The sequence below is a fragment of the Paramormyrops kingsleyae genome, chromosome 15 (assembly GCF_048594095.1).
Source record: "Paramormyrops kingsleyae isolate MSU_618 chromosome 15, PKINGS_0.4, whole genome shotgun sequence".
Lineage (NCBI taxonomy): Eukaryota > Metazoa > Chordata > Actinopteri > Osteoglossiformes > Mormyridae > Paramormyrops > Paramormyrops kingsleyae.
Genome location: NC_132811.1, coordinates 5,669,407 through 5,730,354, shown reverse-complemented (window position 1 = coordinate 5,730,354; position 60,948 = coordinate 5,669,407). Strand labels below are relative to the sequence as shown.

Genomic DNA, 60,948 nt, shown 5'->3' with positions numbered 1-60,948 from the left:
CCTTGGGGGCCAGTCCACGTTTTTGCTCCCTCCTACCTTCTTACATTGTAACCAAGACCTCTAGAACTCAGTTACCATTACCAAGAGCTAGGACAGAGCAAAAACGTGGACTGTCTGGGGGCCGCTGAGGACTGAGTTGAGAAACAATTCTTTAGAGAAAGTACAAGGTGGCTTTCACTCCTTTGGTGATGGTACTGAACGCAAGGAAGGAACGCCTGCGGGGGGTGGGGGGGGGGTGCCGGCCTGCTGTGTGGTCCAGCATCTCTCTCAGCATCCGTTGTCAACTGTCATCTCCGCCTTTTTCCCTGGGATTTTATTAGCCCTGTCAGATTGTAATTTGCCCAATGGTAAACAGACAAAACAGGCTTATTTAAGAATTTTTGAGCAGGGATACAGTTAAGTCCGGAAACATTAGGCGATGCGACCGGGTGTCGTAAAGATTGATTGAGAGAGAGAGTATGGAAGGATTGGGGGGAGGATAGAGTGGAGGAAGGGGGGCTGGGGTGGGGTGTGATACCACAGAGACGTATTCTTCTGTTGCTCCGGGCACTGCATGGAGATGGCTTTGGAAAGATAGGGACAAACGATTTTTAATGCATTAACAACCTTGATGTGTAGTGCAATAACCAGGGTAAGATCCGGACTAAAGTGTTTGACATCCTGCATGAAAATCAATGGTTCCCCAGCTCTCTACATTAACACAAAATATAAACCTGAGGCCCAAATATCCGCTGCTGTTATCGCCTCACATAATGGTCCCATGCACCCTATCTGAGAGGAAGCGCATCTACACGTGAGAGATGCATGCATGCATCTACACAGATGCATGCATGCAAACACAACATTTAGATGTTACCAGAAAGTGTCTGCACCTTTGTCGGTGATCTTGGTACCCTAATGCGGATTCTACTTCTACTTCTGCTGGGTCAACTGTACGTCACTCTACGTTCACACCCGCCTCACCAGAATGGATTATGACAACTAAAAAATTCACAAAAATACAAACAAAAATCATATTAAACTTGCCGAGCTTTGCGAATTTCACCTTTTGGTTAAAGGCAAAGACCAATACTTTTTAACCGGGGATTTTGACAAGTTGGTGTACATTTCAGGCCTGCTTGGACAAGCACGCCTATAAAATCCTGAGTCAAGTGTCCTTCTCAGAGTATAGCAAGAGTTCCTCAACTAGTCTTTGAACCAATAATCCTTGAGGTGGTTAAAGGCCTTGTCGATACACACAAATGTCCTTCCGATGTTTACGTTTCATTAGCAGGCCACTTAGTCACTGTAATCAAACTTTAAGCAAAGGGGCTGTGAATTGCTCGAAATGTTATGGTTTCTCTGGAGACACTGGTTTAAGTGTCATGCAGGATGACAGGTGTTTCCCAATTCGGTCCTTGGAGACCCACAGACAATCCATGTTTTTGCTCCCTTTCCGCTTACCTACCTGGAGAAGCAAAAATGTGAACTGTCTGGCAGGAAGCTCGGTGGGAGCAAAAACATGGACTGAAGGTGGGTCCCTGAGGACCGGATTGGAAAACACTGCTGTAGAACATTCAGTAGTACCTCGCCAGTGCAGCAAGATGGTCACAGCATGAGCTACTGCCAGGTTGTTTAGACCCAACTGATGTCCACAATAAAAACAAGGTGACAAAAACAGCAAATTTCTGAGGCAATTCCTGACATCTTTGTGTTTTGAGGGATGCGTCACAGCACAACTACACACTCTGTTATGAATTTTCATTAGACATCCATCCACCTGTCTTCTAGCCTCTAAACCAGTGTGGAGTCACAGAGAGGTTGGAGCTTATCCCAGACCGAACAGGGGACTTGGCAGGGGCACGGGGTGCTGGTCCAAACCAGGGAAACACAGTTCTCTCCTGCAACTACCTCTGTTCTAATGCAAATAATAGTTCAGAAGTGCAATTTGGGTGATGTAATGCAGGCACAATTTCATGCTGTCCTTAGTTTAAGAAGAGCATCCGTCGCCTTCAGGATAAAGGATTTTTAGAAGTCAACTGACAGCCCTTCTCCACCACCAACCCGCCCACTCCTTCTCACTCTCGATTCCCCAACTCTGACCCCAGCTGCGATCAATAAGCTATCGATCAGCCCTCTCTATTGCTAGCCTGGCGGACTAATCACCTTCACACAAGCCCAACATTCTTCTTTATACTGTAAAACAACAACAACGATATTCCGAAGCTGGGAGCTTTCAACACATTTCGGCCGAAGATATGAAAGCGGAACACCTTACGCAGCCAAACCCATCAACTAAATATTCGATAATGAAATAACAGAGCTTAACTGCGACAGCGGTAAGTAGGCTTATTGCTGGGGAACGCAAAACAGATTTTGTATTCGACAAAGCAGATTTACAAATGTTTGCCACGAGTCCAGGGAGGGAAATATTAACGCCTTGGTAGAACTACACAAAGAGGGACAGTGTGATCAAGGTTGTTTCGAGGTTTAAAAGTACAGAAATGCTGGAACAGACTAGAAGACAGACAAAGAAGACGCCGAGGCATAAATAAAACCACAATCCCATCCCCTTCATCCACTTCCCCGTAACCCCTCTACCACCCCTCCGTCTTTAACCCCCCCGCGCCATCCCCCTTTGTCCAAAGACAATGCTAAAGGCAAAATCAATATCTCCAAGAAAAAAAAAGACAGGCATATTTTTAGCTTTTTTTTTATGATATGACTGCTGAGAACAAACCAGTTTGTGAGAAAGAGAGATTCAAGATGCATGTGTTTGCGGGTGGTGGGGGGTGGGGGGGTTTTAGGCTGAATTCGGGGGTGGGGGGGGGGGGGGGAGATGATGGGAATGACTGAAGGGGTGTTGTGGGACAGGAGGAAGCCTGGAGCAGAACAGAGTGACAAAGCAAGCAGCAAAATAATGTAAATAAATAGCATAAATACATAAAATGAGCCAATACACTCAGCGGATCCCCTTTATATTCACAGGCATATAAGAGGGAGTATGAGGCAGGTGTTCCTATATTTAGGCAAAGCAGACTTATGGGAAACTAAAATATTACAGTGTTACATTTCATTATACATCATGTCCATAAATACTGCAATTTGATCATTGTCTGTGATATGACAGGCTTATAATAAGAAGAGTGTGTGCACTGCACACACGCACTGCACACGCGCACTGCACATTCACAGAACAGTTCATTTTATGTACACCATAGTGAAGGTCACTGGATAATAGTGTGTATGACTCTATGCTATACTGCTTTGTAACAATTCTCTGGCAAATGGGAATCTGATTGACTCTGCACGCTGCCTCCAGCGTGGCCCATCTCCATGCCACCGCCAGTCGGCTGCTTTCAGTGCTCCAATTGGCCAGGGGGACCTCTGTTGACCAAGCAATTTGGCCTCCGGTTGGGCAGAAAGGCTCATGGGGCAGGTCAGGATTGATTTATCCGTTGGTACGTATTAGAGGATCAATTTATCCCCATTGTTTGTGCCAGCGCAGATTGTATGCAGCGTCCGATTAGAGACAGCTTGTTTCTGTGCAGCTAAGATAAGACCACACCATCCTTTCCCATCATCAACGGATCAAATCAAGAAGAACGACATGCTAGCGCTCGAGTCGAGCCTGGCAATCCTGTAGGTAAAAGCCCCTTAAAATGTTGGGCTATTCTTGCTTAAGAAAGCATCGCTCATTCGAGCAGCCTAGGACACCTTTGACAGAAGTGTTCTGTTCTGGACAAAGAAATCAGGTCATTATATGATCTCATATGTGTTTATTAACACAAAATCAGAAGACATCAGCTTCTTAAGGAGAGGCAGGGGGAATTTAAGCCCTGTACTGTCCTGTTGCTATAGAGATTTGAAATATACTTTCCTTTCATAAGAAATCGATGGTTTCTCCAGCTCCCCCCTTCCCGTCTGGCAGGACGCCAAAGATGGGGGAACGATTTTTTTTTTTTTTTTCGCGGCCATGCTGAGAGAGGGAGACACAGAAAGACAGAGAGGGATGGAGACTGGAGTGTGTGTGTGTGGGGGGGGGGGGTTGTTGTGTACGCAGTGTGTTCACACTACCTGGAAATCAGGGTGAGAAAGGCTGGAGGAGGGAAGAGAGGTGGGGGTGAGAGCTAATTCCTACTTTTCAGTTTAAATAAAGATCGGGGCCAGATAAAAGCCATTAAGACAGATATCAGACTGGGCATGCTATGTAGGACAAGAGCTGACTGCAGGGAGGTGAGTGAGGAGATCAATACTCAGTCGATGCACTCAACACAGAGCTCTGCAGGAGGAGATGCTGGCGTGCACGTTTGTGCGAATCCATGCGAGCGTGCACGTTTGTGCGAATCCATGTGAGCGTGCACGGAGCTAGGAGTGGGGAGGACCTGGACCTCCATACTAAACACCCAAACGACATACTGTAAATGAGGGTGTCTTGCTGAGAATCTGTAGAACTGCTCCAGTGTGACTTGAGTTAGAAAGAGCCGCGTACTTTTGCAGTCGTAACAAACCACGTTCGCAAATAGGAATTGCGAGAGCGATTAGAAGAAATGAACAGTTGGAAAACATGCAAGATCACTCTTTAAATCTTGCGCCCCACTCTCCCTTCCCGCTCTGGGTCACTCTCTCTCCTTCTCTCTGTAGAATTGATTGACTATGCTTTCTCAATCCATCTCTCCCTTTGTCGCTTAGCAACCAGTGCTCCATTGAATGTGGAGGTTAGTTGGGTTTTTTTTTTTTTTGGGGGGGGGGGGGGAGGTTAAAAAGTATGCTTCATGTGTCATGTTGCAGACAGATGTTTTAGGGAAATCATATCATTCTGGAGCTAAATGTACACTATATATGTATATATACACACACAAACGATGACGTATTTATGTACAGTTTAAATGACTTTACAGCAAATTACTTTAGTAACAGCGCACTCATATTTACAGTGGCGATTAAGTCACATTTCCAATAGTGCTTAATCTGAAAACCTCAGTCCAGATTTTGTTACACTGCGCACATATCAAATCCATAATGCATATTGAGTTTAATTTTTTAAAGAAGAAAAAAACAATCCATTTCTGGTTAAGGAAACATACGACAGCATGAGAATATATAACATACTGTATATAAATCCATGTTTTGGGCTAATATACCATATGTACCCAAACCTGTAGGTAGCATAAATGTATATTCGTAAGACCCTCGTACCTATGAAGATTGACACATAATATGGATAACATATTAACCAAGCAGAATTATTGTCTATTGTATTTAATGCTGTCATTTGTGGTCTGTGACTGAAAAAAAGTGCTCCTGTTCTATTCTGTACTTAAATTGTATAAATTACTTTCAGTTATGTTGCTTTTTAATATAAACCGATCATTCACGTTTTGTAGCTAATTAAAGATATAAAATTAAAAACAGTTCCAAACTTTTACATTTGGTGTTAAAGGCAGGATTAATCCTCTGGCCCTTTTGGGGGAATTTAGATAGTGTGTGTGTATAGAAGGCCAGAACTTTGCACATCCGCTCACAATCTCCTGGAATGAAACGGACTGGGACAGCATAGCATAAAAGTCTGGTGGCCTGGAGACCTGACTGGAACTGGAAACAGTCTCTTGTCAGTACAGAGAGCGGATGGAAGTGTCTGCTGTGAAGGGCGGCTAAGGAATTACACCCAGGCCTCGGGGATATATACAGATGTGAGGCCCAGCAACTGAGGCTGGATTTGTGCTTGTTTTGTCTATTGTGTGTTGTTCTTTTCAAAACAAGATACAGTGTGTGTGTGTGTGTGTGTATATATATATATATAAACTGATATATATATATATATATATATATATATATATATATATATATATATATATATATATATATATATATATATATAGTGATAGTCTTTGGCAAGATCCTCAATGATCCGTTAATTTCGCAGAATTGGGCAGTTGTTCTGATTGCAGTAATGGGCCGCTCTCACTTTGATAGCTCAAAATGTCTCAGAGGTTCGTTCGTGGCAGTGGCTCCACGGACAATCCGCCATGGCTGAAATCATGCGCAAAGGACTCGCCATCTGCCTTGTTAGATTACCCCCACCTTAAATTCATCCTTAAAATTCAACCGTAATATTCAAAAAAACGAATTCAAGAATGTCTGACGTAACTCGTCAAACAGAGGCATTTATTAGGATCTAAAATTTCCATTGCAAACTGATATAAAGTATTATTCTTTAATAATAATACAGAGTGGGTCATTTTCATTTCAGGCCAGCTAAATTAGTAAATGATGTGCAATATGGATTTTTTTTTGTGCTGTGCCTAGTAAAATTAATTATATCCGCGTTTCCTTTCATTCGGTCTATACAATAAATGCCCACCTATAGTATACCGAGTTTGTCTTCATAGTGGTTATTTTTATTTTAGATGTTCAAGAAATGTTGAGTATTATTGAAATTCCACTGTAGGGCTGAAGTAAACAACGGGTGTAATAAAGAACAAAATATAATAATAATAAATAATAATAATAATAATAATAAAGAGCACTATCACGTGACAGACGGTAAGAATGTTTAGGCCTATACTATTTAGATGTAATTGTACAGGGCTGGGCGGCATCCTATAATTTACAAGTCTTCAACGACGACGCTAACTTCCTGTCCAATAGTGTTACGGTACCTAATTGCTAGTAAAACAAAACACCGGCAAGTTATCGAGTGGAATCTGTAAGAAAATGCAACGCAGGGCCTACATTACTTATGCGGCTATTCTCACAGACGTCCCAGAATGAAAGAACGTAAGGAAAAGCAAATTATTAATAAATATTTACGACCTTCGCGATCCCTGCTCATCCACTCACTGACACGTTATTTCAGTACCGCTGCTCAGCTCTTACCGTCCGATTAATTTTAGCGGTGACGTTCATAACAGCGCTGGCATACTGTCTACAAAACAGAGTACAGTATGTACCTGAACTTAATATAAACAGACAACCGCAATCCGATCAGTTATCGTCAGCCAATATCGTCAATTAATCTATACCAATTATAACCAGACAATGACTGAAAATAAATGAGCCACATAAAGATACAGTGCTTATTTCTAAACAATTGCAGGCTATGAGTTAAGTGTCCCATTAAAAAGGACAATTATTTACAAGCATATTCCTTACAGTGAGCTCGGTTCAGCCGCAATTAAATTCCACTAACAGTTTACGGCGACTTAACGTGTTACAATATAGCAGTATAATACAGAGCATAGAGGTGTACAAGGGCGAATCGCAAGTAATATGCTGTACTTGCAGGGCTGCAAGCGCCCACTTCATAATTCATTTTAGAAAATCGTGATTGTGGTTAACAATAAGGCAACTGAGTCAATGAGCTGCAATTAATACCAATACCGATATATGGTTTATATTACGCAGCTAGATTCCACCAATTGCATTTTTTCATGTGCTGTAATAATCTAAATTTCTACATTTTACCGATAAATGCAACCTTTAAACTGTTTTTAATGAAACTGTGAGTTATTTATACATTTCATTTTTATCTTTTAATAATTATCTTCTGCTATAAATAAGATACAGATGTATGATGTATTCATTTATGGTGGTTCCGTAAAACGATGTTTGTCTATTTAAAATATCAATATCAGGGAAATATTGGAAACGTTTCGTATTTGTCCAAGTACACTTTTGGAGTCCGACAGTTTTTCAGTATCTCCAGAATCCCAGCTCTGTGTCAAAAGGAGGCACTTGATGTCGTTATTTGTCATGTAGCAGCTGGTTTTATAATCACATAAAGTATGCCTATAATTAATTAATTCACGAATTCAAAAAGAAAACAGCAACAATTCGAACTAAACTACTGTATAAAACATACCGTGAATATAGTGTCTAAATAATCTGTCATATATTCCATGTCCTTAAAAAAATCAAGAAACTACATTAAACAGTTTCACCGAACTTACATAGGCCTACTGAGAAACTGATATTATGCATATTCTATAGTAGCACATTGAAAGGGCATTTACTACAATTTGAATTCGTAACTTGATTCCACGTCCACGCGCTTGGAACGCAAATATGACGTGTTCAAATTTATGTTCAAGTATTTACACATGAAATAGTGGTGAAAATAAATACAACAAAGCAAAAATATACAAAACTGACCATGTGCAGAAGAGGGAAAATACTAATCGGTTGAACATATTGATTGATATGATATTGATATTGATATGTTTTATTGATATCATGAAAGTAGACTTGATTAAAAAATAAATTTCTTTGCCTGAAACATAGTACTCGACTCAATTTACTGCCTTATCAATCTGATATCGGGTGTAATAATGACCATTCACTAAATTTACAATTTAATTTCGATCACATACTTGAAAATATGACATTTTGAACAAAAGCAGAGACGGCAATATTTTAATTTCATAATAAATTACACTGTTAATGTAAAATACACATCAGCCATTAGGCTACATTACATTGCACGGAATGAACCTTTAAACTTAAATTACTTACCTAACACCCCGTCATATCGTTTTTTAACTTATCTGCAAATTTAAAAATACGAGATAAATTCATTTCTGGCACTATTAATGAAGTTGGCATTTCAGATGTGATACTATAGTATAGTTTAAACTTACACCTCAACTGTTTAATTGATTTGTTTGTGGAATTGTGTGAAGCTGGACGTGGTGCGTAAGCACAGAAAATATAGTAACGAATTAAAAAACAAAAGAATTCCAAGTTTCTTAAGGGCCTGGTCACTTTAACAATCGATCAGATTTGGAATAGATCAATCAAGGAACAGCGCCATAGATCACAGAAAATCGTCGATTGGTAAACTATAAGGAAGCAATTTATAGCGGAACGGGAAAATGAAATACCCCCCACAAACACCGGCAGCTTGATTGCAAATTTAAATGAGTAAATGCTTACCAACGTGGCGGACTTAAATTGTTCAACAGATGCGTGCAGTAGAACGAAAGAGCCGAAACACAGAGACAGACGGAGGAAGAGTTCAACTCTTTCAAAAGAGACAATGGATGTTCGAGTTGCTATTCCGAGCTCAGATTACGATTACCTAGTATACAAAACGATGACACGCAGTTTAAATTAGGTGCAGGCCATCATGTCCCATGTGCAAAGTCTGAGCCTGTGTTCGACAAGATACGTTGTTTGAAAGTGACCACATGAAAACGTAGAAAAGATCCCTCCTGCTGACGACTCACTCAGGCCTGATTAATGAGACTTAACTAAACACAAGTACTTGTGCCAATAGACACTTTAAAGTAAATATATACATGCTAGGCTTATAATACACAGCAAACACGGATGATGAGCTTGTCATACAGAAAACACCGGAAGTGTGGAAAAGGATGTATTTCATTTAGTCTTTTCTGCAATGCAGTTTATTCTATTATGCTATATGTTTTTTATGTCTGTATTTATATTTTTCAACGATTTCTTGAATTTCACGCCAAAGGGCTTTTTAATCGACCAGCTAAAATTCGTTTAATACGAACAGACATTGAGATGAAATTGACTGGTTGATAGCTTCCTAAAAAGTTATAACACCTTAAGATACTAAAAGGCCTAACGTGCGCATATTAACTCCAAAGATCACTTCAGGTAAGCGTGTAAGTTAAATTTGCATTCAGCATCATATGTGAAGTGCAAGTAAGAAAAAATGCTAAATTATGAATTAAGAAAAGATGAGCCTGTGCATCTGGAAAATTTTAATCCATTTTTCCTTCGTCTGTCATAAAACCAAGCCAATCATTCCTATTCAATCTCACAAGTCTTTCTCTGAAAAATATATCATAATATTAACTCTACGTGCGGCAAACTGATACATAGACTGTCGTCTTCAATAACGAGTTACTTCATTCAGCCAGTGACATTTGAGACGATATACGTTATCTAAGGAAGTGGAGCCTGAAAAGATGAAAACTGAGTGTTGTATAGATTAGGTTAATTTAGAAAATGACCATCTCAATTTCGTACTCAGACTATTATAAAATGTTTTCCAGCACAATATGTTTTCAATTGCGCAAGGCAAGGTTACCTGGGGAAATCGTACCTGTATCACGGTTTCTTATTTTACCATATTTTGGGAAGACTAGACACTACATATTATCCATATACAGTAATTATCCAAACACTGTAACAGATCCAGATGCATCCACCATTATAAGAAACAAAAACACTATGCAAGCATTGCAGAACTACGGTGCTCTGCTTAAAAAGTGTTGCAATCGTCCAACTTCTAAACTACATGTAACTCCTATGAATTACATTATCGATGCAAACATAACACCGTATCACATGTTTTCCTTTTAATATTCGTATTTGCATAACAAACCGTAGCCCACTCATTTCCAAGTTAGAGCCAACGGCGTCCTGAGCCGCAATTCGTCTCGTCTAGCATTAGTTACGCAGTTGTTTTAAGGCTCATCAGCTATCACTGTATGCATCACAATTCGGCTTACAAATAGCCATAGTTTAAATAATGATTGGAGACTCCGAAAGAAGTGAATGTCCATGAGCGTCTTAAATTAATTTTAAAGTTAATCAGCAGAAATCTTGTTCGTGTATAAAAATGTCTGAGGTTAAAAATAAGTTAACATTTTCCAAGTTTCAGTAGGAAAATAAGTGTTTCCTTTTAAAGGATGGACTGTTGACGAAGGTGCAGTGTACGGTATACCAACAGTTATATCAATGCTCATCCATCCTTAATTTCCAAACTTGGTTACGTGAATCACGACAAGGGGAGAAAGCACACAAGCACGTGGGGAAATCACTTAAAATGTTTCCATCGTGGGGACTGTATTCAGTTTGCAATCAGGAGGCGAGCGGTGACAGCGCTACTAGCTGAACAGTCTAAACTTAATCCATAAAAACTTAAGGGTAATATCGCTGTTACATATTTGCCTTAAATTGTAAAAATAAAATTGACAATAAATCAATATCAAACAATAATAAAGTTTTGAACTTTTCAGTTAACTAGCCACTATAGCTTATGTAAAAAAAAAAAAAATTCTAAATTACCACGAGTTTCGTGAGTAGGAGACGCGTTTTGTTTCTTCCGCCGGACATGTAGATGGCGTGAACTGAAAGAGGATCAAGTGAAGCGAACAGTATCAGCGGATTTCAGTGAGATGCAGAACAGGGATTATCTGCGGTCGATGATGTTGTAATGCTGCCTCCGACACACCCACGGTGTGGTATAAATAATTAGGCCAAACCGGTATCCCCTTAGCCACTGCTGAAATTGAAAGCGTTAATATTTAATTGAGCACTTGGGATTTAGGAAGGAAACCTACGAATTAATTAAGCTAAAATATTCATAAAGACAAAGCTCTTTTTGTTGCAGTGGTTTGTTAGCATTATGCAAGCAGTCCACAAACATTTATTCTCCATTACAGCAAAAAATATTATGAATTCATCATTCACATTTTAGCCCAACACAGTATGATCAATAGCTATCTACATCAGGGTTATGCCTAACCAGGTTACCTAATCAATTAAGCAGCATACGTGCCTTTTATAAATGAAAAGAAACCTTCGCGTATTTTAAAGCGATATATAGGTAGGAATCTTATACCCAGTCCTACAGTTTTCATTGAAGTGCGATTAAAGCAAAATTTCAATAGCACACACACACACACACACACACACACACACACACACACACACAGGTAGAGTCTATGATAGCCATAGTCCTCATAACTAATATACTTGGCCGTATTGATTCCTTAAATCTGTTTTGTACTTCAAGCGAATATTAAAGTTATTTCTGGATGTAAAAAAGTCTATAAGTGTCTAGAACGCTGAAAGCAAAGTTAAGTTTCAAAACTTTTAAACTGTAAAATTACTATACTTTAGATGGAATGTAGACAAAAAATACATGTAAAACTTAAAACTTAATTTTAAATCATGCTGTTCGACATTAATAAAATTCATTTTCTCTTTAGACTGGGGAAAAAATTTAGTAATTTTAATCTTTAAAGTTATTGGTGTGTATACTATACATAGTTTAAACTAAAACTTAAATTCCATTGCATTTATACAAAGCAACAATGACACTGCATAGGGCAATTGGTTATAGAATATGGATGAATGGTTTATATATATATGGATGAATGGTTTATATATATATGGTTTATATATATATATATATATATATATATATAGAGAGAGAGAGAGAGAGAGAGAGAGAGAGAGAGACGCACCTGTACTTACGAACTTTCAACTTACAAACTTTCAGACATACGAACGAAGAGGACTGTAAGTCCAAATTGTGTTCATTGGGCTCCCGTTTCCTATCCGCAACATCAATTTTTTTCTGCGCGCCAATTCCGCCTAGTACGACTTCTGGCCGCTACTCCCGCCGCGCAGCAGTGTAACATGTGTATTCCGGCCCAGCATCCTAGTTCTTTGTATTTGCGGATACCCTTAAAACGATGTTGAATAACTACTTACGAACATTTCAAGTTACGAACGGCCGTTCGGAACGTATCTCATTCGTATAAGTAGAGGAGCGTCTGTCTCTCTGTGTGTGTGTGTGTGTGTGTGTGTGTGTGTATGTATATATATATATATATATATATATATATATATATATATATATATATATATATATATATATATATATAAGCCTGACAGAATGCCATGTCAGTGTACAGTACATCGAAACTGTCAAACCGAGGTGTACATCCTGTAAATACTAGGTTGACTTTACTGACCACCGTTTCTTTGCTATGTTTTTTCTTTTTTTTTCCAGTTAATATTTTAATAAAGTTTTCCGTATACTTCAAAACAGATTGTTAGTTTAAGGGGGGGGCGCGTGGAAGTTGATCCCCAGCCCAGTGACTGCAGATGCGGCTTGTACACGACTACCGGTGGGCTTGTACTTGTTGGTTTCTAATTCCCCAGCACAGGTTGTGCGGACATTCCTCTAACATCGGCAACAGTTTGTATATGAAGAATCTTGCTGTTACTTAAACGTCGAATTAGACGCGTTCATCTGCAGTTGCACTTCATAAGGAAAACCGGTAACTTGCAACTACCTTTACAGCGGCGGCTGATAGGTACTTGAAACTCCAAGCGTCTCTGATTTAAAACAGCCTTTTCCCCGCCTGACACATCCACATTTAAACCACAACACCAGGTCCAATAAGTATGAATTTTACACTATGCAGTCTCTCGAAAATATGCAATCTTCAGTTGTAGTGATATGTAAAGGCAGTTAATGGTCCACGAGTTTACATCTGTCATAATTTCATGTGTAAAACTTTAGATCCTACAGGCCTTTGTGTGCCACGACCCAAAGAAGCACCTAAACAGCAGCGTTTCACTGCTGCAGTATCGATGCGTCTGCCGATCTATACATCCATTGACACTGATGAATTACGACTGCTGACCCGTGGTGACGTCAAGGGGCATCGAACTTTAACGGACGCACCTAACAGGTTAGGAACGGAAGGGACTCAGAAGAAGAAGCTGCTAACGGGAGAATAGAGACCTCTCTCGTGCTTCACGTTGTAAATATTTAACAGTACCATAAGAAGCTTCACTGTGTCCACAAAGAAACATTTTCCTATAGGTCGTGATTTGACAACCTATCAATTATTCATATTAATGACGGCGATTCAACGCATAATCAACAACTAAATTCAGAATTGCGGAGAATCCCATCTGTATTAGCCTATATATGCAGTAAATATATGTTACATGCAGTATTCAATAAAAAGCTTGGGACAACTCCAGCGTTATATCCAAAATAAACACCACATTTCCGAGTTTTCAGGTTTATAATTGCCTATATGCGTAGGGGGGATATGTTTGCAGTTGGGGTGGGTAAAAACCCGCATCCTGCTTAACTTATGCGTTAACGCAAGTAGCTGATGCACAATATTACTCCGTGTACCTATAAGGTACCAACAAACCGCTTGTGCAAAGCCGCGTAGAACATAGCGCAGTGCTGGTCTTGCCAATGAATTGCAATTTCGACTCGGGCGACTTGGGGATGGGGGGGCACTGCCCCCCTGCCACCAACCCCCCTACCCCACCCCCCGTTTTAAAGGAAAAAATTATTACTAATGCTTTAGGAGAACATGAATAGTGAAAGAATACCTTAACGGATGGCTTGGTAATGTTCTTACTGATTGTTCTTGAACTAAGTATTTTATTGTTTTTATGTCTTAGCTATCCTTCAACAAGACGTCCATGTAGCAGTCACACGGCAATCTTTGCAATATTTCCTTTAAAAGATATGGAGAAACTCCGCACACTCAGTGTCAGAATCCCGAGCCCAGCACCATATAGACACACTACAATACATACTCCGATTTTCAAACGCAGCACTGTTGCATGGGTTTTTGGTTACTTACAATAGTAACAGTTCAAAAAGCATTCAATGCTATGTTTACTCTGTTACATTATTACATATTGCATATATGTTTCGTGAATGTGATCACTGGATAGGAGGAGCGGTTTAAAAAAGTGATAAATACACTTGCATTTCAAAAGGTTGATTTTCAGGAAGTTGTAATATTACATTTTGAAAGAATTAAAGCTTCATCTCAAACACTTCGAGGGAGATTTTGGTGATTAAACTAATCTCTGCAAAACTACCCATACAAGTAATGCAATCTGGAACATCGGACACACCTATACACAAAATAAAGTGATCGTACTCTGATGGCAGTCAATTTACAAATTATACTGCATTATTGTGGAGTGAAATCAAAGTAGGCTACTGATAAGCGCTTTACATACATATCAAAACTTTATATCGACCGTTCAAAACGTTAGTATTGTATATGCTAATCAGACGTGAGTTTGATTGGATTATGATATGAAAATACCGGCAAGTAAAATACTGATAAGAAATGAAATAATAGGTAATTTTCTTCTGATTCTGAATCATGAAAGCATAATTCTGACAAGATTTAGCACGACACATCAACATGTTAAAGAGGCAAATTACTTATTAACCTTGAAAACTCCTGTTTATATGCTGGCGCCAGGTTAAGCAACGTTTATCAGGAAAAACCAACGGAACGCGTCACTTATCCAAGACAACTAGACTACTCTTCAATATCTGGTAATCTTACATTGCAGGACGATCGTTAGCAACGTCCTGGCAATCTTATCTTTAGGAATTACATAAATTATTGACTAGATGAGCAGCCAAATTTCATCTTTGGTCATCTAGTTAGACTCTTTAAAAACAGTAGCGCTTTAATCTTCTCCTTTCGGAGCAGGCAGGATCGTGGGCATTGGTGAACCCGGCTGATCTATGACGTCAGGCGGTTAAGAGACAGAATGACTGTTTCTCCCCCTGTGCAGCCTGTGCACTTTCAACGCCAGAGGACGGTGCGCGCACACATGCACACGCACAGCCGGACATTATACACACGCAGGAGCGCGCCTAGGCATACTCGGTGAAAGGCAGCTAGGACTCGCTACAACAGCGCGGTCCTACAGCAAATCAGACGCACACACACTCTGACACACGGTGCGCGCAGTGATTTGAGGCACGACTCTCTTGTGGACTAGCTGAGATATCTCGTGAAATCATGCTCAATTGACTGCAAAGGGGCTATTACAATCAATGGCTTGGCTTTGAGTTCGTTTGAAATTTATCGGTTGACACGGAGGAGTGTGTGAGGGAGCGAGGCAGGGCGAGAGAGTGGTGGAAAGAGATTTTCTCTCAACAATGGAACTTACAATGGAAAACATTGGAAATCTACACGGCGTACCCCACGCTCATCAAACGGGTGACTTGATGAGCTCTCCACATGGACGGCAATCCTCGGCCTCGCATCGGAACTTAGTATCACACGGGCGGTCTGCGATGGTTTCCAGTATGGCTTCTATTCTGGAAGGAGCTGGGGAGTACCGGACTGACCACGCTTTGTCAGGTCCCTTGCACCCTGCGATGACAATGTCCTGCGACACCGGGATGAGCTTGAGCAGCACCTACACTACGCTCACCCCGCTCCAGCACCTGCCACCCATCTCCACAGTCTCGGACAAGTTTCACCATCATCCGCACCCGCATCACCATCCAGCACATCAACGTCTCACCGCCGGTAACGTCAGCGGCAGCTTTACTCTCATGCGGGACGACAGGAGCCTAGCTTCGATGAGTAATCTTTATAGTCATTATCCCAAAGATATGTCCGGTATGGGGCAGCCATTGTCCCCACTCTCAAACGGCCTTGGCTCCTTGCATAACTCTCAGCAAACGATTTCTGCCTATGGTCCCGGCGCTCATCTCTCAAACGATAAAATGATCTCCCCCGGCGGCTTTGAATCTCACGCAGCGTTGCTCTCCCGGAGCGAAGAGCACCTAGCCCGCGGCTTAGGAGGACACGGAGCGGGCATGATGACAACCCTCAATGGTATGCACCACCACGGCCATCCGCATTCTCAGGCTAACGGGTCCATGCTATCCGAGCGCGAGAGGCAAACAGCTGGAAGCGGACAGGGCGCCGGGTCCGGACAAGTGGAGGAAATAAACACCAAGGAAGTGGCACAGAGGATAACGGCGGAGCTCAAGCGCTACAGCATCCCTCAAGCCATATTCGCCCAGCGGATCTTGTGTCGGTCGCAAGGCACCTTGTCCGACCTGCTGCGAAATCCCAAACCTTGGAGTAAACTTAAGTCAGGTCGGGAGACGTTTCGGAGGATGTGGAAGTGGTTACAGGAGCCCGAGTTTCAGCGCATGTCCGCGCTCAGGCTCGCAGGTGAGTCACATGCTTAATGAGCAAGAACTCATTAGAGACCACAGAGATTAGAACTGTTTCAAATCATTCCGGTTCCGTACATTGGAATTATTCACTCGATCCGTGTCAACCGATACATTTCCTTAATCGTATATGCTGCAGAGGCGATGCAACGACGAAACAAAAGGGAATCGAACTAAGCCGACATAGAGTAGGAAAAAAAATCAAATAAAAACAAATCAAATCACCAACGATTCTTTGCTGTACTTGGGAAACCCCCTGCCCCCCCAAAAAAAAAGGTTATGAAGCTGATAACACCTAATATGAAATACAGGCCTATGTTTTCCATCTAATGTTATAACCAGGCAATAAGTTTTTCGTCAAAGTTTAATACAAGGACAGTATTTCGTGATTGTTGGGAAAGGGCTCGTAAGCTTCATTCTAAAGGTCATATTTGTGTTTCGAGCATGTCCCCATCTCTCTTGCCCCTATCTTCACAGCAAGGCGTAAACAAGTCAAGTCTGAGCTGCGATACCCTGGGTGAGGGTCACGGGTGCGTGACCCTCAGATCGATCCCCGACTTCCCAGAGTCCCTTTTTAAAGTAGTGCTCGGATCGATGTCCCATTCGGATTTGAAAGGGCGCTCAACACACCTGCGCGTCTCTTTTTTGATTTAACATCCCTTTAAAACCGCTGTCACATTAGTTTACAACCGCCTTTTGTATAAATTGCATTTTTGCTTTGAAGCTCGTTGCTTATTAAAATGCAATACTTCATTTTATATGTATGCCTATGTAGACAGTCACACATTTTAATAATGGAGACAAATAAGCATTTAATTATATTTGTTTATTTGTACTGTAACAGTAAGATTTACTGTAATTATTAGTGTGGCCCGCACTGATACTGCAGATCTTATTTAATTTAAGAAAAAAATGTTTATGATTTGTCTTAGCGGGTTCAAAGTCACGCACCAATAAATAAGCATATCTTGAGTCTGTAACAAATAACCTAGTAACGCGATTTAAAAAGAACCGATTTAAATAACATTAATAAGTGTCAGAATCTATAACGTTATACAAACCGGTGCACAAATGGGTTTGTATCCCGTGGTACAAACAAAGGAAGAGCGAGGCGCTTCTGCTTTTAAACAGTTTGTTTACACCGAATCAGACATGCTAATGATTGTGCTGTTTTAAAGGCAAAATATAAACATATAAAACTATACATATTTGCAAGCAGTAACCCCAGGAACTGACCTATTCCAATATATCTGGAATGTATACATAAATGCATTTTACATTTTTTTTACCATATATTTAGGATAATACTCTTACTATGACACGTCATTAAATCATTAAAATTTGTGATATATTTGGACTTCAATATGAAAAGCCATGTTAAGTAACCAATTTAATCGCATTCATATATATATAGGTTTTATAAATATATACTGTATGTGCTCAGGAGACGGCAAGAATTATACATATCCACGTTAAACTGATTTAAAGGTAGACAGGCAGAATCGCGCTGGTATTTAAAAAAAATCCAAAGGCGTTATTCAAAGAAGGGTTTGCTATAAAACTCTGTCACGCCTTATATCTATATGCAGTATTTCAGTAGACGGTTCAATTAAGCAGGTAAAGTGGCATATTTTAGTTCCAGTCAATGCTCTATTGAAAAGCGCTTAATGGAATGTAAATTGTTCCTTTGCGCATTTACAGGGGTTCTGGTAAATAAAGATTTAAACACTCTCCACAATTGTCTCTCTAAGTACCATTGCTGTTAAACCTAATTGGGCTGCAGGCTTTTTATGCGCCTTTCAACAATAAAAATAGCAGGCCGCTGTTACCTGTTCTTAGTAAAGCGCACTTTAAGCTCTTTCACTGTATATTCTGCGTGTGTGTGTAATACGACTAAGAAAGAGGGACAGAGAGAAACCGGATCATTGAGAAAGACCACGCTGGCCCTCCCCGTGGTCAAAAATTTATTCTTGATAAATTCCATATATACATTTTAAGGCAAATAATACGCACCTTAATCATGTACAATTGTTATACATTGTCTTTTTGTAATATGTTTAGCCCTTTGTTTAGTGCTTTAACTAGCTCGGTACCATAGTTTTATACACCAGTTAATGCATTAACACTCCTATATGATTATGCATGGATATAACATTCATATTTAAGTTCAAGATACAAATGACTGATATCGCCGTACTAACGATATTAACGTTACAGGAACACAAAGGTTCTAAAAAATCATATGACTTAAAATCACCTTCTGAATGAAAACATTGTTAGCTGGACTAAGGGTTGCATTTTAAAGGGGGCTGGAAATTCTCGCTCAGCTACCTCAATCAATATCTTGAAATTACTATTCTGAATTCATTACAGTCATACAAATCAATTCCTTTGACTTACTCCCTCAATGTATAAATGGTAGCTCCAGCTCGGTAACAGCTGAACCCGTTGTAGATTCTTCTATTTAACAATAGTAGATATAGTAAGCATAATTAAAATGTGAAAATATGCCCATAAAACTACCAGTATGGTCTCGGAGGATTACTGTCTGAATTAATTGAATAACTCTCTCTCTCTCAGTGTGTGTGTGTGTGTGTGTGTGTGTGTGTGTGTGTGTGTGTGTGTGTGTGTGTGTTTAACGCCCTGGTCAGAAAACAGGTTAATTACCTGTGCAGAACAAATTAATTATTCCTAAAATTGTGTGAGACCTGCAGGATAACTGACGAACCATTTTAATAACCTTGAAACCAAAAATCATGAATCTGTGGCTATTTAGCCCCCTATGATTACTGAGTAATATTCAGAACGTTAATGCATATTCAGGCATTAACGCAGCAGGTGTAATAGGTTTAATATAATAATAATAGGTTTAATATAGTATTAATAGCTTTAATACAGCGTTAACTGGATTTGTGATTTAATATGGCTGCCTTTTCAGTTAGTTTAATATAACACAGTACACTGAAAAAGCATCCAGAAGGACATGCAAATGATTAGAAAGGTAAACGGCTAAAGGGAGTAACCCTCCAACAAGATACAGTATAGGGCCTTTCTAGAAAGGCATTTAAAGATTGCATTAAGGATGAAAAACCATTCGTCTCTGCATCTGTGTTGAATTCCACACTCCATCTCAATGTATTCGCATGGGTCGATAAACCAGTGATCGATAAGGATAGCCAGTGCATCTATCAATTATTCCGGCTCAGCACTCTATCCCCGAAGACTCCCCTCGCTCGCGCTCGCGCAAACACACGCGCACACATAAGCAGAGCGGCAGACAAAGGGGGAACGCCGCGCAGCAAGAGGCGATGAGCAGAAAGAATAAAAGATGAGGAAGAGTGTAACACTGCCTTTGACGTGCGTTGTTCCTTTTAGTCACGTTACACCAGTACAAGGTAGAATCGCGGAATTCGCTGTAAACACATCCTCAGGGGTTCGGTTAAACAGCCAACCTATGTATGCACACATGTCTTTTGGGACACACTGGGAGGAAAGCAGTTGTAACAAGTAATGCATATGTTAAGCAGCTAATGAAATGCATTAACAAAATAAGGAGAGTTTTTTTTTCTGGCACAACGGTTTAGTAGCGAGCAAGGGTTGATGCACGCGCCCTTGGATGTGGTTTATGAAAATACATAAAATATTGTAAAACTCTATATAATGGGACAGTTTATGTTACTGATTATAACTGGTGAAAATTCTGTGACAGCGGGCACGGATGTTTTGCAGTAAAAGGTAATTTCCCTTTTGGTTCTGTTCGTGCAGGCACGGTCTTATGCAAAACAGCATCATTTAATTTCTGTTTGGAAACGACTGGGATTGTGGAAACATCCCCCCACCCATTCCCAGTTCAATTCCCATTTGGCTTCGTGGACCATCATGCTTTGCGCCACTCCATCCTGCTGTATTTGCCCTGCTCAGTAAATAGAAGATCGATAACGTAGTCTTATGTATAACGGCAGACCTCTTTATACTGAATAAAACCCGCTGTACCGCACCGTTGGCGAAACCTTGATAAACAGAAATACAAACAGTAAAATGATTGGACGAATATCGGATGCGCTGGCTTTGTTGTTTGTTGTAGAAGATATATCTATGCATATTTTATGTGCACGTTTATGCACGTGAGCGAGTTCCAAACAGTGGGCGGTCGACAGGAGCATGTGTGTGAGACAGGATTGTGAGAAGACCATTCAGCATCTCCTCCATACCTTCCTTGGTAGGCTCACTGTCCCATGGCAATGCCGGATCCAATCAGATATCACACCTCAAAGACAGTTTTAACCACTTGTTTGTTGTGTAGTTTATTTCTGACATGTTTGTATGGAGTCCAGTTATAAAAGAGATCCGTCATGCCTACAGCATGCACCACAACCGCTCTCAACATCGTTACTGTAAGGACATCATACCAACGGCCAGACCGAGGCCCCGTTATATACGCAAATGCTTCTCGATCAGCAAAACCTCACTGCTTACACGGAGTCAGGCAGGAACAGTCTGTCGAAATGATCAATACCAACTTTAATAATTGATGAGGGAGAGCAGAAAAACAGTGAGAATTGTGTGGCTGCGGTTACATACTCGCTGTTCTGTAAGCAAAGCGATGCGTGCGGTAAATACGCCGGTGCGACATTAACATCCGCGAATCCGAATCGAAACGAACAGAAATATTCTTTTTCATTGGGTACTCAAGAAGAGCCCACACACGCGATCAGAAGCATCCTCGACGACGCCGTCATTTCACATTATCATTGTGAATCTTATGTCGGGTTTTACTTTTGTAGGTTGCCAAATCAAGATTTGGCTTGGGATGAACATGGATAAACATCTCTACTTCTGCCTTCCTGCACATGCCTGTATATTGGGATGTAGATTGCGTTCGCGCTATACAACATTAAGGCAGATATGACTCGCTCTGAATCTATATCGATTTCCATTCTCCGCATCCATTGCTGAAAAGACAGCAGGACCAGGACAGAGGAACCGTACCCAAACCTCGCAACGCCACGCAGGACACTCAACAAAATAATACCTCACAGTAACAGCCGTATTCCGTCGAATACTGGATGTGTAAAAGTGTGGAAAAGATGACATTACATGAGCATATCATAACAATGGCTATTGTTGCGTAGGTCTTATGTAGAATGCTAAAACTTACATTTACAACTGTAGATGATGACAAAATATGGGCCTATAGGTATAATAACAACAATAAGAAAGGGAAAAAAAGTTTATAAAAAAAAAAACGCCCCGACTTTTAAATTCATGACTGAACTCCCAAATTTGGTGCAGGAGTGAACTTCTAGATGAAGATCGATTTAATAACATAATTTTGCCATGGACAAAATACGAATATGGAAGAAGGCAGGCGGATAACATCTGTTTTATTTTATTTTCAATGGGCAAATGTTATGCCGTTTGACACAGAGATACATATTAGACAAATTAAACATTTACTTATTTCTACTTATAAATGATAAATATTATATTCGCCCTGCAGAAAATTCGTGTTAGGTCTCCGGTACATTGATTTAGTTGAACAGAGGACCACATTTATAAACAATTAGTTTATAGGTTGAATTTAAGTTAAACCTGATAATGTGACTGTTAACGTTATCTGTGGAAAAAAGATACCATTACATTCGATCCAATAATTGCCTATGTGCTACTTAGATCTTGAAAAATGTAAGGAAGATTATAATAATGTCTTTGTATCTGAATACCTTAATTGTTTAAACGATCAAAGACTAATTGTATACAATATGTACATTTTGGATAGTACTATTTTCTCCCTAACAGAAAATATACTTGATAGCAAACACAACAGTTACCAATTGTCCATACATCACACAAGTATAAAATAAATGAAGTAAAGTATACTGCAAAAACAAAACAAAAATACAAGTATTTTTTATAAGTTAAAAGAAAATTCCGAACTGCGTGAAATGGACGGAATGTAGTCATCAAAGCATAATGTGCGTCAGCCTCTTGAACAGCGTTCAAACAACATCTGTAGCGGAATGTTATGCCGTGTCGGTTATTCCGGAAATAGAGAATATGATTTTAATAATATTCCAGACTGCTATTATTTTACTGATTAAATAAGTGCCTTTAGTTTCTCATTTAGGCCTATACTGCGGTAGTCCTTTCGAAAGAGTGCATGTGTGTTATATTCATTTAAATTCCCGCGGCAGTCATATTATCTGAATAAAACTGCATCCTTTTGATTCTCCAGATATACCCTGTGGAAAAATATGCCGTCCCCTGCCAGGGCTGCAAACCTCGGGCCGTAAGAACGGAAGGACCTTCCAGCTTTGACCGTTCATCCGCGGCCACCACTTATTTTTATCATGGGTAGTTCAATGACTCGCGCGGAGAGCAAATGGTCACGCTGCGCACATCTGAAGAGTTTAACAATAATGTTATTATTACCATTTCATGTTATATCCCACGATAGTTGGAGTGGTAGTAACAGGCCTAATTATGGCCGCAGCTTTGATCGTATGTTTAATGTTACTCTTTATGTGCTGGCGATTAATTAAAATACCGATTAACAGAATAGGAGACTCCAATTCTATTAAAATGCAATGTGACAGTAAATCAAAAGCAGCTATTCTTATTTGATCATTTTAAACACTTTATAAGTGAAACTGTCTGCGAGAGAATACATAATTCAACAACACTCAAATGAAATAACATTTAAAAAAGTTAGAATACAGAACGATTTACTAATAGACCTTATTATTATTATTCTTATTATTTGTCATTATAAATAACGTTTGAAAATATTTTTACAGTTTTTTTTTTTACAATATGGGCCTATCTATTATAGGAAAGTCCCGCGATGTGTAGTTCAGGCATTTCTTAAGTTTTCAGACTGAGATGAAATCGAAGCATGGGTAAAATTTAATTCCCAGGCGAAAACATCTACTTCGATTATCATAAAGAAAAGCGTGATAATGCGCGCAGACACACGTGCGAAAATGTGCATATTAGCAGGCCTGCTAAAAGTAATACGTTTGCTACAACACGAAAACGTAAATCTTGATTTTTCTTTCTTGTGAAAGAAATAGGTTTATTTTAATACCATTGAAAACCTTGGATTTTGACATAAAACACGTCATTGCCGTTAAGATAGCTTGTAGGCCAATTCAAATACAGAAATAATTTAAAGAGCGAATTAACTAAATTTTACCAACCCACCACATAGCCTAAACTAACACGTAGTCCTAATTTGTATCCGTTTACGCTTCTTAGATTGAAGATGGAGAGAGGAATAGCTAAATGCGCAACTGTACACTGTGCTCGCGGTTATTTTACTTCTATTTCTGCATAAGTTACTATAGCGTCTTTCCTGAGGCGCGTTGTACCTGAAACGAAAAATATACGATATTAAGGCCATTATGTCCAATGACACCTATGATACAATTTGAAATTGTAAAACAAATTTAGGCAGTAAACTTCCTTTAACAATCTGCACGCCAGACGTATTGCAAAAATGACACCACACGTATATTTCAGTTGTCAGTAACGTAGACCTCGCAGTGTTCCGTTTTTATCAGAAGGTGTATAGGCCTATATAAACATCAATGTGTAATTTCACCGTTCTGTTGTTACTGGACTTTTGTGCTACTGCCCCATTTCATGTAGTAAACACACAACTCGGTAAATCGTTTATGAATATGCACCAAACTACACTGATTCTTAACAGATGTCCTAACGAGTAAAATATTTTTTTTCCACATCAAGCAACAGAAACCTTAAATAAATACTGTCAAAGATTATTTGGCAAACGAATATAGAATGTTTTAGCACTTACTGGTTACCTTATACACTTCTGTTTGTGGTTTTTAGGCATCGTTAAGGAAGTGAATGTTTAAGATGTCAATAGTGCATTTTGATTGGTTCAGGGCAGAAAAATGATACAGGCGTAACCTCTGCGTGACAATCCCAGCATAGGTCACTTAAAAACTGACCGAGAAATAGTATGGCGCTATATTCATGTAAAATCCTTTGGGGAGTACTCAGGTGCTGTAAATGCCGTTTGATGGGAGAGGAGGCTGCGGTTATATAGTTTCTGTTCTGTAAGCAAAGCGCCGGTGCGACATTAACATCCAACGACCCGAATCCGACAAACTGAAATGAACAGAAATATTCTTTTTCGTTGGGTACTCAAGAAAAGCCAAAATACCCCAACGCAATCATCCCCGACAACGCCGTCATTTCACATTATCATTGTGAATCTAAGGTCGTGTTTTATTGTTGCAGGTTGTGAATGAAATCTATTTACCAGCGCACCTGCCTAAAGATACAATCGGGTTAAAATATGGTAGTAAACACGGTCGTAAGTAATATCAGCTACGGGGAGGCGCGGGTGCACACACATAAACACAGCTTGCGTCGCTTTGCAAACGGCGGGGGCGGGGCGGCGCGGGGCTGGGGGGCACCGCCGAGTGGCATTCCTAAGCTCAGCACCTTCCAGACATTCACAGCAAACGCCCACGTGCCGCCTGTCTTTCCAGCCGCACTGATGCCCGTCACGCAAGCCGCGCAGTCTGGCAGCTGTTAATCATAAACAGCTCGTGGCTCCACTTACAATAATGTCACACCAGCTCGGCCCAGACACCCAGCCTCGTGCCAATAGCTGTTCCCCTACTTAGGAAATTCCAAGCAGCCCTCAAATACAAATCAAGAATGAATCAGGCACTGCGATAATTAATTTAATGATAGCGCATGATTAATTCATCAGCCTGTCAACACTGCCGTATTATTATTATGAATCATTATTCTAAGCAGCAGTGGTACTACAAGCAGTAGTAATGTCAACATTAATATTACTGGCACAGTCGGACAGCGGGAACCCCTGTCGTGTTTTTGTACATGGCTGGCACCATTTGCCTCTATTTAGCTGAGAACAGCAGAATTATCCCCAACGAGATCGACCTTTGAGACGATTAGCAGAGACTGTTTAGCTGATAAAACTGTTCACCAACCCATAAATCACGTTAAGGAAAGGAGGTAAATCAATGAGTGATAACACATTAAAGAAAAAGTAATAGCGGGTAATACAAGTACAACTTCTGTGGCGGCACGTGAGTGCTTTAGCAGGGAAAGGGCTGTAATATTTGCAAAACAGTGACAAAAAAAGTGAAAGTGGTGTGGTACATCAGGAATGTGTGCATCACTCCATATATATCATGACCGCTAAATCCGACTGAAATAAGCCACGCCCACAAACATAGGCACACACACACTCAGGCACGCCCACATTCATAGGCGCACACACACCCATAGGCACGCCCATATTCATAACCACGCCCACACTCAGGCGCACGCGCGCGCGCACACACACACACACACACACACACAGATAAATCAGATTATACATTAGTGTCTGGCAGGATCCAAACGAAACTCAGGTGTTCAGTGTGTGCGCAAGCATTCCATCAAACACACACCCTGACATAGGCATTTTTTAGACTTCCAGGGGTCAGACGTAGATTAGGTCTACTTAGAACCTGATTGGATAAGAGGTTACAGTTACTGGAAATGGATGGAATCAAATAATACGTAAAAATTTCACCATTTAACACATTCTCACATACTGACAAGTCAGTGCTCCAGAGATCTACTGGGCCGCAGTGGCTTCCTTCATTCACCTCGAATTTGCTCCGTAGATAAACTCCCGTGGAGCATGAAGCTTCCACCTTCCACTCGGAGACCGCGCGTAAAGCCAATCGTTTATCTATATATTACAGTTTGAACTACAATTACAGTTAAACGACACCTGAGAGAAGCTTTACGACTATGCAATTGCTTTTAATCAAACATTTACGTCCGTGCCGTCTGTCAGGATTGCCTATAAACTACGGCGTTCAAGCAAGTCTACATCACAAATAATAAAAAATGACACACGGCGTCTTGGATGGTCTCTGGCAGTCTTTCTTAGTTTCTGTATGTTTGTACTGTAAATAAGGCCGGGGTCACGTGATATAGCGGATTATATGTAAAGGCTTACCCTTACATCAATATTCGGTCTGGGTATGCATTTGTTCACTTCCTGAGTGACTGCGACGTAGGCTGACGGCCTGGTTGTTTTTCGCCTGCAGTAGTCCGGCCCGTTGCGGGAGAGAGTTGCACCGCACCCAATTTCAGATCACCCACTTTCAGCACATCGATTCCAGGCAGACCGGTTGGCTGCACGGTGCGGTTAGTTATCGATTCCGCCCCCCCCCCCCCCCCTCATTTCTCCCACCTCAGCCCCGACAGAATACACACCTCCGGCGTACATGCTGATGCACACATTTTCACACCATCTGTAACCTGAAATCCGTGATTTTATATTTAAATAGTGTAATATCTAAGGGAAGTAAAAAGAAAAAACTAAACGCAATCTTAAACGAATGTTACCTAGTTAAAAATATAAAGGAAAAAAAAAAACTTTAAAAGATGAATTAATATAGAAGCAATGATATAGAATTTATAATATAAAAATTACACCAGGGAATGGGTTTAATCTTAATGTGGATTATTTTTTCAGATAATATAAGCAACCTTTTGTGTATCGGGATTTAACTGTTAAAACCATCGCCCAGGAAAACTTGATGGAACTTAGTTATTTTGGGAAAAAAATCGTAATCGGAAGGAATCATTCAATATAATATTGAGTGTGATAAATTATCCAATTTTGATCTTCATATGACCAGGACATTTATAACAGAACAGTGTTTAATGTTCGTGGAACTACACTGATTTCCATTACTGGGATGTTCAATGTATTTAAGAATAAGTCATAATAGTGAACTTATTAGAGTAAAAAGATAAAATCGTATCACAAACGTCACAGCCTTGTGTTCTTACACAGGGTCTCTCTATCATTTAAACAAAGACGTGCAGCTGAAAACACAATGAGCACATCAGGACCTCTCTGCGGCCCACCGATGAATGGCTGCCGCATCGTAGTGTAACGCAACGTCGGCTCCGCAGAATGCTTAATATAAACCATTCGGTGATGCAAATGCGTGTCTTTAACGACGACGGGGGGAGTTTGATATTGGGTCCCCTCGATCCCCACCCCTGTGTGTCTTCATGTCTTTTTTGTTAGGTTTTGTGAATATTCGCAAATAAATCACTCTATTACCAACATTACATTGTTATGAATGGGGGTGTTTTTACAATATTTATAGTATTAAGTGAATTGAATGTATGTGAATGAATTGAATGTATATTATTAATATATAATATAATATAACATAATATAATATATTTAACATCCTGCTGTTGAACATCGCAGTTTTCATTTCGTGATCAATGGCTGAGAATTGTAAGCATAACCTAAGCACGTCTTCAACTCAAAATGGCTCACATGGGAGCTGATTGGTCGTTTACAATCTTCAGATTAATGCGTTGGGAAGTGTATGTGCTTCATTTGGCCACAGTACAGAGGAAGATGAGGACATCTGAATTACTTTTTCCAATACTGCTTACAGTGGCCTGAGTGCTGTGTAACTCGCGGTTGGTCTGTGACAGTTTCTCATCCCGTAACGCAAGCAAATGAATTTTACAGCGCGCCCTGTGACTGGCAACATTTTTGAGTTTGCACAAATTATTTCAGCGCTATAAAGGTGTTGTTTGTGAAGATACTAAAGGGTTGAATTAACAGAAATCAATACAAGTAGAAAATCACTCTATCATTCACATAGGACCTTAATATTGTTTCCATGGGCAGCAGTATGACAATTTAATCAATTCCTCTGTCTATGACAGATACTTTTAACAACACATCTTAACTAACAATGTATCCATCCATCTTCCAACCACTTACGCAGTGCAGGGGTCACGTAAGATATTTTTTGTGCCCTACAAATTTGATATTCATAGATTACATGCTACATAGTAAACAAAACATTGTGTTTATTCGTAGGAGGGAACTGACATCACTTTTTAAATATATTTCTTGTGATGAGTAATGCTATTATAATGCCATTATAACATCCATGTTTCTCATGAATCTTTCTCTAGAGGGGTTGGAACCGGGAGGGAGACACGTACGTCCCAATATTTAATTTAGCTTCATTCACCCCCCCCCCCCAATAAATGGACTTTTATATTTAAAATTATTAAATTATGCCCCTGCCCCCCCCCCAATATGAAACACTCTCCTACACCGTTGTCCGTCTCCCTGATCGGCTCTGTAATTCACACCCAGATGTCATAATGGCTATTAACTCATCCAGTCGATTATAACGCAGCTGAAAATTTCCTATAGTCTAGTGTCATTGCAGCCATCGCAGTGCAACTAATTCACACGTTTGTGGTGACGGTCCTGTAAACTAAAACCCACTGAGCAGCCAGTCGTATAAGAGTAACACATACAGTTATGTATAGTAGATACTTATAATGATAAGTACTATTTTACTGGCTAAATATTTACTATACTGTATGTTTTGTTGTTGGTTAGGCCAGTGGTTCTTGACCTTTCTTGCACCGCAACCCGATTTTCACCATGACAGCTGAGTCGCGACCCTATATCAATCTCTGCAATTTACGCCAATCAATTCCTATCGCACAAATATGATTGGATCGGCCAGTAAATTTTAATAAAGCATCTGTGGATTGGTCGAGTGTTCACTAGTTCTGTGCTAATCATTTTCAGACCCAAGACTTGTTTATATAGGTTAATTCTAGGACTGGGGCTGGGAAATCTGTTAGTGGATCAGGACAGGAGCTTGCTGGTTTTAAAAGGCTTGCATTTTCAACTGTGCCTCGCGACCCTTACAGAACTTGACGCGAACAAACTTGGGTAGCGACCCATGGGTTGAGAATCATTGGTTTAGGCTATACCATGTAGCCTAGGTGCGTAGTAGACTATACCATCTAGGTTTGTGTACGCACACTTAACGATGATTGCACAACGGCAGAATCCGTTAACAACGCACGTATCCCGTCGTTAAGCGACGCATGGCGTCTTTTAAGTTCAAAGTGACTCTTTCTAATCCCCTGCCAAATTCTTAGCACATAAACCCACTGTTTCCAGTATTTTAGCATTGTTGGCATTATTATACCTGTATGTAACAATTCTTTTGATATCTCCTTGAAAAAATATTACTTCCAGAATTTTCGAGGAACCTATTTTAACCATATGGAGCATGTAGAAGAACTAGCTTTTGTTTAAGTCCCTGCAGGCCAGTAGCTTCTATTACTTCTATACAGGACATGTGTTGAGCACCAGTAAATATTCCGATGTGTAAATGAAGAATGTTCAAGCAGCTTATGCAAAGCATCTAAACCATGCACGACCTTGCATTTTACAGTTAAATGAAAAGAAGGATGCACAAATCAGAGGCTGCGGTGCCGGGCTGCAGTGCGGATGGTGCAGGGTTTAAAAAAGGTTTGCATATGCTCTCAGGGAGACTGAATGGAAGAACTTGTTGACTGTGGATGAGAAGGCTCATGTTGTGCTTGTAGAAAATGCCTTGGAGCAGAGTCAGTGGAGGAAAACGTACATTATGTATTAAATTATCAGTATATTAGCACCAATTCCCTCTCATTACATTAAGGAACATTGAGTAGGGAAGAGTAGTTACTTAGAGATGAGAAGGTTTGGCAAGGCCCTGCGGCATGAATTGAATAAATATTACACAGACTGATTTTAAAGCGGGGGTCAATCGATACTGAGACAATCAATCTGCAAGAAAAATAAAAACAACTGGACGCAAAACCAACAGAATTTCATAAAGGTTGCTGACTAAAATTGCTAAAATTTCCAACGCTTCCGAGCCGTCGAGAGGTTTTTGCATCTCATTTCCTAGTTCAACATCTACACACAAAATGACCCGGGTCCAGTTTACAAGACGTGAAACCCGTATGAGCTGCTGTTTTAGTGCTTATCGTGATTAGTTCATGAAAGGTTATCCATCTGCTGAGAATGCGAGCGAAGGGCTTGTTCTTTTTTTTTTTTTCGTAAAGAAAAACGTCGTAGCCGTTTTTAGGTGTCACTGCTAGCTTTGGTTAGGTACTTAGTCCTTCATACAAGTACAGTATGTGTTTGATATTAATGGATAGTATCAAACAATCCATATTCGACCATATTCTAATGACATCCACATTCTCTGGACCGTATCAGATTATTACAGTCTTCAAATATTGGCAACATTAGCAAAAGTGCAAGTGATATTACGAACTGAATTACTTATAGAAAAGTAAACCTTTATTGAAATTAAGCCTAAATAGTACCTGTCAGAGTGTTCTTTCTTCACGACTAATCATCTATTAACAAACGACTAAAAATCTGTTACAGTCTATCCAAATAAACTTGTTTGATGTTTTCATATTTTTAAAATGTGTACAGTATCACTGAATGCCACTATTAGACTAATATATACCAGCGCGCAACTTCTTTAAAGAGAAATGTAATACTTTTACTTATGATTCATTTATAAAGATTTGGATCTTCCCCATTATTTACATCTAGGCCTAATTATCTGATAACAGTCAAACATGGTTTGTGTGTAACATTAAACTAAATCAAGAAAAAATCGCCGAAATCGTTTAGATCTGTACGGAAGCCAACGGACTCTACTAGAATGGTTGTTTTCATTTGATGCACCGCTCTCCATCAAGTCGGCAAGGTCTTTCTTCCAACTCCCAAAGCGAGGCATAATTAGAGAGTTTATTGGAAAAACTGAATTTCACACACGAATTATTCACGAATCGATCGGACGGTATTGATTATTTGGGCGACTTTCTTTACTTCCCTCAACCTATTAGACAGAATATTAATATTCAATGCCTAGAAAAAAGCATTCCCATGTTATTCATTTTACTTGCATGCTTTAAGGTAATGCATCTTGTACATACTTCATTAAGCAACAAATTATGAATATAGATTCATTTGGATCTCCACTTCTGCATGTGTTCCGTATTTAGAACATTCATGCTTTTTGCGTAATTTATATGGTGGTGCATAAACGAACAACCTATTTAAGGCATACTGCACGCTGTATATTTTAAGAGGTACTGCAGTTGTTTATTTCCAGTTATAAAATATAACAATTTTAAAGGCAAATTATGACGTCGGGTCTGCATTTAAATCTAGGAGTGTTCAGGCTTCTCTGCAACCCTGACTGAATAAGCAGTTAGAAGATGGATAGATGGATGGATGGATGGAGGGATACATGGATGGACGTACGGATGGATGGGTGCTAATAATTCACAATAACGCTTCCTGAAATTAATAGTCAAGGGGAAAATCACGTATTTACTGAATTTAAGCGCAAACGTAGTAGACCTATGAGTTATTTTTTACAATATAGATGGCAGTTTCAATGCTGCTACAGAACTACTAGTAATGAAATAAAACAAACAAAAATGATAGAAATCGACTTTCCTAAACGGTATAATTTGCTACTGCTGTTTCCATTATGTGCAGAGTGTGGAGGTGGGTCTTTGTGTATTGCTGCACGTCTGTCTGTTGCTGTCTGTATCTCTTTGCTTTGTCTCCACTGTACTGTAGCATTAAAAGCTGCAATGATCGATTCTCCTCTTTTCTGCGGCGCGCCTGGTTCTGTAATCAGGGTCCCCATCCCCACCTCCCTGGCGATCGATTACTATTGGTTACAAAATCCCCGTCGCTGTTTGGAGGCAGCGCACACGACCGCGATAAAGCGCTGGCGACACCTAGCGACGGAGAGCAGAACGAAGAAAATTTATTTTCGAACACATTATTACTGATAACTATTTTAGGCTTTGCTGGTGCACTTACAGTGCTCTAACATACGCAGGAAAAAGGGATGCTGCCTATAGTACATAAAAGAGATGGCAGTAAAATAGGCCAATGTCCCGATGGAAGTCTCTATATTTCAAAATTTGTAATTTAATTTATAGACAGAGCGAGAGAGAGAGATCCATTTTTTACATTGAAAGCTCACTGCAGCCGTTTCAATGTTAATATAAAAGATACAATATTTACAAATGCGTATTAAGACATAAAACGCAGAGCAATCATACCAAACATAAACCAGTCGCGGAAATATTTCTGTGACGTTAAGTAGGCTAGCTATTTAACTGGCGGCGTCTCAGCAAACTAAATAAATGTATTAATCTAATCAGTGTTGCAATAATCACGAATACATAATATACACATTGTAAATAAAAGATTTAGATATACCGAACATATATTAAAATGCTGCATGTTGCATTTATTCTCTAACCTTAAAGTTTGCTCATATAGCTTCAGCATGGCGAACGTTAGAAACTGACCTTACGCGATTATTATAATTATGCACTATCGTAAAACATTTAATTTTAACCTATTAATTAAGAACAGAGAGCAAGTACTAATCCTTAATGACCGAGTAAACGCTTCTTAAAATAAGCAACTTTCCAGTTTAAGGTGTTTTAAAAGAAATAAACACCTTGTATGTCATACTTGCTTCGTTTTATTTTCTCATTCGTAGCATTAAGCTTTATGCAGCTAATTATCTGTAGCTAGTTCAGCGACGAATTAATCTGAGGCCTATAAAGCGACAATATTAGCCTTTATAGTGGCCGGTAGCTCAGAAACACTTTTCAAAGAAGATACACTAAGTTTAATTTAAGCCGAAAGAATGACTAGAGATTTAAACCGTATTTTCTGACTAAAATGTTCATTTGGCAAATTTACTTACCCACCTGATCGTCACGGCAGCTCCCTGCTCTCCCATCGTAAATCAGTTATTATAAGGTGCATTTTGAAATTGTAACTACCTGCCATTTAATTCACTGTCTATATAAATACCTGCTAAATTAATAACTGAATGCAAATGACCTGTGTTGTGGCAGCATAGGCATTGCTACATATGAATGAGGCCTATTTATCTACTCATTGTATTAGTTTGGTTGTTGCGGTCAGCTGCAGTACTGGGGGGGACTTGGTTCCCAAAATCTACATTAACAGTGCTGGTCAACCAGAGGTGGGAAATTCAGGTCCAGAAAGTTAAGGTCCAGATCAAGATTTTGTTTCAACCAACCAGTTGTTCAACTGATTAGTTACAACAAAACCTTGGTCTAGACTTTTACTCTCTGCACCTGAACTACCCACCTCTGTGGTCAACCTATTAGGCAACATAGATCGGCAACTTTTGAAGGGCGCCAGCTTAGCCAACTGATTTCACTGCCTTGGAAGATCAATGTTGCGCTGCCGCACCTTCCAGGACCCTGGCTGTTGCACCTTCCAGGACCCTGGCTGGCTAAGCTAGCATCTCCAGATGAACTTGTGCCCTCCTCAGTGCATACCTGGGCCATTATTTGCATAAACAATCATGTTGCAATACCATCAAAACAAAAAAAAAGATTTTAATATATGTATATTCTAGAAATTAAATTCTGTTTAAAAATCTTTCCTCATATTATTCTCCCATAGGCCATCAAAATAACAAAATAAAAGCAATCAAAGACAAGTTATGACTAAGATCAATGCTAGCATTAACATTGACAGCATCACTTCTTTAAATACTTTTTACAGTTCTGCATCTTTGGTTATATGGTGTGACATGTTTTTAATTGTATGTTTCCTTCAAAACACCTGTATTTAAGATTTTAGCTCAGTTTAACAATAAGCTAAAACTGTAGTTGAATTGCACTGTATTGGGACATTTGGCCATTACACCCACAGGAACTATTATGACATCACATTCTAAATCCATAGGCATCAATATGTAGCTGGTTCCCCCTTTGCAGCTATAACAGCTGTCATTCTTCAGTGAAGGCTTCCCTCAAGATTTTGGAGTGTGTCTGTGGGAATTTATACAGAAGAGCATTTGTGAGGTCAGGCACTGATGTTGGACATGAAGGCCTGGCTTATAATCTCCATTCTAGTTCATCCCAGATGTGTTTGATGGGATTGAGGTCAGGACTCTGTGCAGGCCAGTCAAATTCTTCCACACCAAACTCACCCATCCATGTTTTTATGGACCTTGCTTTGTGCACTGGGGCACTATCATGCTGGAACAGAAACGGGCCTTCCTCAAACTGTTCCCGCAAAGTTGGAAGCATAGAATTGGGCAAAATATCTTGCCATGCTGAAGCAGAGTTCCCGTCCCTGGAACTAAGGGGTCTAGCCCAACCCCTGAAAAACAACCCCAAACCATTATCCCTCCTCCACCAAACTGTACAGTTGGCACAATGCAGTCAGGCAGATAACATTCTCCTGGAATCTGCCAAACCCAGAATCGTCCATCAGACTGTGAGACAGAGAAGCGCGATTCGTCACTCCACAGAAGCGTCCAATGGCAGTATGCTTTACACCACTCCATCCGACGCTTGGCATTGTGCTTGGGTGATGTGAGGCTTGCATGCAGCTGCTCAGCCATGAAGCTCCCGGTGCAGTTATTATACTGCGTTGATGCCAGAGAATGTTTGGAACTCTGCAGTTACTGAGCCAACAGAGCGCAGGTGACTTTTACACACTGCGCACCTCAGCATTCGGCGACCCCGCCCGGCGACTTCACATGGTCTGCTGCTTTGTGGCTGATGTTCCAAAATGCTTCCACTTTGTAATAAAACCACTTACGGCCGACTGTGGAATATCAAGCGGGGAATTTCTCGAGCTGACATTGCAAAGATGGCATCCTATGACAGCACCACACTTCAAGTCACTGAGCTCTTCAGAACGAATCATTCTTTCGCAAATGTTTGTAAGCCTGACTGCATGACCATGTGCTTGATTTTACACACCAGTGGCAATGGGTCTGAATGAAACTCCTGAATTCAATGACTGAGAGGTGTGTCCCGATGCTTTTGTCCATATAGTGTATATGATAGAGAGTCATTGTTATATTGAAATTGTAATCATTTGAACTACAAGGGAGGAAGCCATGTTAAATTTTAGAATAATTCAATATCACAGCTCTGGCTGACTTGTAAAGGTAGTATTTACCTTGAATTACTATGGTAAAATATTCAGTTGTGTGAGTGGGCAAAAAAAAGCCAAACACAATCGAGGTGAGGAACAGGTTTTTGCTCTGTGATTTGCTCAATTTCTTTTCCATCCACCATTTTACACCCGTGTACTAGTCGCGTCGATAATGTGCAGCAGTGCCAGCAGCAGCAGTTTTTAAATATGAGAACAATTGATGGTCGCGCAGGGACTTTAGATGGCAGCCTAACGCAGAGCTCGCTGTGAGGGGGGATTGATGGGCTCTGGCGCACTGTAATTAGACACACGGTGCCATTAGCAAGCTTGCTCCTCAGCTCGAGCAGAGCCACAAATGGTCGCTGAGGGAAGATCTGAGGACTGAGAGACAGGGAGAATATGGCAGGAAAGGAAGAGAATCAGTCTAGGGCACTGTTTCCCAATCCAGTCCTTGGGGACCCACAGACAGTCCATGTTTTTGCTCCCTCCCAGCTCCCCAGGACTGTCTGGCAGGGAGCAAAAACATGGACCGACGGTGGGTCCTTGAGGACTGGATTAGGAAACACGGGTGTGGGGGAATCTGTTGGAAAGACCAAGGGGACATGAGCGAGGACATTTACAATGCATCTGTCAGTTTGGGGGGGGCGGGGGGGTAAGGGAGGGCATTGTAATGGTGTAAGTGAGCCAAGGGCGGAGAAAGAACGTGAAAAAGAGCAAAGAAGAGCAGAGAAGAACCAGCAGAGGGAACGGCCCTATTTCTCGTTCCGCAAAAGACTCCTTGGCCGCATCTCTTCCGTCTGATGTTGCCCCCCCCCCCCCAGACATGTCAGAGGTGTCTTTCTTCCAGGGCAAACATGCTCTGGCGAAGTCACTGGGGGCAATTCTCCAGTTTGTTCTGCAGACAGTTAAAAATAACAGCTCAGAACTCAATGGGCAGCCCCTCCTTTTGAAGCGGCAGACAGAAGATCCGCTGTAGGGCATTCTGACCTTGGTCCTTATGGAGAATCCCCCCACTCTCTCCAGGTTTCCGCATAGGACAGGTTAATCTGTTTCTCTCGCTCTCTCTCCGACTTTCACATGCGTCTTTCACACAGTCACTCATTTTCCCATTGAAACGCAAACATCATTAATATTGAATCAAACAGCAGACTCCAGCATCTACAGCCCCCGCTTCCTACACCCTGGGGTCCCTCGCTTGCTCTTTGTCTGCTCACACGTGCTATGCTCAGGGTATCTGGAGAGGAAGAATGGCAGAAAAAAAGTGGTTCGTATGTAATATGTAAATAATGCAGCCATCCATCCATCCATTAAACCCATTGTCTTGTCTGGGTTGTGGGTATTGTAGATAATGTATATTGGGTGTGAAGGTGTTCAGAATGAAGCTGAGGAGTAGGTTTGTTCCAGCTGGGGCTTTGCTGAACCTGCACTGACATGGAATGTTTGTTTCCCCCCCCCGGTTCTGCAGCCTGCAAGCGGAAGGAGCAGGAGCAGCACAAGGACCGAAACCTGGCGCCCAAGAAGCAGAGGCTGGTCTTCACGGACCTGCAACGGCGCACGCTCGTCGCCATCTTCAAGGAGAACAAGCGGCCCTCCAAGGAGATGCAGATTACCATCTCCCAGCAGCTGGGCCTGGAACTCAACACCGTCAGCAACTTCTTCATGAACGCCCGGCGGCGCTGCGTAGACCGCTGGCATGACGAGCACGGCGCCAGCCCCGCCCAGCCGGGCACCTCCACCACCACCTTCTCCAAGGCTTAGGAGGCCAGAGGGACGGGAGGGGAATCAGATAGGAGGATAGGAACAGGACTGATATCTTGTCTATATCAATATGGTATACACTCAATCACAATTTCAAATGGTCTTAGCCAGACTGTTAGCACTAAACAGATGAGCGGTTAGGTTCACAACGAGTCTTGTGTTCTTTTTTCATTCCCTCCCCAAGGCTCGATCTTTGGCCTGTGGTATCCCATAACTACTGACAGAAGCCCCTTTGAGTCCAAACTTACATTTTTATATCAGTGAGCCTGAGTCGGGTCTCGCCAGATGCCCGACGCGTACATGTCCGCGCGTGAGCCGCTCTGCCGGAACTGACAGTCGGTGGCAATAAAACTCGCAGCACACGATCTTTTTTTTAAGCAAAGTCAGTCTCGAGGAATCACGTGGGCAGAGGCAGCCAGCAAAGCGCGAAGAGGGACCCTTACCAGCTCGCCCCCTCACCGCCCTTTAACCAACGGCTCTCCCCGATGCCCGTCCAGTTCGGGGACTCGCTTGGAATCTACAACAAAGTAATGGATAGAAAAATCAATTAACAGAGAGAGAGAGAGACTCACTGACCGTCCCTGTAGGTGAAATGGACCATGTGCACTACAACAGAGACTCCACGGTCTGCCCTGTCCATGTCTATTGTTTTCTTGTCAGGACATATGTTGGGAATCTTCTGGAATAGTGCCCTTGCTACAGATTGGGTCGGGTCTGCTTCCCGCTGCCTGTTGTCCTGCCCTTTCCTGCCTGGAGGTTTTGCCCAGGCGGGGTTCCACAAATAATTCAACCATCCAGGCCTGGACTCGCGCTATTGTGCCTGTGACTGAAAAGAGAGCAGCGGGGCGCAGGTGGAGCCACACTAAGTAGGCGGAGCCACAAGATGGAGGTGGGGCTACATTAAGTGGGTGGGGCTACATTAAATAGGCAGAGCTACGTTAAATAGATGGCCGCTGCTGGTCTCGTGGCGCCGACTGACACGGGTCTCTAGAAAGCAGGTCGATGGCAAAGAATCAGCAAAGAATTACCACCGCACTTTTTTTCGTTTTCATTTTTTGAGAGGACTACTTGTTCAACCACCAAAGCATTGCCAGACAAAAAAAAAAGACTTTGAAACGAGAAACATTTTTACAGAAATAAACAAGTAGAGATAGTTTAGTTTCAAGCTCATACACATCTATGCATCACAAGCCTCATATACAATCCGCAAACACACCTTATTATTACACGGCCAGACAGAGAATGACTGGAAGCATTTACCCACTTTATAAGTTGTGGACTGGTGTTGTAGTGGTGAGATATACCTTATTATTTTATGTGTATGTTATTTTATCTGGATACAGAGGGAAGGTCATGTTTTTCACGCTCCTAGGAAAACCTATTTTAAAAAGTGTTGCCTGTCTGTTACCAAAGATAAACATTCAAATGATTTTTTTAAAGAAGGTTTAGCAAGTAAAACGACCTCCAGAACACAAGGGAGAGCCAAGTCCAGTGGCAACACGCAAATCGAGAATTGTTACATTATGACCTTGTGCCAATGACAACTGCCTTAACGATAATCAGAGAAGATGGCACTGGGTCCCCACAGTTTCAGTCTCCTCCCTCCCCCTCCCCCTAGTGGGCGGTCTGTGCCATAGCAACCAACAATCAACTTTTGAAGTCATGCAAGTATAATTTTGTAAGGAAGGAGACAGTGCAGATGAGGGGGGGGGGTGGGGGTGGGGGGGGGTGAGGCCTCCAGTACCAAACCTCAAAAAAAAAACAAACCCCCTCCTCTGCAGGAGGAAGCGATAAAATGAAAGAAAAAAAAAAACGACAGCAACCACAACAAACTGGAGATGCTTTGAGAAGAGAATTCTCTGTCTTTCTGTCTTTCATTCTCTACCTCCACTCCCCTCAGCCCCTCTTCTTTCTTCTCTCTGTCTCTTTCATTCTATAATATTGATGCGGGTAATTAATACCATTGACACAAAATTTCTATTTCTTGTTACTGTTGTGCTCTGTTGTGCATCTGTAAGGCACCTTGTTGATAAAACAAAACAAACAAACAAAAAAAAAAAACTTTTAAAGACTTTTAAAAAGAAAAAAAGACGGAAAGACGGGAAACAGAAGGAACCCGAAGGAAGGACATGGGACGTTTCATTTTTGGTTATTGTGAATATTGTTTAATTGATGGAAGAACTGCTTCTGAGAATGGGAGGAAATATGGAGGTGTGTAAGAGAGAGTGTATCCTGCTGGGGGCGCCCTTTCACCACACGGCCACGCTCCTCCGTGTCCCCTTTCTCCCTGGCGGCCGCTCACGGTGACGGCACTCTGTACATCCTGGCTGGTCTCTTGCGGGGACTTGCCTGAGGCTCAGAATCGGGAGCGAGGGGAGCCCGTCACCGGCGAGATTTCCCCACGAGCCCCATGGTGGTTTGGCGGGGGCGTGGCCGGGTTTGTGCAAGTCTATGCAGTTTGCTGATTGGCGGACAGAATACGCGAGGAGGTTTGTGGTACACCTCTCAGCAAGGATGTATCGTAAATGATGCAGAGAGAGCGAGAGAGCGGGTATGAGAGGCAGAGAGCGAGGGAAAGAAATTTAAACGTGTGAAAAAAAGAGAAACGACCTGTATTGAGAACCAGAGTGGCTACCTCACTGAGCTGAGTGGTTTGTGAAACCGCCACTGATACCAAAGATTACTCCAGTCTGTCAGTCCCACGTGCTGCCTGGGGGACACAAACCAAAAAAAAAAAAACTGCCCCACCATGAGGCCCCAACTCCCCCACCAAGACGACACAAACAGTAAGGACACATAGACAGAGCGCAGTCGGACTGCACAGCACCTCATGGGAGGAGCTGGCAGCCATGCAGATAGAGTAGAGTGCCTTTTTTCTTTAACCATGGGTGGGACTGCTCTGATCTCACGCACACACACGCACACACACGCAGCGCACAAACACACCGGAAACCGGTTACACGCTAAATTCACTGACACATGGATGGAATGGGGGGGCGGGGCGGGGGGGGGGGGGGGCGCACCTTCAACTTTTAAGTTGCTTCGCTATTTTTGGTCCACATCTATTCATTAGAATTAAAGCACTTTATCACGCATAAAGTCTAGAGGACTTTTCCTATATAGTGATGGTGATTTCTGACATTATTTATTTTAAAGTAGAATTCCCATAGAAACACTGTTACTTTGTTAGTGCTGGAGCATCCTTTCGTTTGTCCGAAATGGGGCCCATACCAGCTGTACACTGTTTCTCCTGTAGGAGGGGCCCCTCAGCCGAGATGTACCCCCGAGTTGCACTGGCCCTCCCGCCAGAGATATTTTTGTGTAATGCAGAGGGAGAACCCAAGTGCGGTGGGCGGGGGTGCATCTCCAAGGCCCTGGATGCGAGGTGCCCATCACCGCCTCGTTTTCCTGATACAGACACCAGTCCCTCACCCCCTTCCTCAGAAGCCCCGCCCATCCTCTCCTCCACTGACTCCTCCCCCCGGCTAGCGCTGAGACTCGGCAGGCCTGTGTCGACAATTAATTCTGAAATACCTCAAACCTTTTCGTGTAAAGTTTATGTAATTTAAATGATAATGACAATAACAATAATGACGACGATAGTACTACTAATAATAGTTAGTTTTGGAACTTGTGACTTGAAGCTTTTTACTGTTAAATTATATTTGTTTGCTGACTTTTTGTTGGTGTCGACTGCAGCAGCATGTACTCGATGTTTTTCGTAATGGAAAGACGCTGTGAATGTTTCTGGGAAGGCAGCAGGCTGGAGCGGGAGGGGAAGGGAAGGGGGCGGACAGCGAAGGCATCGGGGTGTGACGGGAAAGCGTGATTCCCCTCGAGAAGATCGGAGGACGTGGGAAATCGGTCTCCAAAAATGCTAACGGATCAGAACGATGGAACAACCGCGACACCGGGAATGGAAATCGCGACTGGGAGGAAGGGATTCTTCATTCCCTTTCGTCATTCTCTTTTTCTTCCCTCCGACTGAAAATACGCGGTCACTTTTGAACCGTATTTCCTGCGTGTTTTGAGTGCTCCTGGCGTTATTAAAAAGAAAGAAAGGGATAGACGAACTCAGCACCTCGACTGAAAAGGGGATTCAGCTCTTTTACTTACTGCATGGATATTGTGAAACTGTCTAGAAAACCGCAGGAAGGACCTGTTCTTTAGTGGGGGGAGGACTGGGGGGAAAGAGGAAAGGAGTGAGGAGGGGTAAAGGAAATCGGGGTGGGGGTGGCGAGGCTGGGCGGCGTTGGGGGTCCTTGTTCATTTTTTTAGATTTTCTGTCATTGTTGTTTTCGCTTGTTACGTGCATTGTGACGTGAACTGTGTCCCCATGTCCCTTTGGTGTACTGGTGCCCGGACAGGAGCAGTGTGCTTGGGGGTGGGCAGGGTACCTAATTCGGCATGAAAACTCCCCCCCCCCCCACCTCACCTGGAAACCTATCTCCGAGTGATTCTATTTCCATTCCAGCGCTGGCTGACCGAAGATTTCGCTTTGCGAATTCGCCCTAGTCCTAGTGTTCGCTTGATGCCGTCGTGTTTGTGTTATGTATTATTTATCCGGGATGTAAACTTCCCGCGCTGCACTGAACAGAGGCAGCCGGCACAGAGCAACCCGAACTCCCCCCCCAACAGAAACGCTCTCCTTTACTGTCAAACAGCCAACATGTGATTTCCCCACAAAACTGTCGAGTCGAGCTTCGGAGAGATGCGAGCGAGACCCCCAGTCACACTGTGCTCTCCTTCTTCTGTAACCTGTTAAATCAATCAGAACCAAGTGTCTTTGTGATGGTAGAAGACAATCAGTTTCAAAACGAGAGGATGGAATTGAACGGGCAGGTAGGAAGAAGGGAGGGGGGGGAAGCCAGGCTCTCTGAGCGCCGAATTGCTGTGCCCCCCCACCACTGACCCCTTCCCACACACACACACACACACACACACACCTTCCCACTCAAACACAGCATTTCAGGGCTCCGTGTGTTTGTGTGTGTGTGTTTGTGCCGTAGCTTCTACCAGCAACTCCCAAACACACGTTACACAATGCTGAGGCAAATCCTGAAATCCCAGTCTGTCCTGAGCCAAATCAACCCCTCCAATGTTCCCCTCCAATACTTGCCCTGTGATATCCCCTCTCCTGCTCACCTTTGCGGGTCATACCCAGCAGGCCATGGGGCACATGGTTTCGATCCGTGCCCCTTACACAGGGTTCTCCATTCCAACATACGCTGAACCGGCCACCAGTAAACGCGGGTGCGGCTGGTTTATTGCACAGAAAGCTATGCAAACACCTGACTCCTCCCCCTTTGCCCCCCCACGACCAATCAGATTGTTGCTGGCAACCCACCTGTTCATCCCTGCCCAATCATTTGGGAGCTTCAGCTACCCAGGGTGCTTTTAGAGGGTGCCAAAAAACGCACAGCAAAGCAAGCAAGTCACGTCCTCCTTCATATTTAGCGAAATAACGAGTAACACAGCACGAGTTAAACTGCGAGAATCCTGAAAATTCTCTGTTTTAATGACTGGGATGTAGCACCAAATGCAACATGCTTGCGCAGACGTTTACGTGACGACAGGCAAGTGCCGAGTCGTGCGTGGAGGGCCCCGTTAAGACACAGATCTGTTTTGTGTGCATTCAATTTCGTAGCACACCTACACAAGCACACCACCTCTTCCTGCTTTGGGAGTGTCTGAACCGATGCCAAAGATGAAATCCTACACGTGACAATCCACCCCCAAATCAAGGGACTTTCTACCTTCTAAAATCCACCCTGCGGGCCCCTCTTAGCTCAGACAGCAACCCCTGTGAGCTCACACACAGGTGGACACACACAGTCACACCGTAAGACAGGGGTCTCAAACTCCAGTCCTGGAGGGCCGGAGCCCTACACAGTTTTTGGTTCACCCTCATTTAACACACCTGCAGCGGAAGGCAGCCTAAAACCCTAAAACCCTGAATGAAACTGAGTCTCACACTCAGCAGCTGACCTTTGGGGATCAGGGGACAGGGGCACCCCCTGCTCCCCTGATTAGGGAGGGGGGGCTTGGCTTCACACGATGCTCAGAGAGACTCCTTTCCCAGCCCAGTCACAGAGGACCGCTAACAGCCTGTGGAGTACATTTTGTTTAGCACTAGTGCAGATCTTCTGAGATGGAGAAAAAAAAACAAGTAATAATTGTTACAGAACATTAAAACTAAAATGGATAATATGGGTAAATTGCGTGTTTTGAAAAAATCAAATAAAATGATTGAAAAATGACCCACGGGAGCTTGGTTTCTTTGGGGAAGGATGGAGGAGTCGCACGACCCGTAAACACGCATTTCTGAAGGATGAATTTACATTGGAGAATATGGGGGCTGGCAGGGCAGCATCTTAACAATAAGAAGAAGCTCATAAAATGTGGAGTTGCCATGGTGATTTTCACTGTAATCAGGTTTTACAGGCTAAATACTGGAAATAACAGAATAAAGAAAAATAAATGAAGAAAGAATATTTTTATCTGACCAAATCTAAAAATAAAACTATGATGAATTATTTAGAACACACTTTGGTCATACATTAAAAATATTTTCTTTACATTTCTGAAGTAGAAGATGCAAAGATTCTTTCGAGAACTCGAGGTTAAATGTTCACTACGAACTAAGGATGGGCTAGGGAAGGGCGGGGGGGGGAAGGGGGGTCCTTTAATATTTTTACACCAGGTGGGGAATCCCTCAAATATATTTTTATATTTGGGTGTGGGGGGGTTCCTTTAATGTTTATCAAAGAAATATTTGTGTATCGAAAAGTGTGTGTGCAGGGTGTGTGTGCAGGGTGTGTGTGTGCAGGGTGTGTGTGTGCAGGGTGTGTGTGTGCAGGGTGTGTGTGCATGGTGTGTGTACATGCCCTGAGATGGTTGATACCCAATCCTGGGTTATTCCCTGCATTGTGCCCGTAGCTTCTGTGACCCCCACGACCCTGCATAGGACAAGAAGGTATAGAAGATGGATGGATGGATGGATGGATGAAACCTGTATGAAAGCTGGCATAGACAGCAGCGCAATACCACAGTAATATTCAGAGTAATTACTTCTGAATGACATCGGGCTGCGGAAAGATGCACTCAGAGATCAACTGCATCTGCTGTCAACTCTGTCTGACCACATCCTGCGCTCTCTTGGCTGTGGTCAGCCTGAGGAACATGCATTTGCATCTTGGTGGCAAAGTCCATCTCGATCTTGTTGATATCCACTCTGTCACTCTGGGTCGCGGAGGTTTTGTCAAGTGCGACGCCAGAGGTGATGAGCCAGCCGAATCCAGGGCCCTGCGACATGGCGTAAGAAGAGCGGCGGCGGACGTGGCCGCGTCTGAAGGCCGGCCGCAGCTCCAGGTGTCGCTCCGTCCGGATGGCGCCGTCTGAGCTGTGCACCTGCGTTTCAGACACACGGCCGGATCAGCCGACACACACCGCAAGGCGGCCCGCTGACGGGCCACGCGCTCAACTTCTCCCCCAAGCGCTCACTCACTCGATGTGTGTCGGGAGGGTTCAGGACCAGGAGCAGAGCGCGGGCGGCCAGAGAGGGCAGCACAGCCGTGCAGGTGGTCAGCAGCACGGTCAGCCATACCAAGGGGCTGGCAAAGGCGTTCTGAAAAGCCCCTAAACACACACAAGTCGTTACTGAGTTGAAGTTACACTTATTCATTTAGCAAATGCTTTTATCCAAAATATTGCCCAATTGAAAAAAAAAACAGGGTCTGCCAGTCCTAGGATTGATTGGGGGTTAAAGGCCTACGCACAAAACCCCAATGGTGACATCACTCTGCCGAGCCTGGGATTTGAACCCATTGAGCCACGCATCAGCCCATTTTATTCCAAATAAGCCTTCATAATAGGATATCTTCATCTGGGTGTGCTTTCGGGCATAGAGTGAATATGCGAGTTTGCAAAGGTTCTTAACATGCTTATGAGGGCGCAGAGTAAACAAGCCGTATCCTGACTGGGTACAGCGTGGAGCCCGGTCAGAGAAGTAGGCGTATACCAGTGGTACCCTGACTGGGTACAGTGTGGAGCCCGGTCAGAGAAGTAGGCGTATACCAGTGGTACCCTGACTGGGTACAGTGTGGAGCCCGGTCAGAGATGGCGGCGTATACAAGCGGTACCCTGACTGGGTACAGAGTGGGGCCCGGTCAGAGATGGCATCATATACATGCGGTACCCTGACTGGGTACAGAGTGGGGCCCGGTCAGAGATGGCGGCATATACAAGCGGTACCCTGACTGGGTACAGAGTGGGGCCCGGTCAGAGATGGCATCATATACATGCGGTACCCTGACTGGGTACAGTGTGGAGCCCGGTCAGAGATGGCGGCATATACAAGCGGTACCCTGACTGGGTACAGTGTGGCCCGGTCAGAGATGGCGCGGTCAGGTGCCATGCTGCGAGAAAACGGCGGGTACCTAAGAAGTAAAAGTCGGCCGGCGCAATCGTATGGAGCAAAGGGCTGTGGAGGATCAGCGTCGCCAGGAAATACATAGACATGCTGAAAACAATTGCTGCCACATTGAACATGGTCCAGTAGCCAGTCTGGAGGATGAGCTGAGGGATAAACAGCAGAGTTGTTCCACTACTTTACTGATGGTACTACATACTTGGGGTACTACATACCTGGCATACTACATAATAAGGGTACTACATACCTGGCATACTACATAATAAGGGTACTGCATACCTGGCATACTACATAATAAGGGTACTGCATACCTGGCATACTACATAATAAGGGTACTGCATACCTGGCATACTACATAATAAGGGTACTGCATACCTGGCATACTACATAATAAGGGTACTGTACACCTGGCATACTACATAGCTGGGCACGGGTACTGTACACCTGGCATACTACATAGCTGGGCACGGGTACATTCTGGGGCCCTTAAAATCATCCCAATGTTCCCCTCTTTTACGGTGCCCTTTCCTGGGGTATCTAGTTGCGCAGCTGATCAATTTTTAAGCATTTTATTGCGCTGTATTTTACTATGCATTATTTACTGCATTGCTACAGTGTGTTTCACATGCATCTTGCCCCAAGCCCCGACCCCCTGACCTCAGTCGTGCTGGTGAACACGGACGCTGTGGCCACGGTGATGGAAAACGTCTGAAAGTCGATGGCCGAGAAGCAGAAGACACTCAGGGGGAGGAAGAAGAGGACCAGCGAGGTGTAGATGGAATAGAGGAAGGTCCCAGCCAGCAGTCGGGGGTTGAAGAGCTGCCGCCCGACCCCCAGCTGGTACAGTGACGGCCAACGGAGGCTGCCCTCCGCGCTCACATCCTGCCATGACAGAGAGGGGAGCTTGCCAGCAGCTCGGCATGAAACAGGGGGGCGGGGAGGAGACAGCGGCAGGAGGCCACGAGAAACGGAGATTCACTTAAGAACCGCGTCTAGCGGCCAACTGGCACCTGAAACACTGCACATGCTGTCCATCGTAAATCAGAACCTAGCAGCTGGTGCTGGAGACCTCGAAGGGTGTATGCACACTAGCCGATTTGTACCACGCCCAAGCACGTTTGACCCCAAAAGTCCAGTTCGCTTTACTGGTCTGATCGTTCTGCTAAACCGTGCCCGGGTCCGCTTCAAGATGTAGGCCCAGGCACAGACAGCTGGTCTTGGGCAGGGTGTGCTCTTCTAGCCAACTGTGCCCAGGCACGGAACACAGACACGATGTCAATATTACAACTGACACATGCATGCGCACATATACACTATATGTGAACTGGACCCGAAGAGAACGGATTAGGTAGTTTGTACAGATTCTTAACACAACAGAATCCATCTGGATTTTACTGTCTGAAACGTGATTGTCTGAAACAAGCGGATGTTCAGGTTAGTACTTAGTGTTAGCCTCCCACTAAGCCGGGATTGGGGCTGCGTAGATCAAATTTCGGGTGTCCCCCGCAACCCGAGGGCGAAGCTCCTTGCTTGGTGTCAGTCGTTATATTACCTGCTCAAACACAGCGAGGCACTGCACAGGGAAGGATGTGTACAGGACGGTGTAGAGTGTGATGAACCAGGTCTCATACATAGGCTGAAAGAAAATGGGTATACACCTTCACTTTGTTCACTTCTTTTCTACCCAGCCTGACTGTTCATCACCCTTTTTAGGTCAAAAACGGGGGCACTTTTATGCACGGGCTTACCCAGGCTTGAGCCCAGGGGCATCCGCTAAAAAGGGCCCTCAACTAACTTAATTAAATAAAATTTTTAATTATGAGTTGCCACCCATTCTCTATTATGCAGGATTGTCCTGTATTGTGAAATAAAATGTGGTAACACTTCACTTAATGGGGCACTGTGTCTCTTGCCGACTGACAGACAGACCACAAGATGGATGAAGTAATTCAGCGAATTTAGACGTGGTTAGTTAGGCCGCCTGACCTGTCCACTGAAGCCGTTACAAAACGCGAACCAGACGTGCACGAAGGCGAAGGAGCTGGTCTTGTACAGGAAGTAGCGCAGGAAGACACTGATGCGCCGGTATGACCAGCGTCCGTGAACGAGCAGCAGCTTGCGCAGGAAGTGGAACTTGGCCAATGAGAAGTCAGCATTCTGTACCGCCTGGCCGCCCTCCAATCCATTCAGACCAACACCAATATGAGCCGCTAGGTAAGAAGAGTGAGTGAGTGAGTGGAGAGATGTTTCCTAACAGGCCTTTATCATCAGACTTGCCACCAGCATGTGTCACCATCCCACTCACTCTTAATCATGTTTACATCGTTGGCACCATCTCCAATCGCCATGGTGATGGACGAGGTGTACTTCCTGATGAGCTGGACCACTCCTGCCTTCTGGCTTGGTGTCGTCCGACAACACAGCACCGCCTGGCACTGCCTGGAGAGGGCGATGAAGCGCTTGCCCAACTCCGGTTGCTCCTCAAACTCCACCTGTAGAGATGGAGGGGGGGTGGAGCTTGTCGTATGTTTGCTTTGGTTGCCCTAGCCATGCCGGAAGGTCACATGACCCCAGGGCGAGTGTGACGGCAGCCCATCACGGCCCCTGCCTCATTATGTGTGGTGCAGTGAGGATTCCCAGCGTACCAGTTCAGGCCCAGTGATGACCATCGCGCTTGTCCTGTTCCCGGCTCCTTTGCCCTTCCCATGGCCTCCGTCCAGGGGGATTTCCGGGCTGGGAGTTTGCAGCAGCTGTCTGGAGGAGGACAGCAGCCAAACCACCTGTTTCTTCAGCCTGATATGATCATTCATTATGCACAATTCAAATGAACTGATGTATAACTCAGGCTTGGGCCTCTAAGGCTTTGTTGGGAATGTCCACTTGCACACATGTTGAAAGTAAACCTACCTTCCTGCACACAATATATTTTACCGAATGCCAAATATTGTCATGGGGATGCCCCTCCACTTCATTTTATCACCCAGACTTATGATAAATATTGCAATATACCAAAAATATCGCAGTACACCACATCACCATAATACAGTCCAACCCTTATATAAAATGTGTCTTTTACTGCGAGCTCTTAGTATAAGAATGTCAGCCAGCGTGAGGGCAAGGTGGCCCCTCTTATGACAGACCGCCGCACGTCATCCAGGCTCTCGGCATTCGTGTGCCCGGCCGTGCGTTTTCAACCCTGACCTCAGCTCCTCTCCTTGCAGTAGTCGGGTGCCCGGGTCCAGCAGCCTGCAGGCGAAGCCGACGTTCACCGCGGTTTCTACAAGCACATGGAGAGACGGAGGAGCCGAGATGGATGGTGAAGCCGCCGCGCCGTAGCTAAAAACTTGCGTGGTCTGCCGCGGCAGCTCGGTACCTTTCTTGTCACCCGTCAGCACCCACACCTTGATGCCAGCCTGCCGGAGAGTGGCGATGGTCTCTGGGACCCCCACCTGCAGCTGGTCCTCGATGGCGGTGACCCCCAACAGCTGCCCATGAGAAAACAGCCACTCCAGTTGTAAGCTTACCCTACCTCACTCGCTATCGCCGAACATGATGCGTGTCGCTGTTAATCTGCATCGCGGCAGGGTGCCATGCTTAAACGAGCCCCCCCCCCCCACGGCGTTTACGTCTCCCCAACGGCCTCCCCGGTGCTTCGAGCTTACAGTTAACTCCCTTTCCATGTTGTCATACAGGTCGTCCGACGCGCCCGTCGTCATGGCAGCCAGTTCCAGGGCACGGCTCCACTCTTCCCATAATCCCTCCTGCACGGAGCGCACCGCCACGCACAGCGTCCTCAGGCAGCCCTGCGAGAAGACCTGGGGCGGGATGCAGGGGGCGAGAGGAGGCGACTGATCCAGCGGGACGGTGGAAAAACCGGCACAGAGGCTCAGTGACATCACACACAACAGGGATATTCAGGCTCACTTCCAACGCTTTTTCTGTGCTCTCGCAGTACGTACTGTCCTTCCTCAGCCTCTCAAGGATGACAATGTCAGCACCCTTACAGTACAACTTCAGCTCCCCCTCAGGGTCTCGCACTGCAGGGTATAAACAATGATACAGAAACAGAAAATACTGTCATTTAATTAACAAGACCACCTAAGGCTGAACTGAGCCAGAGACTGAAGCACGTGATCATCCTGCTATGGTGATCATTGTGTGTGTTTAATGTTTTTTTCTCTCATTCATAAAGGAGTAACGAGTGTAAGACTCAGGGTGTTTGCCAATAGCATAACAGTTACCTATAAGTACTGCTATCTTTCAACTGCTTTTGGTTTCTGAACTGATAGTAAGTTTGAGGTTTTTGCAGCTACTTTTGCAGCATTCAGGATGTTGCATTTTAATTGCGTGTTGGATTAAAGCCAGAATGGTCAGATGAGAGGTGAAAGGGATTCTGGGTAAGGGCCTTGAGAAAAGGGAATGGGCCTTGGGGGTTGGGGGTTGGGGGTTAGGGGAGGGGGTGATGCTGGACAGGCTTACCGAGCACTGACATACGGCGCCTCTGGCTGGTGAAGTCGAGTAGCGCCAGGAGCTGATACTGTCGCCTGTGTCCCAGCTCGCTCAGCGTCATGGAGTCGCGTGTCCTCGACAAAAACACCCATCCCAGCTCGCGGGCGGCCCCCACCAGGGTCTCCTCGTCGGGGGACGCCGCCTGGTACACCGGAGCCCCTGCGCCGGCAGAAGCTTCCTCAGACACGCCGGCTACACACAGCCCGGGAGAAATGGCTCTATTACATTTTACGCTAAAATGTTAGCTTTAATACCATTATTCACAAACCTTGCTTCATGGCGTGCTATTAATTACGTTTAATTAAGATTTAATGCATGACAAGCCGGGCATTAATACTTTTTTTTTTTAAAGCACGGTCGCTGAGGCGAAGAACCACCTGAGTTGAAGTGTTTAAGTATAATACATGGTTTGGGCTGCATTAGCCTGTCTGTACCTCGGTTACCACACATTTGTCTTACACGTTTGTACTTGAAAACATCTCCGTTTACGAAGCAAAATGCATTTACTAGTATAACTAGCCCTAGTATACCACAGTAATTGCTTTCAGCAGAACTGCATTTTGCCCTACGCTACACCTTATCGCTAAGATTTCCAGAATACCGGAATACCATCGGAATATCGCATACCGTAGTGTGAGTCTGAACCACATAAAAAATCAGACAGCGGCAAATCACCTGCTTCTAAGTCCAGAGACCGGTCTGTATGTACGAACGTGTAGCTCCCAATATGCAGTAACCCTGAGCGGGTTAATGCACTCCAAGCCACGAATTATAGGTTTTTAAACACACGGCTGCAGGGGCAAAGTAAATGTATATATTTAATCACTATTTTATTAATTTAACTTTAATCAGCTGCGTTATAGGTAAAACATGGCTTCTGTATTTACCAATTTTTAAAACTGGACTTGCGTCTTTACAGTTAAAGACGACGTAAAGTACGGCTGAAGTACAGATGCATTATGTCAGTGAATCATTTTCGTATTTAATCGCTGACCACAGGTCCACGTCCTGAAGCACTGTATGAATGACTTGGAGCGATATCTTTGCTTTTATAGTTTCCGTGAAATAATGTAAGTTAAATATTATAGTCGCTATACCTGTGCAGTAAGAGAAAATCAACACCCTTCTTATTCGTGGAATGATAGTAGTAATTTAAATCCATAAGACCAGAAGGTGGCGTTGCAGCCATATCAGTGTGACTGCTTTTGATGTAAAATGATGGCAGCTTCTTGTGCATTGTAAAAATACTGTTTTATGATTCCTTAGCAAGGTTTACCTTGATAAACATCACTTGTCTATTAGATTCATAAGCCTGTTAATAGTTGAGTATCATACAATAGAATAACAGTGTCAGAAGCAGCCTGAAGCTAAAATAACGTGTTTAGCCTCCATGGACCAAGTTCTTAGAAAGATGCAGAACCTGAATTCGGACACAGCATATGCATGATTGTCCCCTTTGAGTCACATGACCACGTCACATGGTCTGTTCCCTAATTCCCTGCACTTCCCCTTTAAGATGACATACCCCTCCATATAGGCCCCCCGGCTCCTCTCACCATCCTTCCACTCTGCCATGACCGTGTGGCACAGCGCCAGCGCCTTGAAGAACTCCCGCACATCTGGGGAGCCGGGTTTCCGCAGCGTATCTACCAGTCGCTTGTCTGAGAATTGCAGCCCTCCACATGAGAAGGGGTTCCAGCTCAGGTCCAGGGGCTGCCGGTCAGGGGCCAGGGGCCCGGCGGGGGGGGGGATAGAGTTGGTGTATCAGACAGCAAGCCATTAGGTGCCACGTCAGCACAAAGTGTCACTGTACATCCACATCTTCCACACAAAAGGCTAGGCATGGCACCCCAGCACTGTACTGGAAGTGTATGAAATCACAGAAACATTCCTACATTCACCCTTCCCAAGAAAGGCGCACGTTTACACAATAAGCAGCGAGTCGGTGTAACATTTTAACAGAACAGCCAAGGTTTGCCAAGATAGTTTCACTATACAAAACTATGTGACAAAATACAACAGTTTGATGGCATTGAGCTGAGGGATGAATTCAGAAAAATATAGCACTGTGAAAAAGTCTGAGGCAGTCAAGTGAAATGCTTACAGGTATATCTGGGTAGCAAGTGTATATTTGCTCAGAAATAAAACTATTTAAAATTAGGTTTTGGCCTGTTATTTTTGCCCAGGAATGTACACACAAATGAACAGTAACTCAATAAGACACAAAAATAAGAATTTCTTTACTTCTCTAAAAAGTCACTGATATCTCCGTGGACGGCTAGATGAACAGCTCTTCAGTTCCCAAACCTCTCCTCAGGGGCATCTCAGCCATTCCATGGATTTGTTAAATCTCACCACCAGCTCAATTAATTAACTGAAATGGTTTGATGAGGTGTTAATTATCCAAACATGGTACGCTGGTGGCTGAGTGTATTGGATGGTTCCTGCAAATACTGGGGTGACTTTCGTAGAGGTTTTGAGGTGGCTAATGACCCTTTGAAAAGGCACAAAGTCATAGTTTTACCCCAACAAAAAGATCGTTTAAACGTGTGTGTGCAGTGTGTCTGTTTTCCCCCTGGGGTGAGTGTCCTCCCACTGTCCAAAGACATGCAGTCAGGCAAACTGGTGTCTCTACGTTGCCCATATAGTATGAGGTCCAAGTGCCTTGAGATGGACATGGACATGGTAGAATAACCATGGACATGGTTATTCTAGATAAGTGTTTCCCAACCCGGTCCTCCCCTCCCTGTATGTCTGCATTCCCTACTGGATTAAAGCATCTTGTCATGCAAGGGATTCTGCAGATCGTGCTAAGATGCAGTTATTGGCTGACGAATTAGACTTTAGATTTCACCATAAGACCACAACTAATTCAGAAATGTAACATCTTGGAAGTGATGCAATTTTTAATACATTGACTATGCGACCCTGAGCAGGGTAAGTGGTTAGAAAATGGACAGATGGATTTATGCAGGGCTTTACGTAACGGGCGTACCTATCTGTCCAGATGCTAGACATTCGGTCCCATTCTTCACTGCCATTCCAGTGCTTATTGCTTCCATGATATGCCAAAACAGTAGCATATGGGGTGCTCCGCTAACCGAATATAATGAACATAAGGATATGCTGATCGCTACCGAGAGCTGGGAGGAAGCAAAAACGTGGACTGTCCAGAGCTCCATGGGGAGCGGATTAGGAAACACTGCTCTAGATTAGCTTTTTGCAAAAAATAATAGCTAAATAATACGCTAGAGTGTTTTAAAATAAGAAGCCTTCATTACATCTCTGTCAAGCTTCCAAATACGAGGTGGTTATGGAATGTTTGTTTATAGAAGAGCTGCTGAAGGTGCCGGAAGGTTAGTGAGTCAGTAGGGGGCACTATTTCCTAATAACTGAAGCATATTGAGCAGCCTCTCTGCTGGGAGGAGCTCCGCCCTGAGCTCTGCATGATCGCGCCCCATGGGGCCAATCCATCACACAAGTAGGAGCACCAACCACATGCCCTGGCCACAAAGAGCCATGTCATAAACTGCAAAGCCTTCCAGTGATTCCCAGCTAATTATAGGCTAATTAAAATACTTCCTCTAGTATGGGGAAAACTCTAATCCCAATATGATGACCTTAACCCCTACCCAGCGCTAACCTTTAAGCAGAACCGAGACTTTTCACATTTTTAGTTTTTTGATTACATTCATAGATCTTTGTGGGGATCTGAAAAAATGGTCCCCACAATCTCTAAATAACAGGCTTTATTACATTGTGCGGAACTCCACACACACACACACACACACACACACACACACAGGCGCGCATCTGCAGCAATAAAGTATAATAATAAAAATAATAAATGATCTGCTGAAATATGTAACATGTAAACTTACATCATGTTTCTTTGCCTTATCTGGCATGTTTCCTGGAAACAAAAACACGCGAATGAACCTCATGAAACTTAAAAGGAAATCATTAGAAGAATAGTGGCCTTTATCAAACAGGATTACAGAAGATGCACAGCACAGAAAGCACAGTGAAAATCTCACTAGGAAGAAAAGGCTGAAATACAGAATGCAGAATGGGCTCGTCTATTTGGATGGACTGCCTTGTTACATTATCTGCGAGAGAGCTGGGGAGGAGTGGGGGGGGCAGCTGACAGCTAACAAACCGTAGAGAACCCCGGCGACGCAGCACTGACGGAAGATGAGCCGGTTCTCGGTGAGGGTCCCCGTCTTGTCGCTAAGGAGGTATCGCACCTGGCCCAGCTCCTCGTTGAGCGTCGTGCTCCGAGCGTGGGCCGGCACATCGACTCCCCCATCATACAGGTCCAGATCCCAGCCAATAAACAAGCTGTGGATTACGTGGACTAGCTCAAACCTGCAGGGGGAAGTAGGGAGGGGGGGGTTACCGGGGTGAGGGGGCGCTGTGGTTTCGCAGACCGTTTAAATACGGTCATCGTAGATCACCCCCTCCGCCCCCCAACATTCACACTTTTAATCGGCGTCTGACTGTGTGAAAGTTGACGCATGCCCAGTCAGGGATGTGCTTACTGATCGAAATCTGCCAAAAAACCCACACATTCTGGTGCTGTTTACACCCGGGCGGTGTGGTCCACACACACGCAGGTGCTGTTTATACCCCGATGGGTGTAAGATCCACACACACGCAGGTGCTGTTTACACCCCGATGGGTGTAAGATCCACACACACGCTGGTGCTGTTTACACCCAGGTGGTAAGGTCCGCACCCACACGCAGACACGCGCACACACGCCAGGCCAGCCTCTGCCTCTCACTCACGTGATGTACAGGGACATGGGCATGGAGGGACTCAGCAGGATGATGTAGCCCCAGAATGTGAGGAAAACTTTGTAGACAGGGGTGTAGCGCCCCCCCAGCTCAGCCAGCGCCTCAATGCCGGGGGCAACACGGGCCTCAAATATTCCAGCACCCACAGCCAGGAGCAGTGCGAACAGCAGCACCAGCAGCACGATCTGTGGACAAATCACAAAGGGCCGCTACCTCTACATGTAGGCCAATTGGAATCCTTCCCGCCCTCGGTCCTCATTGGTTGTCCCAGCACCTCACCCCAACCACGACCTTGTTGAGGGTCCTCTCCACCTGCGTGGTTTTCACTGCAGTCTGACCACAGTTCTGAAGGATTTTACTGTCTAAGCCTGGAGGAGATAGAGCACGGTCTGTTGTACTCCTAAGCAGGGCACTGAGAATCGCTTCAGTAAATATTCAAATGTATACTGAGAAACTGAGCGCTCGACTTAAATAAGAGCTCACACTGTTGATGCATTATGTCCATTAAAACCAAGGAAGATAATTTTGTGAAGTTTCACAGGAAATACTAATATAGACCTTGTCTGCGCTGTGTGGCCAGAACACACATATGCAGCAGCCCACACCCCCGGCATACCGGTGTATATGGTCAAGCCGTATGCAACTCTGGTGTTGCGAAGCACGGTCCCTCGCAGTAATATATGCCCAGTGTCCAGCAGGTGCCGCATGTCTCTCCATTCCAGCACTCCCTTGAAAGAGTGCAGGTGGCTGTTAGGCTCTTCACACCAGACTTGGCCTAGGAGGGCGAGGACAAAGACTGTTGGTCCCATAATCCATTGCCGGGTTACACAGACACTGTATTTTTAACTCTATCTGGCCCATGTTTGCTCTACAGTCTTTAGAGGAACATCACTTCACGCTTACAGCCTGAATAAACAACTCAGTGCTAATACTACTGAATAGAAAATTGTAATATGGCTTCATGGGACCGCTGAGTATTAATGTTTATACCTTCAATTTAAGCAGATGAAATCTCATGCTGATAAATGACATTTCGCTACTTAGTGCAGTGACAATAAAGATTCTTAGCTCTCTTATTTAACCCGCAGTATGTTTGATTAATAAACATTACACTACATTTACCTTTATTTTTATTTATCAGAAATTTGTATCCATAGTGATGTATAAGTGAGGCAAATAGCACATTATACACATATGTGCTGTTGAGGAGTCGACTAGGCATAAGTGCAGCTAGGTTGAGCTTCCAGTGAACGTCCAGGTACGAGTGTAAGCAGGATAAGAGCAGGAGCTACTCAGCAACATCTAACAAAGCAAGAACCAAATAAGACTGTTCAAGGACCAGAAGTGCAACATTAATAACATTCAGGGAACAGCGAGAGACATCAGGCTAAAAGAGGAATTTCTGGGTCTTCCGGCGTTTCTTGAAGACGGAGAGAGATAGAGAACCTACATGAATGCACAAGGTAGTCAACTGGCCTTGAAACAAAGTATTTGCAAGGTTAAATAGTATAAAATGATATACTGCTAGGAAGGATGTGAAATGACAACAGAAAGTACCAAAAATTATTATGGGCGAAAAAGTATCTGAAGTATTCTTAGAAGAAGGGAACAGAAGTGTTATAACATGTGGGCGGCTTTACTCTTTCGAAACAAAACAATCATCCGCACGCTTATCGCTCATCTCATCTGCTTTATAAAAAGCATAACATCTGCGACAGAGAAACCAGAGCCACTCATAAGCAGATCTGGCGTTGGCTCTACACCCTTTTATAGTGCGAGCGATTGAAGGACTTAAAACCTATGCATAAGCCAGGAGGGCATTGCAGACGGCGAACCGCTCCCTGTTCGTCGGAGGGAAAATTGATTTTTCAGTAACAAAGCTGCACCAACCATCAAAAGCCAGCAGACTGGGCTCTATAGGATCCGAGCTTAACTCTTGGTGGGTCACGGCCAGCGCCTGTCGGATCTTGAGGTTAGTCTCCCTTGTTGAAAAAACACAAAATATAAGATCCAGCAGCCAGGCCAGGAGAGCATGACCCTCCCTACTAGATGCCACAGGGTGACTGAAGCACATCTTCTTCCAGAGAAATGGGCGAGCGAGCGGTCCGGATTCGGCGGAGATCTACCCGTCGATGTCGGACGTCTCTATGTAGCACAGGCTGTGGGGCTCGGTTGTGGTCAGTAGGAGAAGGTCAGCCTGGGCAGGCGGGGGCAGCAGAGAGTCAAAGGAGAGGGGATACAGTGCCTCGGTCATTTCCCCATCCGAGCCCCAATCCCCACCTCCCTGCCCCACCCAGAGTCTCACCGGCACGGTCTGGTCTTTGTGGAGCCGCAGAACATCTCCCACACACACATCCTTCCACTGAACTGAAGTGAAGCTGGGAGAGATGTACAGGCATCAGAAGATTCTTATCAAAAGCCCTTACAAACTGAACACAAAGCATATGGACTGCATCCCTCGCCCTGAATCCGCGTGTTTGAAAGAGGACTCCTCTCTTAGCCACCAAACACATGTTTCCAGGCCTTGAGATATGTGGGAGAAATAAAGAAAAACCAATTCTCTGCTGTACTATATAAAACCTTCTGAGAAATTACCCAGGGTTAAAAGTACCGCAAATAGGGAATGATGCATGAAATAAACAAACACCACTGTGATACACTGTCCTCTCCCATGAAGTGGATTTAATTGAACTCAGAATAAAGATTCACAAAATGAAAAGAACTTTATATGTGATCGGATTTACCAACTACACACTTAACAAGAAAAATCCATCCAACTTTCAAGAACTTATCTGGTACAGATCATGGGGAGGGTGGTGTCTGTCCTAGGCAGCATTGAATACTGGCCAGAGGGAATGAATGGGATACCAGTCCATTGCAGGGCACACTCACACTAATCAATAATTTAAAAATACTGCAAGCCTTTGTACTAAAGGACACTGGAGCACACAAGCTCTACACACACGGCGCTTTTCCACTGGCATACAAGAACCAGGCTGGACCCAACCCGTACCATGAAGAGACCCTAATGAGGATGCAGCGCGGTTCCAGCTCACTTCAGTTTTCCACTGCAAGAGGGTCAGCTCTGTAAAGGCGTCGCTGGGTTTGCAGAGCTACAGTGACGTAAAACTGAAGAGACGCTTATTTACTGTTCGTATGGTATACATCATGATTTTTTATGTGCTATTTTCTGCTAGCACGTCTGAGAATCGGCGTCTTATGTTAGCCTCAAATGCAAAATTACCATTGGCCTGTGTAAATTTGCGTTATGAATCCATTCCGTTCTGCTGTCCTATAGTCATTTTTCAAACGGGAGGTTGGAAAATTTCAAGTTCTGAGTTATTGGGAATCCATAAATTTATCGCAATGTGCGATACTACTAATAATGAATAGTATATAGAATATGCCCTTTCTTCCTTCAGATAATCAATGTGTACTGACACAGATCACTGGTTCTTTCTTGTCTCCATGCATTTCGACCAATCAGATGGTGGTGATGCAACCAGCTTGGTTTAGTCACATTTTGATAACTAGTAAGCAGGGCCTTGTCAGCCCGGGTACAGCTCGGGTACGGGTCGGGTCGGGTGCGGGTCGGGTACAGCTCACACAATATACAATAGAAAACCGTCTCTTCGTGGTTTGGCTTGGGTATGACTTCATTCTTAGTGGCAGTGGAACTGTGCCAATAAACTAAGGACAAGACTCGAACCCCCAGCCCTAGAGGCATGATGTAACAGTGCTGCTCACTGCCACGCCAAGCAGAAAAAATACTAAGCATAAAAAATTATTAAAAACATAAAATAAATCGGTGCCACTTTACAATAAGGCTACCCTTATAATTTATGAATGTTTTATAATCTGGTTATTAACTAGGTTATAACACTTTGTAAATTAATAGACAATTTTAAACAACTTATAACACAGTTTTATTTTTATTAATGAGTTACTACCATTTACAAGTGGCAAAGGGGAGCCTTATTGTGAAGTGGTACCAAACAATCAGATGAGTGTAACCTTTCCCAAAATTGTGTATATTATTCTATGTTGAAGAAAGCTCTTTGCACTATTATAAACTTACAATGTCACACAATGCACTAATTGGTCACAATAAACCAATTCTCACTTTCCGCTCACCCCTCATTGGTTAACAGGTCACATGGTTGCCTGTTGATTTGAGAGTCACTGTGTCGGCGGGCCTAGGGGACCAAGAAAAGCCACATACATAGAGCACAGATGGCACTGGCTGCCTTTATGGCAACAGCGTGAGTCAAGATTTGCATGTAAAAAGATACAGCACCATGATGGGCCATGCAAATGGCTGTGGTTACTGCGGTAAGCTGAGGAGCCCTACAGAGGCTTCATCATGCTCATGGAGGCCGGAGAATCCACCAGCCATCCTCCACATTTGCTATTTATGAACATGTCAACTGCGGAGAGGCTGCAAAGAAGCAGGAACGCCGGCGAGCGGGAGTCTCACCAAGTCGTCGGCCAGGTCTTTGAAGCCTCGCACAGACAGCACAGTCAGCAGAGGGATCATGGTGGTGTACCAGGGCAGGGTGGAGATGGCGGGGATGCTCTGGAAGAAGCATCATCAAGTTTGTCCTTTCAGTTACCTCACAGTACTACCCAATGTCAACTGCATACATGTCTGAAAGTACTGTAAGTTCTCTAAGGTCTTTCTGGAGACAAATATTCAGGGGGGGTGGAGAAAATAACAGAAACAAACAATACAAATACACCCTACGGAGTTGGGTTACCCATTAAGAACAGCTTCAGTCCTCGAGTCAAGTGGAGCTGCTCTTCGAGGGAACAAGAAAGGAGAAATGTGCTTCGTGTTTCGTGCCCCTGAACTTTCCATAAACGTTCAGTGATGAGGAGACCATGGATGATGTGTGACTTCATCCTGTTGTGTTTAGAATGGGTTTTGCACTGTGTGTGGGTACAATATCAACTTGGAATACAAGAACATTGGCTTTGAGGATGCACCTGTTTCTGTAAAATGGCCCCATGTTCTTTTATAAGACCATGCAGAGCAACACTGGAACTAAGCACCCCCTCAAGATGGCTTCCCATACCACTATCGATCGCCCAAGTGGTGGATTGAAGGCATCCTTTTATTTTCTTTAAACCCATCTAGATTTAGAAGAAAGGTTGAAAATGACTCATCTGATCATTGATACTTTCTTCCATTGCTCTGGGTTCCAGGTTTTGTGCTCCTTAGACCAGATTCTACGTTCTTGTGCTTTGGCCTTGGATATAGCAGATTCTGAATGGCAGCTCTGCCATCTATTGCAGCCTTGTGAAGCTCAGGGCATACAGGTTTTGTTGTCACTGGGTCACAGAGGTGCTGATTTAGTTCTACGGTGATGCTTTGCAGCCATCCTGCTAATTGTTCATCTATCCCTCTCGATGAGCTGCGACATGCGGCCGCAGCATGATGCAGGTTGCTTGCTTGGCACATGCTGTCATGTGTTTTGTGATTTGAGATGTGAAATAACCTTGCGGTTTTGAGTCATGCATCTGCAGTTCAGGCAATCTGGCTTCCTTGGAACTCTGCCCTGTGTTGCTTTGAAAACTCACATACCAAACTTACAGCTGACACATACTGCTAATTAGCCTCTAACCTAATATGACTCACCTTTGTAGCATGCACATGTAATAGTGATTTAGGTACTTCAAGTTAAAGTTTTTCATGTGGTGTTTCTGCTATTCTCTCCACCCACTGTATGCTAACAACAGTATTGCAAGTGCTAGACATAAATTTCTATGTAACATATATTACTTTAATATTGGAACAAGCTCATTCCTCATGTACTGGGAGTAGG

General features: G+C 43.5%; 2 protein-coding genes across 2 annotated transcripts in view; one reads left to right on the top strand and one right to left on the bottom strand.

The window, feature by feature from the left end:
• The first annotated feature begins 15,665 nt into the window (after positions 1-15,665).
• On the top strand, positions 15,666-37,385 carry onecut3a (one cut homeobox 3a). The gene is made up of 2 exons (XM_023844003.2): positions 15,666-16,733; positions 37,093-37,385. The coding sequence occupies exons 1-2, from the start codon at positions 15,701-15,703 to the stop codon at positions 37,383-37,385; spliced, it is 1,326 nt and encodes a 441-aa protein (XP_023699771.1). The 5' UTR covers positions 15,666-15,700.
• A 6,628-nt stretch (positions 37,386-44,013) lies between these two features.
• The window catches only part of atp8b3 (ATPase phospholipid transporting 8B3), a 22,578-nt gene continuing 5,643 nt past the window's right edge, over positions 44,014-60,948 (bottom strand). Inside the window, exons 5-28 of the mRNA XM_072700000.1 lie at positions 59,601-59,699; positions 59,258-59,319; positions 57,429-57,501; positions 57,250-57,320; positions 57,014-57,105; positions 55,740-55,898; positions 55,403-55,491; positions 55,115-55,308; positions 54,485-54,693; positions 54,207-54,238; positions 51,882-52,038; positions 50,296-50,517; positions 49,741-49,853; positions 49,479-49,631; positions 49,190-49,301; positions 49,018-49,093; positions 48,462-48,570; positions 48,122-48,308; positions 47,803-48,026; positions 47,369-47,452; positions 46,474-46,698; positions 45,824-45,962; positions 44,893-45,023; positions 44,014-44,795 (exon numbers count right to left, since the gene is read on the bottom strand). Of these exons, the coding sequence (XP_072556101.1) occupies positions 44,490-44,795; positions 44,893-45,023; positions 45,824-45,962; positions 46,474-46,698; positions 47,369-47,452; positions 47,803-48,026; positions 48,122-48,308; positions 48,462-48,570; positions 49,018-49,093; positions 49,190-49,301; positions 49,479-49,631; positions 49,741-49,853; positions 50,296-50,517; positions 51,882-52,038; positions 54,207-54,238; positions 54,485-54,693; positions 55,115-55,308; positions 55,403-55,491; positions 55,740-55,898; positions 57,014-57,105; positions 57,250-57,320; positions 57,429-57,501; positions 59,258-59,319; positions 59,601-59,699 (3,318 nt within the window). The 3' untranslated portion in view covers positions 44,014-44,489. The remainder of the gene's footprint in view (positions 44,796-44,892; positions 45,024-45,823; positions 45,963-46,473; positions 46,699-47,368; positions 47,453-47,802; positions 48,027-48,121; positions 48,309-48,461; positions 48,571-49,017; positions 49,094-49,189; positions 49,302-49,478; positions 49,632-49,740; positions 49,854-50,295; positions 50,518-51,881; positions 52,039-54,206; positions 54,239-54,484; positions 54,694-55,114; positions 55,309-55,402; positions 55,492-55,739; positions 55,899-57,013; positions 57,106-57,249; positions 57,321-57,428; positions 57,502-59,257; positions 59,320-59,600; positions 59,700-60,948) is intronic.

Bases quoted from the DNA above. Each gene is read 5' to 3' on its own strand.
- onecut3a (XM_023844003.2), top strand. From the start codon at position 15,701: ATGGAACTTACAATGGAAAACATTGGAAATCTACACGGCGTACCCCAC. The intron at 16,734-37,092 runs GTGAGTCACATG...CCGGTTCTGCAG, and splicing joins GTCCGCGCTCAGGCTCGCAG to CCTGCAAGCGGAAGGAGCAG.